This window comes from Meleagris gallopavo, chromosome Z (assembly GCF_905368555.1).
Source record: "Meleagris gallopavo chromosome Z, MGAL_WU_HG_1.1, whole genome shotgun sequence".
Lineage (NCBI taxonomy): Eukaryota > Metazoa > Chordata > Aves > Galliformes > Phasianidae > Meleagris > Meleagris gallopavo.
Genome location: NC_139435.1, coordinates 3470030 through 3542118, shown reverse-complemented (window position 1 = coordinate 3542118; position 72089 = coordinate 3470030). Strand labels below are relative to the sequence as shown.

Sequence of the window (72089 nt, the reverse complement as noted above, 5' to 3'; positions counted from 1 at the left end):
TGGGCTTTACTCTGTACCACAGGGAATCTTGCTTTATGCTTTCAACGTGCTCAGTAATACTGGCTCACAAAATGTCACCAATATTAAAGGATAATAAGTGAAAACAGAATCTAGAACTACTCATCCTGCAGAGATGTTTATTCACTCTTTTTTGTTCTCTAGTTATTTCCTGGTAATCATGCATATAAAGTGAGATACAATAACTTGCACAAAGGTAGGAAATGAGTTGAGTGGCATTCAAGAAAGGATATTTAAAAGTAGTTGGAAAATGGACTTCACTGTTGCAGCAAGTCAGTTGTCAGCCTGTTTCAGAGTTGGCCACAAACTCCCTTAGGGACAACATCTATCCTGGCCTTGAATGCCTCCAGGGATGGGGCATCCACAACATCCTTAGGCAACTTGTTCCAGTGTGTCATCATTCTCTGAGTGAAAAACTTCATCCTAATATCTAACCTAAACCTCCCCTGTCTCAGTTTAAAACCATTCCCCCTTTTCCTATCACTATTCACCCTCATAAACAGTCATCCCCCCTCCTGTTTATATGCTCCTTTCAAATATTGGAAGGCCACATTGAGGTCTCCCCAGAGATTTTTCTTCTGCAAGCTCTTCTCCAAGCGCAGTTCCCTCTACCTTTCTTCATAGAAGTGCTCCAGCCCTTTGATCATCATAGTGGCCCTCCTCTGGACCCACTCCAATAACTCTGCATCTTTCTTGTGCTGAAATACAAGTACCAGTAGAAACTGACACATCAGTTACAAACTTCTTTATGCACCTGTGCAGATGTCTATCCTTTAATCACAGATATTTAATCTGAATATTCAATGAGGTACTTACTTTTTCCACATTAAATACCATGCACATATACCAATGAAAGGCAGGTTGAGATCCCTTAGAATGCATTTCTATATACTAGACCTGTAATTGTTTGATATCTCAATTGCTACCCTTCTCCCTCACAATCTCAATGTAAATTATACAAAATAGTATGATTTACTGAAAGCTAAACTAAGGAATCATAAGTGAGCTATGCTTTTTACACCTACTTGCACATCATTTTACTGTCACAACCCTTCTCATAAAGTAAAAGCTTAAATCTATTTTGTGCAATAGCATAGATAACACAGTACAAATAGTCTGAAAGTTGCAGGTACATTTACAGCCTTTTTTTTTTTCTTCCTGAAAATAGCTAGGGAACTAGCACCAAACCTGGCATTTTAAAATAATTAAATCAAATGTTTAAGATTATTTAAGGTAATGGTGCAGCATGAATCAGACTGTAAGTATATAAGTAGGAGTGTAAAAGCCTTCTTATCTTTCGTTACCATGCCAATGACATCTAGCTATCAGATGACGTCATTTGCTTTGTTTTATAAGCAGGAATGAATTTCCCATCTGCAACCAGTGCTGTGCGAATTCAATCAGCAGATAGCACTGCGTTTTGTAAGAAAGCACTTCTGGCTGAAATAATGGTGCCTGGTGGTGCATCCCAGCTCTCCATAAAAAGTGCTATAGGAAGCTTGCTAACTTGGACAAGCTTCAAAGTCAGCAAGCCAACTTCTGCAGATAAAACAGCTCAGAAAAACACAGACATTTTCAACATTGTCATGACTCCTGATCGCATCCCTAAATTTTTCATTCCTTCTCTGGACATAGACCATCTTGCCTTTCAACGGGAACCAGAGGAAGATACCACTGAGAATCCTCCAGAGAGACAAACATCTGATGAAGTTGTTCAAAAGCGCAGGACAACTAGAAGCAAATCTGAATCCTACATCAGGAAAGATGCACTATGCAAAGGAGGAAATCTGCACAGAAGAGGAACCCTGTGCTTAACAGAGCAAGAAATTTTCCCTGGAGACTTGGAGAGAGCAGCACATCATTCTGATCCAGCAACAAGAGCTGCACTCTCTTTGCCCCACCTCTCCAAAATCACCACCCCTTATGGATTTCTCACCCTGGGTGAGAGCCCCAATACCAGAAGGAAAGAGTCTCTCTTCTTCCAGCATGACTCTGAAGAGCTTAAATTCCTCACATCTCAAAGAAAGAAGACCACATCACTCATAAGGAGCTCATCCAGCCCTTTTAGAGAACTTCAACAGACCGCAGAGTGCAGAAAGTTTTCAGCCACTCCTCTGAAGACAAGACGGGCTGTTTCCTGGGAGACTGTCTGCAGCAGCCAGCTTCCTTCCCTGCGCTGCAAGCCAGACTCCAAAATGTTCCCTCTGAAATGTGACAAGAAGAAGTTTCAGGTGACGATGAAGAGGCACCTGGCCAGCTTTAAGCGGATGTGTTCTGGCACTGGGATGAACTGGTTATGCTAACAGCACAAGAAGCATTGCCAGCTCTTAGATCCTGTGAAATCAGGACAGAAACAGTCTTCCACTGTAGTGTGCAAATATGAGCGGGTAGCACACAGTATTGTGAGCTCCGGATAAGGGCCAGATTAGCAACCAGAAAGAACTTGCGTGTGCCGGCAGGTTGAATGCATCTCTCATTTTTTGAAGTCATACTCAGCAGTTTGCAGTCCTTTAAAATGCAAGCGAAGACAGAACTAATTGAAAGAGGGCATTTTCCAAAATTAATGCTGACTTTCCTGCTCATGCCTGTATAATCTGTGAGAAGGAAGGAAATGACAGCATCAAAGCAAACTGCGAGGGAAGAAAATGTACGCTGTTAGAGTAGCAACATTGGTTTCAGACTCATAGCAAACTTGAAAGGAGGAAACATTCTAGATTGTCAGGTAAAAAGTGTTTTCTTTTGCCTTTTTTTTTTCTTTTTTCCTGTAATATTAGAGTGTAGGTGAAAAAGAATTAAATGTTGATTTATTCCACGCTGTTTACAGTAGGTAGTTGCAAACATTCATAATTTCTGTCAGGAAATGTTGGCTGAGAGGAGAAGCCAGTTTACCTCGCAGACAACAGTGACCAGCTAGCTAGCTGCTCTCCTGCTACCTTTAGCAGATAAGTTTGTTTTACGTACTCTTCTAGATAGGCATTCAAGCTAAATGGAGTTAGGGGGAAAGCAGTGTGATTTGTTTACCTTCTTACTAGTGTCAAAGTATAAACAATGCTATTTATAACCTGTTATTGTAGTAGTTATAACTGAACTCAATAAAATCTTTTTTTTTCCTTTAATTGCCTCCTTAGTCTTTTACGTCACCTTTTGTGTGTGTGTGTGTGTGTGTGTGTGTGTGTGTGGAATGGTCTTTACCTTAAAACTGGAAAAGAGGATAAAGCAGACAACCATGACTATGTGTTTTCTGAGGAACATGCACTTCTCATTCTGTTTGTTAACCTTAATTATTTTCCTAGGTACTGATATTCTAGTATATTAAGCATATCAGTGAAAAAGCTATCTGTGACAGCTAGAAATGCCCAGTGACATCTGAACACAGAGCTGGAAAGTTTTCTTTTGTGATATTATAAATATTTTCAAGCTTTTACATTCCAGATAAGAGAAATTTCAGTTGATACTGAATTTCAAAGCTACATGTGAAATTTTTTAGGGTAAAAATTTTTTATGCTGTGTAAGAATCAGGGCTAGCAGGAGAAAAAAATGTATTAAAGCCCTTTGTTCTTTTTGCTGGGAGAAAGTTATTTTCATTGAAAAAACCTAGAATATAGACAAACTCAGCAGTACCTGAGATAAAAATAATATCAACTTCAGATGAAGGAGAGAACTGTATCACTGGAATTAAAACTGTCTGCTACAATGTTTTGTATTTTATTTATTTGTGGTGCATAATCAGCACTGATAGTATTTAAAATAGTTTCAAGTGTCTTCAGTACCCAGGAAAATAATTGTTGTCTGGAGATGAGATGCTCTGGTTTTACCGACTAGGAACCAATTATGTGAAGCAAATACAGCTCAAGCAGCCCATGAAGCTCATGTTCCAAATAATCCAAAATGAGCTAGCTGTGCATCTCTGGCTGTGCAGCAGCACAGAAATCACTGTGTGTGAAATGAAATATGTATGTGGAATCGAGTAAATTCACAGGTGGCTAACTCCTGTGACCACAACACACATCGAACCCTGACAGTCATTCAGACTTCTTTATAATCTAAAGTATGATTCATTTCATTTTCTACAGAAGACATCTAAAACTTGTCAGCTGTTTACATGATAGGCTTTGTCCAAAAGAATCCCAGTGGAACATCTTCGCATCTTGTCAGAATTATAAGGGCAGTGCTTGGAATCCCACTCTTATCTCTCCACGTACAGTTTGTAAAAAAGGACCGATATTCTGCACTTGTAAGAGAAATAAATATAATTTTCTTCTTTTTTTAATTTGATGAATCTATTTTAAAAACTGAGAAACATAATTTGTGGAAATATGCTTGGCTGAGGAGAACATAAAATGCCTTTTTATGTCACGTTTGAAACTCTATTTAGTCATTCAAGTAATTTGCATTTATGATGACCATGACTGAAGATCTTATCAGTTGAATGGCTTTGAAAAAGAACTGAAACACAGCTCAAATTTCAGGCTGCACACCATAATCCACACTATGTAACCCACCCTATGCTACACAGGTTCCTGCTTGCATTCATACTCATCTACACGTGTCAAATTTCATAGAATCACAGAATGGCTCAGATTGGAGTGGACCTCAAAAAATCACCTACTTCCAATCAGCTGCCATGGACAGGATTGTCAACCACTAAAACAAGTACCAGACCAGGCTGCCCAAGACCCCAGTCAATTTGACCTTGAACACCACCAAGGGTGGGGCATCCACAGCTTCTATGGACATCCTGCACCAGTGCCTCAGAACCCTCTCAGTGAAAAATTGTTCTCAGACATCTAATCTAAATCTCCCCTCCTTTAGGATAAGATTAGATTAGAACTAATTTAGATTAGATCCCCCTTCTTCAGGGAAAATTTACATTAACCATGCTGATTTTTTTTTACTCTTGAATGTTCAATATTAGAATTCATTTATTTTCTAATTCAACAAGTTATGTGATATTTAAGCCCTCTGGATACAATCAAAATGTTAAAACCCTGTCTGGAGTTAATGTACAATCACAGAAAGGTTGAGGTTGGGAAGCACATCTAGGTCCAACTTGTTCAACCTCAGCTCATGCGCAGCCATCTAGAGCAGAATGAGAATGTCTTTGCTCATTTTTTTTTAAGATCTCCATGGAGGGTACTACATCACCTCTCTGGGCAGCCTGTGCTAATGCTCTACCATTCGTAAGGTACTAAAGAACTTCCTGATGTGTTTTTTTGGAACATCCCATGCTCCAGTTTGTGTTCATTTCCTGCCACTGGACACCAATGAAAGTAATTGTCTTGAAGCATATATTTTTAGTTGACCAGCTAGTTTAAAACACAGTTTGTTTGATGTATTGTGCCTCTGTCTTAGATTCTTCCATTTCTCCTATGTATCCTACAAATTGATGGAGAAAAAGTGAGGTGGGTTGTTAAAATTCACTACGTCTGAGCTCTCAGTGATGAAGAGTGAAATGGTTGTTTGGGGTTCCTCTATGTTTACTACCGAGCTCTACCTGTACATCTCTGGAGAAAAAACAAAACAAAACAAAACAAAACAAAACAAAACAACAACAAAAAAAAAGTCAATTTTTAAGCCAATTTTCATTGCACTTTTAATAGTCATCTCCTTTTCTGTGGATTTCTTCTGAGATACACATTATAGGGACTTCTTGATCTATCATGATAAATGTACGAGGATATTTTTGCTTCCCATTTCTACACCTTTCTTTTAGGAGCTCTTCCCTAATAGGGAGATGAAGGATAGGTAGAAATAGGTAAGGGCTGTGTAGAACTGTATGCACAGACAACAGGCGAAGTGTTTATTACTCTCTATTGCAAAGGAGTGGAAAAAGCTTAGGGGAGAAATTTCCAGAAGTACAGTGTTGTTCACATCAAATCTTGGAAAAGAAATCTGATGTGTGTTCCTTTCTCTCTATGATGATAACAAGGGAGTTATTACTCTGTAAATTACCCACTTTTCTCCCTTAACAGAAGGCCAGCAGTCTTGTAATCAGACTAAAAAGCTGTTGTTTGGATTCGTTGTCACTGAAAGTATTCTCTGTAAGAGAGAGATAATAACCAGTATTTCATATTTGAGTATCATTCAAAATTTTTATAGTCATTGATATAACCGAGATTGAGATATTTTTTTTTTTCCTATTTCTCCATGGTAGTAGTTTCCCTGGATGACACTGAGATATCATTCAGCACTAAAAAATTGGATTCAATACCCTACGTGATACATTTCCGTTTAAATTCTTGAAATATATTGGCAAGTTCTATAGTGTTCTCAGGCAAAACAAAACATTCTAGGAAATCAGCATACATAGCACAATATCTTAAACTAATTCATTAAATATATATATCTGTTAGTGTCTATAACACTTATCTAACTCTCCACTGCATGCAGAAAATTCACTACTGAAGCAGTGCTACTGACCATTACCACTTAAGCAAACAAAGATCATTACAACCTGACTTTGACTGTGGAGGAGTAGGGAAGCATGCTCATCATTCATACTTGTGTGTGGGAGGGATTTTAATGTGCCCTATTTCTTAAGAAGAGTGTAAAAAAACATTTTAAATTTTGTTGTTGATGATGGTGGATTTTAGTGGTGGTGATTGTGGTAGTGGTGATGGCTGGCAGTTCCTTAAAATTTGTGACGTGCATCTACAAAAAGGTCCAGAAAGATGATCCTGGTAGCTACAGATCTATCAGTCTCACCTCGGTGCCCGGGAAAGTTATGGAACGGATAATCTCAAGAGCCATCTTGGACCAATTAAAGGTCAACCAGGGGATTAGGCCCAGTCAGCATGGGTTTACAAATGGTAGATCCTGTTTGACAAACCTGATTTCATTCTATGACAAGGTGACCCGCTTAGTGGATGAAGGTAAGGCTGTTGATGTGTCTACCTGGACTTCAGTAAAGCCTTTGACTCTGTTCCCCACAATACCCTCAAAGAGAAGCTGGCTGCCCACGGTTTGGATAGGCGTATGCTCCACTGGGTAAAACAGTGGCTGGCTGGCTGGGCTCAAAGAGTTGTGGTCAGTGGAGTTAAATCCAGTTGGCAGCCAGTCATGAGCGGTGTCCTTCAGGGCTCAGTACTGGGGCCGCTTCTAGTTAACATCTTTATTAATGAGCTTGATGAGGAGATTGAGTGCATCCTCAGTGAGTTTGCAGATGACATGAAGTTGGGAGGGAGTGTTGATCTGCCAGAGGAAAGAAGGGCACCAGAGAGGGATCTGGATAGACTGGGCCAAGGCAAACTGTATGAGTCTCAATAAGCTCAGGTGTTGGGTCCTGCATTTTGGTCCCAGCAATCCCAGGCAACCCTACAGGCTTGGGGAAGAGTGGCTGGAAAGCACCCTGATGGAAAGGGACCTTGGTATTCTGCTGGACAGTCAGCTGAATATGTGCCAGCAGTGTGCCCTGGTGGCCAAGAAGGCCAATGGCAGCCTGGCTTGGATCAGAAATGCTGTGGTGAGCAGGACTAGGGAAGTCATCCTGCCAATGTACTCAGCATTGGCGAGGCCTCAGCTTGAGTACTGTGTTCAGTTTTGGGCATCTCAGAACAGAAAGGACATTGAGGTGCTGGAGCAGGTCCAAAGAAGGGCAACAAGGTTTGTGAAGGGCTTGGAGAATACACGCTACGAGGAGAGACTGAAGAACTGGGGCTGTTTAGTCTGGGGAAAAGGAGGCTGAGGGGAGACCTTATTGCTCTCTTCCAATTCCTGAAAGGTGCTTACAGCAAGAGTGGGTTGGTCTCTTTTCACTGGTGACAGGTGACAGGACGAGGGAAAATGGCCTCAAGTTGTGCCAGGGTAAGTTTAGGTTGGATATCAGGAAAAACTTCTTTACAGAAAGGGTTGTTAAGCACTGGAATAGGCTCCCCAGGAAGGTGGTTGATTCACCATCTCTGAATGTGTTTAAAAATCATTTGGATGTGGTGCTCAGAGACAAGATTTAGCGGAGGGTTGTTAGGATAGTACAGTTAGGCCATGGTTGGACTCGATGAACTTTATAGTCTTTTCCAATCTGAGTGATTCTGAGATTCTATGATTTGCCACTTGGATAAGTTCAAAGAAAGCCTACTTTTGGAAAATGAAGATCTTTACAGTTAGATGTGTGTCTCAAATATTTTTGTATGGAAACAGAAATGTTATAAAACCAAGCAATTTTTTACTTGGATTTCTTTATTTCAATCTTAAATATGATCTGAATTTTAACATTTCAAACTGTGTATGGTTGTGATATTCAGTTATTCAGTAATGTATTTTCCTAAACTTTAGCGTGATACTGGGCTGTTTTGTTAAACTGCAATTACCATTTATTATGATTATCTATATTTTACTTGTGATTGTACAGTCTCTTTATTCTACATACACAATGAAAATATGTTTGTTGATTGTAGAACTTTCATTTAGATGTTCTATAAATGAAACTCAGTATAATTAGGGTTTATTTTAGCTTTTTTTTTTTTTTTTCTACATGTCTGAAATATAGCACATTGATTCTTCTACGTAATTATAACTATCCAGTCTTTTTTCCATCTTCTATTTTCCATCACAAATTTTCTCCTGCTTTCCATCAGTGTGGACTGTTGCTGATACAACGGGTAATGTAATGACCTCTATTCATTTATAGTAAGTTATACAATGTTGTGAAATCTATGAAATATTTAACAGTAATAAACAGGCTGATCACTATGTTAATGCATAATGAGAAAGTAAATTAAGTAATTGATATTTAAATAAAATATAAATACTTTATGTAGTTTCTATTTGCTAATCATGACAGTAATCCATTTAAAGTCAATGAACAACATAATTGAATGTCTCATGTAATGCAAAGATCTTTCTCCTCTTTTTTCCCAGACTATTAGCATGAAACCTCACTTGAAATTTGTTGATATTTTTAGACTGTCTGCTAGCACTGAAGTTGTTGTATCCCTTATAAAATATTTTCAAATCACAAAATACATGAAGAAATGAAACTTGGAACATACAACTAAATTGTAGCATAAGTTGAGACTGTCTTTTCACTAATGTTCTGTGACAAGGAATTCCAATGTTATGCACTAACTTACATTACAAGAGATGAAGGAATGTCTAACCAAACATTAATCATTGTCTTAAAAAATGCAGTTTTCTCTGTAAACAAGCGATTTCCATTAACTTCAGCATCTAGAATGAGAGATACAGGATGCACTGAGGAATAGTAAAGTAAAAAAAAAGAAATAAATTGAATTTAAGTATTCATAGTAACATGTCCTTTGTTTTCCAAAAAGTCAATTGATGAGGAATTTTAACTAGAATGAATATTCATCACATTCTGTGAAAAGATTTTACAGATGACTTTGTGCAGACAAAATGTTTGTTTTTCCATACACATTTGTTAATATCTGGAGAAGATGAGTTGCATTTAATTCTAAATACTCTTTTCATTGTTTATGATAAAATAGTTTTCTGAAGGAATTGAAATATTGTATGTATTCGGAAATATTCATAGTTTATATTCCAAAAATAAAGTAGGTAAAAATGCAGGGAGGAAATTAACAAATTCAATGACTTTATGTATGTGTGTATGTGTAGATATAGGTGTTAGGCATAATTCTGTAATCACATATTTTAGGGCAAGGAAAAATAACTTTGTATTTACGTAACAAATAAACATAATTTAAAGCATACAGCACAAACAGGATTTTCCAGGTATGTTTGGAACTTAACATAGGTCAGGGACCAGAGTATATGCAGAAAAATTTGCATGCAGACAACTTCTTATTAAGGGTGAGATTATTTATAAATGTAATTTCAGTCCTGTCTATGATTACTTTTTTCATATTTGGGAATATCTCTGAACAGACTGAGTTTACTGGCAAAGATGTTATTTCTTATGGAGATTTGCAAGATGTTGGGTGAATGCCTAAAAATTCATTTACTCTCAACCACAGTCAGCTGGCAGAAGAGTCATAGCCAAAGGGCTCTGTGAGAGATGCAACTTGTTCCACCACCTCAGCATTTCTGAGCAGCTTGAATTCCACTGCCATTTCTCTTATTTCTGTGTTCGATGTTGTGTCATTTACATCACACACACAATAAGCCCTAATTTTTCTTTGGGTGTATTTCAAAACTGACAGTAATCCAGCTTGGGTTGTCTAAACAATATCGGCTCAAATGATAAACTGCATTACTTTAATAAGGGTATATGACTTATAGAGACATCGTAGAAATCAACATATAACTTTGGAATTGTTGCTCAGTCTATATAACATTTAAACTAATGTTTAAATCAGGGAAAACAGATTGAATTTTCTGGTTGAGCACAGATATTACCTGCCCTCTAACAGTGGGGAAATTATGGATGCAATTCAGCCCATTCTCCCATTCACTATACATACACTCCAAATTAAGCACAGTACACCCAAACAGGCAGTGGCTATCTACTGTTATGTTGATAACAGTGAGAAAGAGAAAAACTACATGTAGGATAACCAAGGACCCTTAAAAATAGTTTGCACCTTCAGTGCTTAATATCTGCTGGAGAGGACAGAAAACATCAGTGAAAAATCAGGAGGCATTCCTGTTTTTGTCAGACCAAAACAGAATGTTTCATACATGAGTCTGAACTTCTTTGTTACTGATACCCACCAAAACTGAGAATAAATAAACTGGAACACAGTGCTTGAGCCACTACCAGTACGATTTTACAATGGTTTATGATGGTTTGGTGTTTGACAGTTTTTTGTTTGTTTGTTTTGTTTTGCTTTATTGCTTTATTTGGTGTTTTCTCATTGTTGTTGTTTTGTGGGTTTTGATGTTGTTTATTTATATTTATATTTATATTTATATTTATATTTATATTTATATTTATATTTATATTTCATTTTTATTTTTATTTCTGGTACTGGAGTTCTTAGAGCTAAGAATCTACAAGTCAGACAGAGAATTCCTGGTTTGTCTTTCATCAGGCCATTCAAGCACCTTTTGATGTTAAATGCTTCTGTTGTAAGAAACTAATAAATATGTATTTGCTAAGATGTCATTTTTCTTTCATTACCTTTTAATTTTAACTAAGAATTTTGTTTCATAGACTCATTCCTGCTAAGCAGCAGTATAAATAATGTCTAAAAGTTTAAACTTTTAATACCTAAACAATAAAATTGCTACATTTATGAGCTTTAGCAGCAAGAAGAATCTAGAACATTTCATTTTGATTTCCACTGATTCTGTGATTTCAGGAATAGAAGTTCACTGTGCAGGCTGATGTCACTGATGTCACAATCACAGTCCTGGCTAACATGGTCTCTGCTTGACGATGTTGGAAGGCACCTCTGGAGATCTCCTAGTCCAACCTCGACTATTCCATGACTCTGTGACTTGCTTGTCGATGCATCTACTTATTAAAAGAATCAAAGTAATCTATAGTAGACAACCACATACACCCTCACACTGAACATTATAATATTAAGAACAACATATTTTGTGGTCCTGAATTTTGGATGTTTTTCAATATGTAACACTGTAACAAAGGCCTTCTGACATTTCTTTCACACAGTGGACTTTTCTGCTTCAAAAATATAATGTGCAGAATTAAACTAATACATTATTCAAAAACTTTTGTAACAATAGAGGACTTGCAAGAATGAAATGTAGTTTTGTGACTGTGAGTTTAATCACTGGAATTTCTACAGGTGAAGTTAAAAATAGGATAGGTATTATCATCTCTAGAGCTTCATACAGATTAGGATGTAGAAGAAATTGTATAGAACAAAAGCCTATGTGATAAGAGGATAACAAGTCAAATGTCCTTAGTTATCACACATATTTAAGTGAAACAAACCAAATTCACAGGACTCCCTGAAAATGGCTTGACCTAACTGCTAAAAAAAATCTTTTTCTAGCATAACAAGACAAATTTTAGAGCACAGAATAAGCTTTTCCTCCAAGAGGATTGTGTCATGCAAGATGCTCTTTGACATTTTGTCCTAAATAACTGTAGGCACCATATATAAGTCTGTCTCATGGTACATATTAAGAAAATTCGAAGAAGTATGGAGATCTGAGGAGACAGCCAGCACCAATGTCTTTTATTGAAGCTACTTTAGAAGTCTTCATTTCTCAACAGTCTAATGAAAAGACAGAAGAGATTCATTCATTGCCAAAGTAACATTTACCTGGAAAAAAAAAGGAAATTGGATTGACATCACAAGGTCTGTTTGCTTATGCATCTCTTGTCTGTCATTATACTCTCATTTTGATGGATTATTCCATTAAAAGGGGCCAGAAATAGCACTGACGTCACAAATCACATCTGCTAATATAATCATTTGTGTGCCTACTATTTTCAGCTGAGAAGGAAACCCCAAAAGTGATCATATTGCACAGAACATCACCAGTCACTTTAAGTGAACTTTAAGTTCACTTAAAACTTTTCTTCAAAAAGTGAGACAGCATGCACACAAGGAATCCAAATTGTCTGTCAATTCAATGAAGAAATAAAATACTTCAGTTGAACTGTGGGAGGAGGTTCACACACTGCTAAGCTGAAAGGAAAAACATGAGAAGCTTTCAGCACAGACCTCCTACAGTCTCAGAGCTGCACAAGGTACAGTGGCATTGCTACATCTTCACTAGTGTAGAATGAGAAGAAGTAGTCACAGAAGCTAAATGCAGATGGATGACAAGTTCTAAAATTTGAAACAAAATTTTTGTCGAGATGGAAACCAAATAACAAAAGAAACAATACCTATTATACACAGTTCAAAAGCCTGTATTCATTGTGATTCTTCTGAAAGCTTATAATTGAGTGAAAAGAGAAAATAAAGCTCTCTGCTTTATGTCCTGTAAGGGGAGAGAGAGTTCTTAAATATACAAGTTATAAAACCATTATAGACTGATCAGTTGGAAAAGCTTCTTACTGTTTTTATCTCCCACTTCTGTTTTGTCTGTACTTGCAGGCTGGAAGGACAATGGTATCCTGGGTTCCACCAGAACAAGAGTGGCCAACAGGTGAAGGAAGTCATTTCCCCTCTGTATTCTGCCCTTGTGAGCTCTCAGCTGGAGTACTGTGTCCAAAGGGCCCCCAGCACAGGAAAGACATGGAGCTTTTGGAGAGGGTCCAGAGGAGGGCGACAAAGATTATCAGAGGCTGGAGCACCACTCCTACAAGGATAGACTGAAAGAACTGGACTTGTTCAGTCTGGAAAAGAAGATTGAGGGGAGACCTCATTGCAGCCTTCCAATATTTAAAATGAGTATATAAACATGGGGGAATGTTTTTTTTACAAAGGTGGACAGTGATAGAAAAAGGGAGAATGGTTTTAAACTAAAGGAAGGGAGATTTAGATTAGATGTTGGGGAAATTTTTTACTGCGAGAGTGATGAGGTGCTGGAATAGGTTGCCCAGAGAGGCTGTGGATGCTCCATCCCTGGAAGTGTCTAAAGTCAGGTTGGATAGAGTCCCGGGCTATCTGATCTAGTACTTGATCTAGCGGCTAGCAACCCTGCACGTGGCAGGGGGGTTGGAGCTTGATGATCCTTGAGATCTTTTCCAACACAAGGCACTCTATGATTCCATGATTTCTGTGGGAAACACAGACTTAAGATCTAAGATGTTCTGTACAAATTGGAATCGGATTACCGATCAAGTTGTAGTACTGGTACTGCCTGTGCAAACTGTTTTGCACACATTTTGTCCTAATTTACAGATATATATATATATATATCGGTTTTGAATCAGAAATAGCTCAATAGATTTAATTATTATCCTACTCAAGCTCTTTTGTATGGGGAAGGGCTGTATTCCTCTTCTAAGTTGCAAAACAGAAGCTGAGGAGTGGACGGCACAACTCAATCATTCTGTGATGGAGAAAGGTAGAAGCTGCCCTATGAAATATATGCTCGCTTTTTTATTCATCTTCTTCTCTCTTGAGTTCTCATCAACATATCATGCACATAGCATATTCTATTAACTTAGGGAAAAATCTCAAAACTGCATTCTACCTGCAACTGGATAGTGTTGGATGTGTCAGATATGCATTCACCTTAAACCAATTCTAACATACCCTCGCTTGTGTTCTAGATATGAGAGTAGCTAGATCTAAAGAATGGGAATACCTGAAGTTTTTAAAACTTTTTTTTTTTTTTTTAATTGAGTATATTTGATTCCATCTATGTTTTCACATTAATGTAAAATTTTTTAACACAGAAAAAGCACATAGTAAGATAGGATAGAGATATGAGCTTGAAAATTAAGAAGTTTCCAAAATACACAGAAAAATCTTTTAATAATTCTTCAGATCTTACTGCTTGGTTTAATTCCGGGCAATCTTACCCACTGTGAGAACACCCTTAAGAAACATTCGTTTCATGAAATACAGGAATTTCAACACAAAAATCTCTGTAGCCATGTATGTGATGACTGGGTCATTATCAATTTTTTTTGCTTTCTCTCACTGACATTATTCCTTGCAGTTCTACCTCTCTATACTGAGTGAAGAAAATTTTCTGGAATCTGAAAAATTACTGGAATGCAGACAAAAACTAACATTTTAATTTGTCTGAAAGGTCATAATTATTCAATTACAGGGATGGCAAAATAGAGGATGTTTAAGTAGTACCTCCTTTCTTTTATAGAACGTATGTCAAAATTATTCAGTCAGGTAGAATTTTCAAAGGAAATGTGGCTTATGCAAAAGATATTAGTTAAAGAAAAACATGTCTTTTATAAAGACTTTTGTCAAAGAAGAAATAGATACCTGTTGTTCCCTGTTCTACTGCATGGTGATCTGTACAGGAGCTTCCATTTCCCATTTTTCATAACTCATAACCACCACTACATTTCAAAGTTTTTCAAAAGCAAGGTAATAAAATCAATCTTACAAAACTATCTTTAAACATGTACTAACAGTAGCAAAGAACTTGGAAGTTCTGGGAAATATAGTCTGAAGTCAGGAAACATTACCAAAGAGAAATAAATATGAGACTATGAAGAAGCAGCATAAGAAAGACTCATTAAAAAATTGAAAGGAAATAAATTTTTCTTATACCTATTAAGAGCAGGACAAGGAATGAGGGGATTAATCTAGCCTGTGGGGTACATATTTGAACCATTTTTCTCTACTTGATTAACTGAAGTAAAGGACATTGGAAATATTTTTTGTTCAAATATCACTGGCTACTAAATATTTAACCCAATAATCCCTGTATAGAGGCCAATCTTGTATTTACATTGATACTTACTTGAGTTCAATCTTATGTTTAATAACTCTAGTATGCAGAAATGGCTTAGAAAGATAGATAGTCTAAAAACATTACATCTCAGAGAAATTACAACTATGCTGCTGTTTACTAATGCATATCAGGCCATCTATGAATATAACTCAAAACACACTACTTATTGTCTGATCCTGGCCAGCTTTCCTGACTATTCTTATTTCCATCAAATACTTGTTTTTTCAAACGATTAAATGGTCAGCCAAGATAAGGATAATAATACATATATCTGGAAGAAATAAATGGAATTAATACTCTACTCCTGATTCTATATCTCACATGCTGAAGCATAAAAATAAGTACCACGAATGTCCAGTTGATTACGTTTTGATACAGAGGACTTCATTATTGGATTTAAATATTGGATTTAAAATAAATTAGGAATTATGTTGAAAATCACAAACCTAATACTTTATCCAGCTGCAAAACAAGGACTTACAAGGGACACCTTTGCAGATAAGTTGCTTATTTGAATAATTTTCTGACTGGATAGATTTCTTATAAATTTCTCAGATATGACGTAGTTCCACCAGAACTCTATCCAGTTAAAACAGAGTGAAGCAAGAAAGCAAACAAACAAATATTAAAACAATAGCAAAAAATTGTTCATTACAAGATATGGAATTCTCAACTCTTTCTAATTTTCTTCTCTTATTGGTAGAACTCACAACATTGAAAATGAACTGCTCATGTATATTCTACATGTACATTCACAATGGTTACTTCACATTGTAAAAACATTATCCCTCAAAAAGAACAAATACTTGGGTGAAAAGGAAAAAAAATGATGGAATAAATATTTTGAGAATTTCAGTATGAAGATTTATGGATCATTCATGTTTATTTCAGATATTTCTTTTTATTAATTTATTCAGATTCAGCTGAACTTTATATTAGAATTGTGTGAATGTGCTGGGGATCTATTCCACAGTTTGGGGAATGTTAGTCTCTTACTGAGCTTCTCAACAGAACACTTGAATCCTGGAAGCTTAATTGCTCTGTATTCAAATCCTGTATTGAAGCTGAATTAAAAATAATAAAAATAAAAATAAAATAAAAAATAAAATAATAATAATAATAATAATAATAATAATAAAAGCCATTTAAAAATCACATACTATAAAATTTTAACTAATTTATCATGTACTTGTGCGTTAATTAAATACACTATGAGAAAACAAAGTCATCTCTGGAGCTCAGGTAGAAGACTGAATCTTGTAACTACCAGAGTAGGACATATTTTCTTCACAGGTAAACGATGAACGCAATACAATTTCATTTTTAAATGAATGGTGAACTCATATATTATTACACTCTCTGAAGCACTTTACATGAAGCTAAAAGAGCAATTAATGTTTTCCACATTGGCAACTTCAGGCATGTAATGATAATGTGTTTCCAGCTACTTAAAGATATGGTCTTTAAATATAGCATACATTTAACAGAGGTAAAGTAGATAGAAACAACACGTCTTTTACTTTCTAGCATTAAAGGCATAGATAGCATTTCAGTGTTAAGACGAGATTAATCTGATAAATAACTGAAATTTATCAAAATATTACCTTTCTCCTTTATACAGGAAATTGTGTTCATAAAGCATTTTTTTCCCAACTGCAACTAGGGAAAACTAATGCAATGAACACAAGAAAGTGCTTGCAGTTAAGTAATATGCAATTTTTTGCAGAGACGGAAACCTATTGCTAGATAAATATTTGAGTTAAATATTTATTATCTCTCCATATGTTACCTTCTTTTTAAAAAAAAAAAAATTATAATCTTTTTTTCTTTTTGGTGGAAAAAGATGTAAAAAGTTTCTATAAATAGATATTTAAAAATAAAATAATCTATAGCGTTTAAAGGAGATTTCACAATATCAACATATATTGACAACTCAAAAATGTTTTATTCAACAAGAATACTTCCTTTTTTGTTGTTCCATGTGAAAAATTTGAAATCTTGATATTTCTTCATGTTCTATCATGTTCTCCTTTGTTGTATGAGAACCTCCAGAGAAAGCAAATAAAAACAACCATTAAATTAAAAAAAAAAAAAGTCCTCATAAAATTCTAATTTTGAATTATGAAAATGCTCTGAAAGCAAGTGGAAAACCTTCATTCTGATTCCATCAATATTTTATTTACTGACTACTGAAAATTTACATTTCACTTTCTACCGAGTAGAAAGTTAAGTACTACCCAGTTTTATATCCCACAACCACCTCATTATTTATTTTTCATCATAAAGCAGATTTTTAGTTATAATGAACAATATATATAATGAGAAATTAATATAAATGGTAACAAATAAACTTTATTTCTTTAAAGCCTCATAGAATACCAAGTTTGAAACTATTCTGAGATTATGAATTAAATCCAAAACTGAGATGTCTGCTAGCTAACTTGCTAAATATATTGAGCCACATCAATTTCTCAGAAATCTCTGCTGCTTAGACCATTTGATTGAAAAGCATTTTTTCCATTGATCCAGATTTAAATGTGGAGCAAAGAATCACATCGGTATGAATAATTGACCAGATTTCACTGGTAAAATCTCCATAATATCAATGATGTATCCCTGCGTTGGAATTTATTTCCAACTTGTCCTAACGAAATCAAGTTTATATATCAATGTCTTAAAAAATGCAATTTATTGAATTCATTTATCTAATGATTTATCAGATAATGAAGATGGGAAAATATAAATTTGGAATCACAGAATCATAGAATCACAGAATTGCTCAGGTTGGAAAAGACCTTAAATATCATCAGTCCAACCACAACCTAACCATACTACCCTAACTCTAACAATCCTCTGCTAAATCATGTCTCTGAGCACCACATCCAAATGGTTTTTAAACACATTCAGAGATGGTGAATCAACCACCTTCCTGGGGAGCCTATTCCAGTGCTTAACAACTCTTTCTGTAAAGAAGTTTTTCCTGATATCGAACCTAAACTTACCCTGGCGCAACTTGAGGCCATTTCCCCTCGTCCTGTCACCTGTCACCAGTGAACTAATGAGTCTCAAATCTGTCTGTGGTAAGAGGTTAGAGCTAGGTGATCCTAAAGGTTCCCTCCAACTCAATCCACTCCATGATGCTACGATTCCGTGATTTCTATTTGCCTTCAAGGATACTAATAGGGCATGTTAATGATCTGTCTACAGTTCTTCTACCCTTCAGTACTTACCAACATACCAACATGGTATCTAGTGGGCTAAAAACATTAGAGACTAAAATGCATCCGTTCAAATAAATGAAAAATAAAATAAAATAAAATAGAATAAATAAAACTAATAAAACAATATAAAATCTTCAATCACAATTTAAGGAAAAAAAAAGAAAAAAAAAGAAAAATATATTTATTTTTCTAATATGTGACAAAAGTAATTTAGATATGGATGTGCACACATGTAAATGTGTATTTACATTAATCATTTTTTGGTGAAAAGGTAATATTCACTATTTTTCTTGTGAAGAAGTGGGAATCACGGGAGGAAATGAATGAATTCAGCGTTCTTTCTATTCCCAGGTTTTCTGTAGAAAAGGATACAAATCTTTCAAAATAAAATAGGTAAAAAATTGTTCCTCCTACAAAGACTTTTATTTTTTTTGTTTGTTAACTGCAATGGGGAGATGTGTGCATGTGAGAGCGAAAGAGATCCTAAGGGAAGGAGAGAAACACAAGTAAGAGTTGCATGTTTTATCATTCACCCTTTGGATCTTATTTTGCAATTCATTGATTATTAAATCCAGTCAAGGAATGCATTATTTATGATTTCTTTTCACACACAATTTTATGATGGTACTGCTGTTGCACTCAATTTCTATGAGCTCTCCTTTGTTTCCTAAACAATGATGATCATATTAATGAGTTAAACATCAGTTATGATGTAATCCTTTTCCTTTCTACTCCCATTTGCACCTTTTCGTAATGGAAGAAATAGAAGAAAATGGCACAAAATGGTAATTTCTAGACCCTGTGTGGGTGGAACTTTTTGAGCTGGCAAGGGAAAAATAATCAGTGTTGTTCTCAGCAAGGGAATAATGATGTTAAAATGTTGGGGAGAAAAGGAAATCTTTCTCCATTTTCTATTTGTTTGTATTTAAGGGAGTATTTTAAAGGAGTAGTAGAAATCAAAATAAAAAGAAGAAAAGATCTGAGAATGACGCAGAAAAGCCAAATAAATAAATCAATTATTTTTCTGCTCCTAAAGAATAATCTTACAGTCTGTATGATCCTCTAACATTGTTGGTGAGCCCTTTTTTCTTTTTTTTTTTTTTTTTTTTTTTTTTTTCATATAATCAGATAGTTCACAAGTATAATATTACTTGTCAGGACTGCTACTGGGAACCCTCTGCTCATCGATCCTTCTCCTTGATGAGAAAATGTTCGTACCATTATTATAAAAGGCACTTCATTCTGCCACTGACATATCATACAAAAACAGGAAAATAATGACTGCTGAACATCAGCCTTCTCTTAGATTGTTAGGGGAAAAAAAAAAGAAAAAAATCATTATCAATGACAATTGCACGATTACTTGTATTCATTGGACATTTATACCTTGTGAGACTTGTAGTCGTGCATCCCAGAATATATGGGGATAATACTTTTATGAGAAAAACAAACCAAACAAACCAACCAACCAAAACAAAACAAAACAAAAACAACACAGGTAGAGATATTCAATTTCCTAGCTATTTAGAGTGAGGTTGAAATAATTTCCAGGAAAAAAATATACAGAGAAATGAAGGAAAAATCTTGAAATTTCCTAATGAATTGTGAATTGACAGACACAAGTTACACGTGCCAGCTTTCACAGATTCCCTGTGTCACTTCTCTATTTTTAAAAAGCAGACATCATTTGCTACTTCTGTTCTTTATCTTGTCCAGCTTTGTTGGAACAGAGGATCAACTTAGAGCTTCAAAAATGCTTCACATGTTACAGACTTTATGTCAATACAACCACTACAACTACAGTGAAACAATGTGATACCTTTCATGATTCTGAAGTTTGACTTGTTACTAATGTTCAGAGGGGGCTTGCTCCTTCTCCCTCTTCCACCCATTCTTCAGTTCCATTTCGGAAATATTGTATAAAATCTGCTTCACGTTTGCCTCTAATTTTCTATTTCACCCCATGGGACAGATTCTGCTCTTCCACAAGGGCCGTAAACATTACATAGCACTCTGGAGAACCTTTCGTGTGTATTTTTTTTATGTTTTACTCTCCATGGTTATAAAACAATTTACTGGTGTTAACATGCTATCTTTTGATTGAATCCAAGACTAATTAAGTTAGTTATATAATTATTATTCTAAAGACTCTCCTTGTATGCCTCATCTGTCTTTATGTTACTGAAAAATACATTTTCCTGTCTACATTTTGCTGCCTGAGTGAATATAAATGTGCTCCTTGGGTCAACTAACACTGAATAAAATTTTTCTAAGTTAATGAGAACCGAAAAATAAAAGGAAGAAATTGAGAGTTCTGACAGGATCTACTTACATATTCCTTAGTCTTCCCAATCAACCATGTGTATTTCTCAGAGTCTTCTTTCATCAATGCAGGTAGCCTAAATAAAAGCATCACCATGTGTTGAGATATAGTTTGAGAAACTTGGTCTAGAGGGAGGTATTCCTGTCTACAGCAGGGGGTGGAACTTCATGATATTAAAGGTCCCTTCCAAACCAAACCATTCTATGATTCTGTGATTTTGTAACATTTGTATTCTGTCTTGGCGCAGTCTGTCCTAGGACATTAGCACATTAATGACTACTGATATTTCATATTAGATAAATTCATCTGCAATGACTTTCAATATCCCTAAGGATATCATTCAAAGATCACTCTTTACACATTAAACTAAGGAAGGGAACATGAATAAGGATGTTTTTGTCTCTGAAGACAGAACTAAGGACTTCACTCCATGACTTAGATACCACCATTTTTGGAACAAAGTACTGACTCCTTCCTAGTTGCATTGCTGTCACATAGACTCTGACACAGAACAAAAGAATCAGTATTGAAAGTTTGCCTTTATGTTACTTTATGTTACTAAAATGAATTTAAAAGATGTTTCAGAGCATAGGAACATTTGGATTACTTCTTTGGACATCATTTTCTGTGAATTTACAGTTGTTTGCTGCTACTATTTAGGATTAAATTCTGAAAGCTTCTGTAGACTTTTTTTTCCTCCACTTTAACAGTCAACTTTTATTGGCCGTTTCCTAATGAGGAAGTGCCTACTTCTTTATATTCAACTGACCAAAGCTTTGGAAATGTCAAACCATTGTTCAGTGTGTTTAGGGAGCAGATACCTAACTGCAGAAGAAGAGGGAGCATGCACAAATAGAGCACTGGTTGCAAGAAGAGGACAAAGTAGGGGACTTCTTCTGCTTGAATTTTAGAAAAGAGATTGATGTTACACCACTGGGCAGACTTCAACAATGTCTGAATCAAGTACCTTTGCACACTAGAGGCCTCTACTGAGATAGAATTTTTGAGGGAAAATGCTGGTATACAGCCTGTAGGATGTGCCTGGGACTTCTAGTTGGAGATAGAGGTGGTGTCACGCTGCAAGAAGTTATTTGGTTGAGGTAAAAAAAAAAACCAAAAAACTGTCATAGGTAGTGAATGGTCTTTGCACAATCAAAAAGAATGAAAAGGTGATTAAGATGGACTCTGTAAAGACTGAAAATGGTGAGGAGACTAAGCCAATATTTAATGAAAGAGAAGTTAAATATAGAAATAGGGTCCCAGAGGTGCAGAAGAGTTGAGCGATGAGGAAACTACTGATGTCCAACATGGGCAAATGCAGAGATCTACATCTGGGGAAAAATAGCAGCATGCAACTGTACAGATTAGTGCATGGTTGTCCAATATCGTGGCTTGCCTGGGCATCATTGAGAGTACAGGAATTGCCTTGGGATATATAAATATATTAACTATATAACATATTTTGTAAATAAAAAACCCTATTTTTTAAATGTCTTCTTTATTTAAATGTTAAAAAAACAACAGCAGCAACAACAAACAGAAAGCAAAAAGACCCATAAAACTAGTGGGGCATCACCCCGCTTTTGTGATACTAATGCATCAGTGTCTGGTTCAATGGAAATAACTGCAGTTCCTAGGTTAGGGTATTCATCAGAGATTTTTGATGTGCTTCATCCTTGACAACAATTGTCACAAATGTAAGTACTTCCAACAAGTGATGACATGAATAAGACATGACTGTGAAATTAGGGATAGGGATTATAGAAATCTGGCAAAGAAACATGATTAAACATTTTTCTTTTTCTTTTTTTTCTTTTTAGTTAAAAGCCTGATTGCAAATCTGTAATGTATTTATATTGCAAATAATATATTTAGACTGACTGAAAATAGTCACAAATATACAAAAATAAAAAGAATTAAAAATGAAACTTTTTGGAAATCTTGAAAGCTATTCTTAAATTTCTTTATCAAAATGGAAAGCACAGCTTTACTGTTCTCAGAACTAAATTTAGCCAATGTATCAAAATGCATATTATTTGCCATAAGTTGAGCTCGCCAATGTTTCTCATTTCAAGAGCTATTATTGTCTGAAACACTGCAAAGATAAGGTGATTTTCACTTTGAAGATACATGTTTAACTTGTTTAAATCAGAGGTCAAATCCAAAAAAAAAAAAAAAGCTAAACCTGTGAAAAAATTTTAATGTTCAGGTTCTTGCACAAATTTTACTTTTGTTTCAATGAAGGACTTGATTTCACTTTACAAATCATACAGTCTTTTTAGCACTTTATTCTGACTTAGCCACTTTCCCTTGAAAAGTTAATGATGACAGTATAATCGTCATCCATTCTTTTAAGGAACTCCTAGAACTGGTAATGATTCAGTCCCTTGGACTTTATGAAATTCATAGCTTTGATGATGATTTGCATGACGTTATCCATTTTTAAAGCTTTTACACATAAAGTTTCTTGATGTGTGATATAGTGATATTTAATCAAACATAAGTTACTGGTGGTAATTGCATAATCAGAGATTTAATGTGTCTTTCAGTGGCACCAAAGAAACCAGTGACAATGTATTTATCATCAGTGCCTCCAATGAAAATGGCAAGTTGAGTCATATCTGTAATATCAGTACTTTCATCTATTGCTGAAACATACAATATAAAATTAGCAGATTTACTCTCCAAACATTTTTTGATAGATTTTCTTATTTCTTCAGTTTACTTGGCTATAGGCTGGTGACTCAAACTTATTTTAGAAAAAAAATAGTAATTTTTTAATCAAGACACATTATATTTGCTTAACAAATTCATTATCAGGAAATGGTTTTGCTGTTTTTGCAGTCAGATTTTCTATTATGTAACCAGATTATTTAACAGAGTATTTTTGAGTTATAAATTTTTTAAATTTTTTTTGAGGTGACAGAATTTTTTTCAGTTCTGCTGTTTTGTCTTTACAAAACATTCCTTGATATACATAGAATTTATTAGCATGTTTCTGGATATGTTTTTAAACCTGTAATCATTGAATACTGATATGACTTCCTTGCAATTTAAGCACAGTGTCATAATATTTATCAATTCTGTTCCCTCCCTGTGTCCATGGCTGCTTGGCTGCTGTCTTGATGAAGTGGCAGCAGGGAGTGCAAGCCACAGTGGGAGTGGTGCCTGGGCCACTTGCAACCTGTGGGCTGTGGGTGGGACATGCCTGATTCAGAGGCTGGCCTGCTGGGAAGGAGCTCTGCAGAAAAGGACCTGTGTATCCTAATGGACAACAGTCTGACCCTGAGCCATCAGTGTGCAATTGTAGCCAAGAAGGCCAATATTATCCTGGGGCACATCAAAAAGAGGGTTGACAGCAGGTCGAAGGAGGCGATCCTCCAAATCTGCTCTGCCCTCATGAAGCCACGTCTAGATTACTGTGTCCAGTTCCAGGCTCATCAGTTCAAGACAGACAGGGAACTTCCAGAGATTCTACTGGAAGGCTACAAAGACAATTAGGGGCCTAGAGCTCTACCCAAAAGAGAAAAGGCTAAGACATCGGAGTCTTTTCAGCCTGAAGAAGAGAAGACTTTGTGGAGGGATCTTACTAATGCTAAAAAAAACCTGAAGAGCAGGTTTCAAGTAGTTGGGACCAGGTTTTTTTGATGGTGATAACAGAGGAGACACTGGGCACAAACTGAACAGAAAATTCCATAGAAACTTGATGAAAAAATTATTTACTGTGATGATGGAAGAATGCTAGAGCAAGCTGCCCAGAGAAGATGTGGAGTCTTCTTCTGTTTAGATATTCAAAGTCCATCTGGACACTTTCCTGTGCAATCTAATCTATCTAATCTTGGTAAAGGAACCTCCTTTACCAGGAGGGTTGGATTACTTGACCTCCACACGTCTATTCTAATCCCTATCAATCTGTGATTCTGTCATTCTGTAATCTCCCATCTTGAAGACATTAAAATTTTCTTTTGACAAGACCATGCACACCGATTTTATTCAGACATGCTTTTCATATGTTTGTCTAGATGACTTGTATAGATGAACTCTGTTCCATTTGGTGTGCTTTCATTGTGGAATCAAAGGGTAAACATTGATAGACAAAACTAATAGCTTTGAAACTTGTATTAGTCAACCTGATGGATGCTTGTTTTTTCTTTTCTCTTTCCTTTTCTCTTTTCTTGCAAAGTATTAACAACTTAATTCAAATTGCCTACGTTTTCTCAGCTTGAAAATATTTGGGTGAAAAGTATTCTCTGCATGCATGCTTGCATATAGCAAACAAAACTTGTTTTTGAGAACACTTGGAAAAGTAGATTTGAAGTTTCACAGATGCATACTTATGCTTGAGGGCTTTTCAAGAGATGACATAGAATGACATATCAGAGGAATACACTATTCTCCTGTCAGACTACTGATAAGAAATTAAATCCCTAATGGTTTCTCCTTCCTCAATAGCCCATCACCTACATTCATTTAGAGTTGGCATGAATTATACTACAAGTGTATGTAATAAAGCTTGAAAAGAAATAAAGTATTGATGATACCATCCTTAGGGAAAGAATGGAAAGAACTTCATATGCATTAAAAATGTATAATTAGGGATGGGCACTATTTAATATATGAAGGAGGGAAGAATTCCTGCAATCATAACTTAATGAGTTCTATGATGACTCTCTTGTATCCTTCAAGAGATATCAGAAACACAATTACAGAAGTTTGCAAATGGGAAAATGGAACATACCTTGGCAATATCTCTTCACACATTTGTTTCTTTTGTCATACTTCATTAAAGAATATAAATATCACAGAGACAAACATTATTTTTTCTTACCTACCTTTGTCACCATTAGTCTTTTTGATCATTCTGAGTTATTCAGTATAATACTCAAAGTTCTGCAGCTGTTTGTTCTTGTTGTTTTTCATAACCTTTCCCAGCCTTCTCTTAATTCCATGTAAACTGTAACAAGAGTTTACAAGCATTGACTTTCACAACACAGACTAATTTAAGGTGGTAGGTGACAAAACTACTTTCTATTTTAAAACTTTTTCTATTTTAAAAGAAATAGAGATGTTAACATCAAGGTTTTTGACAAATTATTAATAGACTGTCCAAGTGCTGTGAGAATTCATTCTGAAGCTCTCATATTAGAAGACTAAACTGTTGTTTAGAAGCTATTCACCTAATTCAAAGGAAAAAAATTTCTCTGAGTCATGAAGTCAGTTGTATTAAAGTATGTGGCAAGATCTCTAGACAGTAAAATACTACATTTAAAATTCAAAACGTTTGAGGAAGTAACAGTCACCCAATATACCCTCAGAAAAGCCCAATTTCAAATACAGTAAGAAAAAAAAGATAAACTACCTTGAAAGCTATGAAAAAGGACTTAATATAGATTAATTAGGAAATACTGCATAGAATTGCTACCTTAACAAATGTATTCAATATTTTTTTTATTTTTATTTTTTAATAACTACGTACATATGGAATTCTTTAAAACTGATTTTAAATCAGAACACTAAATGCCTCTATAGATTCTGATATTTTTTACAGGTCATAAATTGAATACTTTTTGAAGTGCTAATGATTGCATTTTAAAAGTAATTTTTATAGCTTCAGTTTAAATTACATGATCTACTTAAATTTGGAGTTTTTAATATAGATCACATCCTTTCTATTAAAAAGAGTGTGCCATCAAAGTAAAAATGATAAAGTTTGAAATATTACCATGCTTCATTTTAGGTAATATTTCCAAAGTAATAATAAAACACTTTACCAATCAACCAGTTAATGACCAATGTAAGTTGTAATAAGACAACTGACAGAGCTTAATTTATCTAGTTGGCCATTTAATCATCAATAAAAAGGTTATTAGTCAATAGCATAAAAATTATTCATATAAATCCCAGTTATATTATTAATAAAATATCCAATTACTTTTCTGAAATAATTTACTTTATCCTTACCAAAGCATAATGCAATTAATTTATTACTAACACTTTGTTTCAGTTGATATTGGCCCAACAAACAAAGATTTGCCCTGATCACAACCTTGAAATAGGAAAATAGGATTATAATAAAGAATTTGACTTAACCGTACTCTATGTAGCTGTTAACACCAGAAAGTTCAGGATGCAAATATTGATCTATTAGGATGCAGAAAAAGAATATCTATAACTTCTATCCTATATGGTTTATTGTCTTCTAAGTAGAAATATTATTGTTACATTAGTATCTCAAAAGTCAGCTTTATAAGCTCATCTAAGTAAATTAAAGAGTATCAAAGAGATGCTACTGCTGCTTTTTAGGAGATACATTACTAATATTTGCAGCAATTTTGATTTTATTAATTGTAGACTTGGAGGTGATCACCACAACTTTGGGCGTTGTTGCAGGATCTATTTTTTCAATAGAATCTTGATATTAATGACATGCAGAAGTTGCTATCTGTGACTGTATTCATTATGCCTTTTCAGTAGTTATGATCTTGATTTGAAAATCAAACTTGCATACATGGCTAAAAATTACTCTTTCAATAAGAACATTCTCAATATAACTGATACTAAGTGGAAATCAATGGAAGTCATACAAACTCTATATTTTTAGCTATGAAACTATTGAACAATGGAAATACCTTTCTTCTTAAAATGGGTTCAGGCTATATATCTGCAAAATAATTATAAACAAGTATATTATAAAACAATTGTTGTCAAGGACCATTTTAAATTCTTTCTCTGTGTTCTCACTGTAGAACACACACAACTCTGAATTTTCCTGCCTTTAAATGACACTAGAGTGAGATTTTCTATTTACGTAATGAACACAAATGGAAACACAGGGGAAAAGTCTTTAGGCACTTTTAAATGTAACCCAAAATATGGCTAGTATATCCGTTCCAAATGGACTTAATAAGCAAACATCATGAAGACTTTAATTAAGAAATGAGTATAACAACAACAACAACAAAAAAGCTAATTTCCTAATTAAATCAAATGCACTTGTAAATGGGTTACAAGTGATTTTGTTAGTGGTGTCATTGTGTCTTTTAGGTGTAATGTACAGTTTTTAACAGGCAATTACTTGGTTCTTGAATAGTTAATTCAGTAATGCTGTCAAATGATACACATTGCCCTTTGATGAAAAATGATGACAAAAGTAGTACAATAGATCCAAATATGTCAGAAAAAGATACAAACAATAGCAAGTTAGGATAAATTCACAATGATGTCAGCACTTTTAGGGACATCTATTTCACACTTGCACTGCTTGAGCAGAGTTGAAAATCTTTCAGATCCTGTTTAATTGTTTATAATGTATTACTTGAACACTTATGTAAGTATTCTAAAAATAATATATCTACAAGATAATTGAGGCAATTAATTTGGAGAAAAAGTAAAGGAAATTTAAAAAAAAAAAAAAAAAGGGTAACCAATCATTTCGCCTAAAGCAGAACAACAGGAAAAGAAACAGAACTTAAGTCTCCTAGATGACTATTTCATATAAATGAAAATATTTTTTACAGAAGAATCGCTCTTAGATCACTCTTATCTCATAAACATCCAAAAGGAATATTGTCTCCGTAATATCTTACCGAGTCCCTTGTCAATGTTTAACATGTCCAATAGTCAAGCTCGTCACAAAAAAAGATATTGATTGAAAGAGTTTTGTTCCTTAAAGATAAAATGCAAGGCTTGGAACTACATGTTTGTTCACATTAGCATGAGAGGCTCAGATGAGGAATGGTAATTCCTGAGCTTTTGAACTGTTGTACAATTTCTCCCATGAGATTTCTTCCCTCTATTAGAATCACAGTACTATAATGTTGAAAACTCAAAATTGTTTACATTTATTCTCCTCAAATATACCGAAATTGCAGATATGAATTATGAATTGGTAGAATAAAATAGAGAAGACATAAATATATTGAAAAATCTAGATTTCAACTAGTTGGTCAGTTAGCACTAAAAAGCAGTGACATTACTCAGTATTTCAGTATTAGGCTTAGTAAATAGACCAAAACATGAATAACATAAAAATCTTTGTTTCCAGAAAGCTTTAAGAGTTTAGGAACTCTGACTTCCTTTTTTTCCCTTTTAATTTTTCCTTCATTATTTAACAGAGATTCCTTCTTCATCTTTCTACAGACTGCTGATGTACAAGTTGTCTCAGTTCTCATCACCTAAAAAAGGCTTCATTGAGCATCCTGCCTCATTGACTTCCTTTTTTTATCCTCATTTCATTCTGAAAGTTATTGACTGTTCTTTAATTTCTCTCCCCAAAAGTTATTGCCTTTACAACTGAATGCTTTAATTTATAACCCATATCATGTCTATACAGTATGCATTCTGTGATTTATGACATATGTGTTCTTCTATTGTTTAACTCCATAAAGATAGTTTGGATTAAAATTCTGTGGAAGAAAATACACTGCCACACAGCTAATAAAATCAGCATGCACTACTGACTCCACAGCAACATTAAAATTCAGACACTTGTTTACAGAAAGAAATGGATTTTTAAAACCATTTTGATTGAATGATATGGCTCTGTTATAATATTACTGAAATTTCTGCATAGTATGAAACCCAGTAAAATAACAAACAAACAAACAACAATAACAACAAAAAAAAACAAGCAAACTTCTTGAAACTACTCTAAAACAAATAAGAATAATGAAATGTAATTTCTATTCCTTGGGAATTTGGGTGTTCCAGAACATTTGTGGGCCTGTTAAACAGCTAAAAGATTTAGAAACAGAACTTGATTAAGGAATAGAATTAACAAATTTAAAGAAATCTCCTTTGTTTACATCTCTAGATCCTACATACAATATTCTTTTTTCTTCATATTGACACTGATTAAAAATAAGATTGTTCAGTACTTTACAGAATTGGGAGTCAGAGAGACTCTTCATTTATCATTCATTCATTATTCACTTCTCACAATTTGTGCAACTAAAAGCAAAAACAGGAAAGTGGAGATTCATTTCCAATGTACACCTACTCATAACTCATCAGAAAAAAAATGTAGTTTTGGTGTTCTCATTTATATGTTAAAAATATTTGTATGTCAACTCTGTTTAAAAGGATGGGAGTTGGGAAAGAAAAATTGATGTTTATATACTAGATGTGCATAATTTTCTGGTGAGCTGAAAGCACAGGAAGACAGCTGCCTCCCAGGGGCACGGGTCAGGGACATCGCTAGGAGACTTCCCAGACTGATCTGCCCTTCTAACTACTATCCACTACTGATAGTACAGGCTGGCAGTGAAGAAGTTGGTGAGAAAAGCCTGAAGGCTATCAAAGATGACTTCAGGGGACTGTGGTGGGTAGTTGAAGGAACAGGTGTGCAAGTAATTATTACTTCTGTACCTACAGTGGCAGGAAACGATAGTGGGATGAGCCTAAAAACCCATCTCTTGAACAAATGGCTTAGGAGTTGGTGCAAACGCAGGAGTTTTGTTTTTTTTGATCATGGGGCAATTTATTCAGCACCTGGCATGATGGCTGCAAATGGAAGCAGCCTGTCTCCATGGGGAAAGAGGGTTCTAGCCGAGGAACTGGCGGGACTTATTGACAGGTGTTTAAACTAGGTATGAAGGGGGAAGGGGACAAAATGAGGACCGCTGGGACTGAGGGGGCAGTTCAAGGCTCCAAACAGAACTTGATGGGTGGAGACAGTGGAGCTCAAAGACTTGGAGAGGGGTGGGGGGATGCTGCTTCTCTTAAGTGCCTGTATACTAATGCGCATAGCATGGGAAATAAACAGGAAGAGCTGGAGTTCTGTGTGCGGTCGCAAGGTCATGATCTCATTGCGATCATAGAGACGTGGTGGGACAGCTTGCATGACTGGAATGTTGTCATGGAGGACTATGTGCTCTTTAGGAAAGATTGGCTGGCTAGGTGGGGTGGTGGAGTTGCTCTTTATGTGAGAGAGCAGCTAGAATGTATTGAATTGGGGGAGAGTGATGTAGCAGTGGAGAGCTTGTGGGTGAGAATCAAGGGGCAGGGTGATGAGGCCTTCCATAAGCAACTGGATGTAGCGTCATCTTCCTGGGCACCGGTGCTTATGGGGGACTTCAATTATCCAGATATTTGCTGGACGACCAACATGGCCAGGCACACACGGTCCAGATGGTTCTTGCAGTGCGTTGAAGACAACTTTCTGATGCAGGTGGTGGAGGAACCGACGCGGAGAGGGGTGTTACTGGACCTTATTCTCATCAACAGGGATGGACTTGTTAAGGAAATAAAGGTTGGAGGCAGCTTGGGTTGTAGTGATCACGAGATGGTGGAGTTCAAGATCCTGAGTGGAAGAAGCAAAGCAATAAGTAGGATTGCTACCCTGGACTTTAGGAGAGCCAACTTTGATCTCTTCCGGGACCTACTTGGAGCTATCCCGTGGGCTCGGGTGTTAGAAGGTAAGGGGGCCTCTGAGAGCTGGTCAGCATTTAAACAGCTCTTCTTCCAAGCTCAGGATCGGTGCGTCCCTGTGAGCAAGAAATCGGGAAAAGGTGGCAGGAGACCTGTGTGGATGAGCAAGGAGCATGAGCAAGCTCAAAGGGAAGAAGAAGGTCCATGAAATGTGGAAAAAGGGTCTGACCACTTGGGAAGAATATAGGAATGTAGTCAGGGCCTGTAGGGATGCAATGAGGAAGGCTAAAGCCCGTCTGGAATTGAATCTAGCTAAAGTGGTAAAGGATAATAAAAAAGGCTTCTTCAAGTATGTTAACAGCAAAAGGAAAACTAGGGAGAATGTGGGCCCCTTACTAAGTGAGGGGGGTGTTCTGGTAATGGGGATGCTGAGAAGGCGGAGATACCGAATGCCTCCTTTGCTTCTGTCTTCAGTGAAAAAGCTATCCCTTGGGAATCCCAGACCCTGGAGGTTAGTGAGAGAGTCTGGGGAATGGGAGACTTCCCTTTAGTCAGGGAAGAGGCAGTCTGAAAGTGCCTAGGCAACACAGTGTTCATAAATCCATGGGACCTGATGGGATGCATCCACGTGTACTGAGCGAGCTGGCAGAGGTGGTTGCTGAACCGCTCTCCAACATTTTTGAGAGGTCTTGGAGAATGGGGGAGGTGCCTGAAGACTGGAGGATAGCCAATGTCACTCCAGTCTTCAAAAAGGGCAAGAAGGAAGACCCGGGTAATTATAGGCCTGTCAGCCTTACCTCTGTCCCTGGAAAGGTGATGGAACAGCTTGTGCTGGATACCATCTCCAGACAACTGGGAGAAAAGGAGGTTATCAGGAGTAGTCAGCATGGGTTCACAAGGGGGAGGTCGTGCTCGACCAACCTGGTGGCCTTCTATGATGCTGTCACATGCTGGGTGGATGGGGGAAGAGCGGTAGATGTAGTCTACCTTGATTTTAGAAAGGCCTTTGATACTGTCTCCCACGACATCCTTATAACAAAGCTGAGAAGTGTGGGATAGACGAGTGGACAGTGAGGTGGGTTGAGAACTGGCTGACTGGCAGAGCGCAGAGGGTCGTCGTTGGTGGTACAGAGTCTGGCTGGAGACCTGTAACCAGTGGTGTCCCCCAGGGGTCTGTGCTGGGTGCGGTCTTGTTCAACATCTTCATCAATGACCTTGATGAGGGGATAGTGGCCACCCTCAGCAAGTTTGCTGATGATCCGAAGCTGGGAGGATTGGCTGACACACCTGAAGGCTGTGCTGCCATTCAGCGAGACCTGGACAAGCTGGAGAGCTGGGCAGTAAGAAACCGGATGAGGTTCAACAAAAGCAAGTGTAGGGTCTTACACCTAGGGAGGAATAATTGCATGCACCAATTCAGGCTGGGGGATGAGCTGCTGGAGAGGAGCTCTGCAGAGAGGGACCTAGGTGTCCTGGTAGACGACAGGTTGGCCATGAGCCAGCAGTGTGCCCTCGTGGCCAAAAAGGCCAATGGCATTCTGGGGTGCATTAAAAATAAGCGTGTCCAGCAGGTCGAGGGAGGTGATCCTCCCCCTCTATTCTGCCCTGGTAAGGCCTCATCTGGAGTACTGTGTCCAGTTCTGGGCTCCCCAGTACAAAAAAGACAGGGATCTCCTGGAAAGAGTCCAGCAGAGGGCCACAAAGATGGGGAAGGGCCTGGAGCATCTCCCCTATGGAGAAAGGCTGAGTGAACTGGGTCTGTTCAGCCTTGGGAAAAGACGACTAAGAGGGGACCTGATCTAGGTCTATAAATATCTAAGGTGTAGGGAGCAGAGTGGCAAGGCCAGACTGTTTTCAGCAGTGTGTGGAGACAGGACAAGGGGAAACAGCCAGAAACTGCAGCATAGGAAGTTTCGCACAAAAGTGCACAAGAACTTCTTTATGGTGAGGGTGACGGAGCACTGGAACAGGCTGCCCAGGGGGGTTGTGGAGTCTCCTTCTCTGGAGATATTCAAGTCTCGCCTGGACGCCTACCTGTTCGACCTGGTGTAGGGAAGCTGCTTTGGCAGGGGGGTTGGTCTCACTGATCTCTAGAGGTCCCTTCCAACCCCTACAATTCTGTGATTCTGTGAAAAATTAAGACAATACTATATAATAGTTATATCTCTGTACTGGCCTAGGCAAAAACAGCGTCTAGGAGTCCAGAAAGTTCAGCTATTTAGTGCTTTCACATATGGAAGTGTAGACTCTTCACTCATAAAGTGATAATTTCTCTGGCATGTCGTCATAGCATCTGATAGTCATTGGTGCAGAAATTCAACATTTCATACACCCTGGGGCCTCCATAATTCATTATATCCAGTTTGCTACTCAAGGCTGTTATGATTATAATGGAGTTCTTAGGGATTCATCTGGATAAGTTTGGAACATTTTCAAGAATGAACATCTTCTACAGCTTATCTGTGTCCATGATAGAATGCATAATAACATTCATGTTGTTTTTCTTTATTTATTTACTGCTAATTGAAATTGCCATTTTCGTAAGATTCCATTGTGCTTCTGAGAAGAGTCTGGCTTTTATTATTATTATTATTATTATTATTATTATTTCTTTTTTCACCTCCCATTGGGCATCTAGTTTCCTATGCTTCATTGCTTAGAAGTCTGGATGGCAAAATGTAATTAAGTAGGTGGGGGCAAAATCTAGCTGTTCAGGAGAGTAGTGCCCAGATTTTGAGTGAATTCTGATTTATGTGGTAAACTAGGAAGTCTTAATCTCGTTATGTAGTAAGTATATGTTATATTTAAAGTAAATATATTTAAATTAAAATTTGAGGTTATATTTTCAGCATGTTGAATACAAGCAGTTTCTACCTATTCTTAGAGAACAGATACACTGGTCAAATAATGAGCTTAAATAATGGGGGAAAAAAAAAAAAAAAAAAAGACTATAATTAATGAAATCTTTTTTCCCTAACATATCTAAATCATGCCATAACTGATTGCAAGTTATTAACTGCTTCACAAACACTGGAATTGCAGAATGCACAACACAGATCAAAAGATCCAATACTATAGACATTTTGAGTTATGGGCTGATAAATAGAGTAATGGTGATGGTTATCCAGCAGACCTTCCACAAATGAGTGATCTGTATTTACATTAGAATTAAAATGATTTTCAAATGACAAAGTGCCACATTTTATTTAATGATATATATATATGTCAGGTACTTTTTTATTTAATATATCACATCTACAAGACTTATAACAGTATTTCATATAAAAAAAAGAAATGGGTGGCAAACTAAATCAGAATCACAAAAGAAGCAGAGGCCAATACCATGAAAATAAAGCCGTGTTTTTGTCATTATGGTTGTCAAAACCCTTCTTTATGTTCAGGAAGGAGACTGGTTTCTAGAAAGGTTAGGAAAGTTTGGAAGCATTCATCACAATGCTCAATTATTTTAGTTCCCACTATCAAAGCTCATAATGTTAAAAAGTAGTGAAAACATTTTGGTTGATCCTCTAGATCCTAAAATGCATTGAAAGCTTTGCCATTATCAGGGACCCTTCAGAAATTTTCCCAATATATCTTGAGTAAGTTTTCCTATTCCACAGTTTCAGATGCAACCCATGGAAACTGGCTTGACGGTTTAAAGGCACACACACGGAAAGGAGAAAGGAGAAAGAGGAGAAAGGAGAAAGAGGAGAAAGAGGATGTTGGATCAAAAGAATAATAACTTCTATTTTTTCTTCCCAGCAATAAGATATTAAATTTTCAATAACATATGAAGTATTAACAAGGCCAAGTGTCGAGTCCTGCACTTTGGCCGCAATAACCCCATGCAGCACTATAGGCTTGGGGATGAGTCGCTGGAGGACTGTGAACAGAAAGGGGACTTGGGGGTGTTGGTTGATGCTTGGCTGAACATGAGCTAACAGTGTGCTCAGGTGGCCAAGAGGGCCAAGGACATCGTGGCCTGCGTTAGAAATAGTGTTGTCAGTAGGAGCAGAGGGAGGTAATCATCCCTCTGTACTCAGCACTGATGAGGCCACACCTCGAGTATTGTGTTCAGTTTTTGGCCCCTCAGTACAAAAAAAGACATTGAGGCCCTGGAATGTGTCCAGAGAAGGGCAACAAAACTGGTGAGAGGTCTGGAGTACAAGTCTTATGAGGAGCAGCTAAGGGAGTTGGGATTGTTTGGTCCGGAGAAGAGGGAACTCAGGGGAGACCTTATTGCACTCTACAACTTCCTGAAGGAAGGTATATGGATGTTACAAGTAAGAAACATACAAGAAAATTAAGCTAAACAGGTTATCATGCTAAAGAAGATTGAATGTAAAGCTTATCCCTATCTTTGGCTTTTGAGAAGACTCCAAGAGAAGCAATCACCAAAAGAGAACCTTCCTCAGCAGCAGTAAGCTCTTAAATGGGGTCTAGAAAAGGTGGAGAAAGGCTTCACCCCTTCTGGTAGCACAGGAGAAGAGCAATGAGTCAGCCACGGGAGCACAGGTGAAGGCAATTCACCTATGCTGCTAGAAGGGATGGAGCCTGGCTCCACCTCTCCTAGACCCATTTAAGAACTGACTACCAGTGGGGAAGGATCTCTTCTGGAAATCCACTCCACTGGAGTTTCCAAGTGAGCCTGGGATACAGGTGAGTGTACCTACCTTTTCTGTTTCTTGCTTTGGTGTAACAGCTACGTAGCCAAGCTCTCTGCTATACTATAACATCTGTATATTCACTGATTGTACACAGAGTAAAAGTATTAGTTAAAAGTCTTGACTGAAATTCTTTAACTAATGATGATATCATTTAATTAAATAGCTACTTTGTTCAATAAGATGAGTATTTATAGGATCTAATACATCTGAGTAAAGCTTTAAGCCTTTCAGAGATTGTTTGCTGTGCTTTAGCATATGAATATGAAAACATCTGGAGTTATGTATGAATAAAATAAAGACATATCTTGTAGATTTTCTGACAGAATACATTGGCAAAATTAACATATTTGAAAGGAAATTAGTTTCTATGTTCAGTTCTTCTTCCTCTTAATAGGGCTTTGATGTGTATTTGAAAACATATTTCTGTGTTATGAGACACTGACTGCATAGTGAAGACTCTGAAGGTAGTTTAGTAGGTGTATTTTGAGAAAAGCATTTACTTCCTTATATGAATAGTATGTATCTATCAGAGTATTAAATTCCTGTTTCTTCTTTCCAGTTTCCATATATTTATTTCATATAAGCTTCACAATATTATTCCATCCTTCTAATTCATATTATCCAGGATACATTATTTTTACTTGTTACTGATAATGTCAACAATCCTGAACTTAATATAATTCAAGAACTTATTAAAATATTTACACTTCTTTAAATGTTTTAACAAAGTTAATTAATGTTACAGGAATAGAAATGGATCTCTGTTTAAAAAAAAAAAGTGCATCCTAGACAACTTCTCTCAATTTGATATTGCTTTTTTAGCAAACTTTTCTGTAACTCTTGCCAGCATGATAAGACTCTTTGGCACAACTTTAGGCCATTTTCTCTCATCCTATCGCTGTTACCCTGGAGAAGACACCAATCCCCACTTCACCACAACCTCCTTCAGAAAATTATAGAGAGTGATTAAGGTCTCCCTGAGTCTTTTCTTCTCTAGGCTTTACAATCCCAGTTCCCTCAACCACTCTCTACAAAACTTGTGCTCTAGCTCTTCAGTAGCTTCATGGCCTTTCTCTGGATAAGCTCCAGCTCCAATGTACTTCATGTGGTGAAAACCTTTTTTCAAGGAGAACAGCACTTCTTCCCAACTTTGTGCCACCTGCATACTTACTGAGGGTGCTCTCACTTCCCTTGTCCAGACCATCAAATAAAGATATTAAATAGGATGGGCCCCAATACCAACCGCTAGGGAACATCACTCAGGACGGGGGTTGCTAGCTGGATTTAACTCCATTCACCACTGCACTCCGAGCCAACCACCCACTTTCTCATCCAACTAAGAGTTCATCTATCCAAGCCAGAGGCTTACAGTTACTTCAGGAGAATATTGTGCTAAAGAGAATCAGAGTTTTTTTTAAAGTCTAGGTAAACTACCTGAACAGCCTTTCCTTCACCTATCTAGGTCACCTGGTCATCAAAGGAAATCAATCATATTGATCAAGCAGACTTATCTTCTATGAACCCATGTGTCTCGCTCCGATTTATAGGAGAGAGATGAGGTTCTTTTAATATTATATACCCGGCATGAGATTAAGAAACAACGGTTCAAATGTTGGTCCAACCAGTTTATTATAAATCTTAGTTAGGGAGATGGGGAAAGGGAGGATGGACATTATTATGAATTAGGGTAATGGGGAAGGGAAGGAGGGCGATAGAAAAGATAGAAAAGAAGAAGCAAGGAGTCTCTATAGGAAGCAAGAGGGAGATAGTCACCACCATGAATCCAGCGTGGTTCGTAGTTCAGTCATTGATGTAGTGGTGGATCATTGGGCATTGTTGTTCTGTTGACGACGATGACGGCAACAGCGACCATGGCGATGATGGCCCCTTTTCAATGCTTTCAAAGTGGTCGAATCAGCTCTCTTTGGAGTGTCAGCTTCTGGCTCTGGGATCTCAGCAGGAAACTCCTTTGTTCCTATCTTCCTGGCCTTGCCAGCAGATAAGAGGGAGCAGGGAGACAACCACTTGTATCTTGCCTTCACAGGATACAATGGTATTATCCCCCAGTCTCCCATAGCAAACAGGAGTTATTTGGTCACAGGCTAGATCTTCTGCCAGTAAACTGTCCTTGAGCACTATCTTCCCAAGGCAAACAGCCACACAGTGATGTTGATTGCCACATGGCAACACCCATCTTCTAGACAAGTCAGTCTTATCACAAGAAATACTCAGGCAGCAAACTTTGAGCCAAAAAACAAAGAAGGATTCTCACACCATGTTGGCTAGGCCCTGCACAAGATGGTCTGCTCTGTGACCTTCCCTGGCACCAAGGTCAAGCTGACAGACCTGTAGCTCACCAGGTCCTCCAACAATTCTTGTAATCATGAATCACGCTGATGAGTCTTCAGTTGTCTGGAACCTCTACAGTTGACCATGACTGCTGATAATTGATTCATAGCAGCTTGGCAAGAATTTCTGCCAGCTGCCTCAGATCCCTTAGGTAGATTCCATATATCTCATACTCTTGTGATAGTCTAGGTGGAGTAGCAGGTTGCAAACTGTTTCCTTCTCAATTATGAGTGCTTTGTGCTGCTCCCCATCTCTTTCAGGTAGGGAACTAATACAGAAGATGAGTACAGGTAGCGAGGATAAGGTTCAGCTTTATTAGTGAAAATCAATGTTAATGCAGAAGCAAACATTCAGTTGTCAGTGAACATAAGTTGGCAGCTTGAAGGTGTTATTAAGTATATGTATCTTCAAAATCTGGAAAATGAAATGAATTTAGATCTATCAATTTTTAGATTTTATCTTTTGTTTATATCATGAGCAGAGAACTCTTCCAGTCTATACCAATTCTTTCTCTATATTAGATTTAGTCCTACTAACAATCACAAATTATCTTCTAAAGGGAATTTGAATTGTAGTAAATGCATTGTTCAATAATTTTGAAGGGTATGTTGATTGTAATACTGTTACAAAATAAGCCTGTTTTTTTTTCCTTTTTCCTTCCTCTGATGAGCTGCTGTTGGATACTGCCAGAATTTGGTAAGGTATGATTTAGTCTGACATATAGAGAAATATTTATTCTTGTACCATCTGCTAACAACAAGAAAGATACAGATTTGCGCCACTTTCAACGTATTATCAACACTAGTTGCTAAGACAAATATCACAAATATCTACAAAATAGTACTTTCTTGAATTAAAAAAAAGTCTTTGCTATTGTCTCTTTTCAGTGCATAGACTAAAAAAACTTGATTAGTTATTTATGTTTTGTTCTGCTAGACTTTGCAATTCTTATGTGAAAAATGGTAAAAATGGCATTTGTGTAGAGAAATCTAATTATTAAATATACTTGTTTGGAAAATACTCAGATCAAAAGCTGTGAGAAGGAGAAGATAAATACTAACATGATTGTAACTGCAATGCAATTTTGTTGTTTGTTTGTTTGTGTTTGTTTTGATTCAGTGAGTAAAAATATAACTATAATCTTCCTGACCCCTCCACTCACAGCTCACCCATTTTTGTAATCTAAGATTGAAAGAGTACGTTACCAAGGAACGCAATGAGAAGAACAGAAAAAGTAAAAACTATTCAGACATTTATTTTGATATATAAATTTACAGTAGAACTAGTTGTTTGCATAATCAGAAAATACTTGGTGCTTACGAAAAATACAGACACTTAGTAAAATGTTCTATATTAAGTACAATAATGCATAAATTAGAGTTATCAAAAAATAGGATATTTGAATGCATCTTTAATGCATCTTCAATCTTCTGAACTAGCAACACATAATGCAAATACAATATAAATAACATGATTTATGTTCATTGATTTAATCATAATTAAAAACAAAGGGATATAAAAATTGATGAATATCTTTTTGTTCAGGTTAATAAAAAGCTGATAATTATTTGAATGTAATAATAAAATGAAAATGCTTGACAATGGATTGTTACATTTTATGATCATATATTTATTTCATGTAAGGTGCATATTTTAAGACAAAGTCAGATAATTGATAAAATAACAAATATGCAATATTGTTTTTGTTTAGTATATCCATGGTTAAAACTTTTGTTGAAAGTAAGAGTTTTTACACAGCCACACATTCTAGCTGATCAAAAATTTCCATCTCTTCGTAGTTTGGGTAGCTGTTATAACTGTAAGTTATTGATCAGTATTAGTGCTATATCTGTATAATTGATCATAAGGAGATTGCTTCTGTATCCAAGAGCAAGGTCTCCAGCATTGTCCCAAGGTTAGTTGAATGGCAGTAGAACAAGCTGGCTGTTTGATTTATTTTTAAGTGGATTAGCTTACATACAGTTTTCCTGAGATTCTGCTTAGGAACAACACTGTTGAATCACAAAATCACAGAATGGCTTGGGATGAAAAGGACCACAATGTTCGCCTGGTTTCAACCTCTCTGCTATGTGCAGAGTTGCCAGTCACCAAATCAGGCTGCCCAGAGCCACATCCAGCCTGTGCCATCCCCAGAGGCATTCAAGACCACCCACAACCTCCTTGGGAAACCTGTTCCAGTGTGTCACCACTTTCTGTTTGAAAAACCCGCTCCTAATATCCAGCCTAAACCTCCCCTGTTTCAGTTTAAAACCATTCCCCCTTGTCCTATCACTATCCACACTCATAAACAGCCGTTCCCCCTCCTGGTTATATGCTTCTTTCAGATATTGGAAGGCCTCAAAGAGGTCTCCCCGGAGCCTTCTCTTCTCCAAGCTCAACAAACCCAGTTTCCTCAACCTTTCTTCATAGGAGAGATGCTCCAGACCACTGATCATCTTAGTGACCCTCCTCTGGATCTGCTCTAAGAGCTCCATGTCCTTCCTGTGCTGGGCACGCCTGGCCTGCACGAATCCATTCCCATTTTGCACACACGGAGATAGGAATGTCTCCCTTCATTATGTGTAAAGATGGTGAGCTACTATAGCAACTGGGTGCTTCTGGCAGAGCTGGGGTGAATGCAGCATGCTGCTGTAAGGAATCACAAGATCAATAGTCTCTACATTTAAGAATGAGGAAGAGGATGGAAAAAGAAAAAGCCAATCAACATTCTGTAACTCTAGAAGTCATTAATACCACCTCTCACTGTGAGCTGTCAGGAAAAATCCTGAAACTCCATGCTAGGCTGGGGGCTGATGTGACTTAAACGACAGCAAAGAATTTCAATGGTTTTAGTATTCAACTCAAGTTTAGCAAGTATCCTTGATCTACATGGCTCCTTGTTAGGCATTTATTGCTTGCTATGAAAAAAGTTGGTTTGGTTTGGAGCGACTAGCAGGAGGACTGCCAGTCTTAATCTAAATGATGAAACCAAGTTGACAGGAAGTGTCTTCCTGGGGGACGAAAAGTCCCAATCTGGACAGGCTGGATCACTCGTCTGAGGCTAATGGAAAGAAGTTCACAGAATCACAGAATGACCAGGTTTGGAAGGGACCTCAAGGATCATGAATCTCCAGCCCCCCTGGCACATGCAGGGCCACCAACCTCCACATTTAATACTAGACCAGGTTGCCCAGGGCCCCATCCAGTCTGGCCTTGAACACCTCCAGGGATGGATGGGGTATCCACAGCCTCTCTGGGCAGCTGTTCCAGCACCTCACCACTCTCTGTAAAGAACTTTCCCCTGACATCTAACCTAAATCTTCCCTCCCTCAACTTAAAATCATTTCCCCTTGTCCTGCTGTTGTCTATCCTTTCAAAGAGTTGATTCCCCTCTGGCTTGTAGGCTCCCTTTAGGTATTGAGTGACTGCAATGAGGTCACCCCGCAGCCTTCTTTTCTCCAGGCTGAACAAGCTCAGCTCCCTCAGCCTGTCTTTGTAGGGGAGGTGCTCCATTCCACTGATCATCTTCATGGCCCTCCTCTGGACCTTCTCCAACAGCTGATTTTCTTGTACTGGGTTCAACAAGACCAAGTGCTGGGTCCTTCACTTTTGCCGCAACAACCTCAGGCGACGCTACAGGCTTGGGACAGAGTGGCTGGAAGTCCATGTAAAGGCAATGGACTGGGTGATAATGCCCAGGTGGCCTACGCGGCCAATGGTATTCTGGCTTCCATCAGAAATAGTGTCACCAATAGGAGCAGGGAACTGATCAACCCTCTGTATTCAGCATTGGTGAGGTTCCATCTCGAATACTGTGTTCAGTTTTGAGCCCCTCAATACAAGAAAGACATTGAGGCTCTGGAGAGTATTTGAAAAAGGGCAATGAAGCTTGTGAGGGGTTTTGATCACAATTCTTACGAGGTGCAGCTGAGGGAGCTGAGATTGTTCAGTCTGGGGAAGAGGAGGCTCTCTATGACATGAAATGAAGTTCAGTTTGGATGTTAGAAAATACTTCTAGTCTGAGAGAGCAGTCAGGCAATGGAACAAGCTGCCCAGAGAGGTGGTGGAGTCACCGTCAGTGCACGTGTTCAAGAAACATTTAGATGTTGTACTGAGGGACATGGTTTAGTGGGAAATATTGATGATAGGTAGACTGTTGGACTGGATGATAATAGAGGTTTTTCCAACCTTGGTGATTCTATGATTCTATAAAAGCATTTGTCACATGCACATTTTTCCTGTGATAGGTAAAAAAATCTGGCGTTGCACTGAGAAGAATAGAGTTGCAGTATTCAATTTCCTTCTAGTTTAGGTACAAGCAGCTCTTTTCTCACTTTTTTTAGTGGAAAAAGTCTACTTGAACCAGGTAGTGTGACCCTTTTTTTTTTTTTTCCTTCCTAGCACAGTGTTTTCTTTATATCAGTAAATGTTTATCCTGTTCCTGTAGGTATTTCACAGTTGCCACTCATGTAGAGCATAGTAGAAGAAATGGAGATATTCTTTGACTCTGTCCAATCCTGATGTTCATAAGAAACAGTTTTGTTACAAGAGAAATACCGTAAGACACTCATGAAAACAAGGAATTTATCTTAAGTGTTCGGGCCCTTGATGAGTAGCACTATCACAGATGAGAATCTAGAAGGCTTGCTTTTTGATAATTAAATCCAAGGGAGTAATATTTTTGATGGTCCCACAAGATTTACTCTCCAAGAATAAAAATATGTATAACAGGAATTAATTCAATTATTTATTTCCATTAAAAACTATCCCTTACAGTGAATTTAGTGATTTCTAAGCTGTCTATTGGAGGAATAGGTTGCTTGACTAATATTACATTTTCTTTTCTTTTCCACAAGTGTGAAAGAACAGCTGCTGCCTGATATAATTATTTTAATTGTTTAAATGCTATAAAACTGTTAAAAGCAATTTTAATTTTAACAGTAAATAGGTTTTATTGTCGAGTTATTCCTCTGTTTATAGCTATAAGATGGAAATGGGTGGTTAAGAGTATATTTGATTCTGTACTATTATGTCTGCTGTATCCACTATATAATCAATGAAGTGATATTATTTCACCCTTAGGATATTAAAAAAAAAAAAAAAAGCTAATGGAAGCAATTAAAAGTTATGAATAATACTGACACCTCCTTATTATCTTTCAGGTACATTCAGAGTTACCCAACACATTAAGTGGTAATGATGCAGTTCCAGTTATTTTCCAGTTGACATGATTAGTTCTGTGGCCTAGACACATTTATCTTGTGCTTTGAAGCCTTTCACATCAGGTTATTGGATTTGGAAAATAAAAGAAGTAGATATATGAAATGACCTCTTCCTTGATTTTGAAAGACATGGATAAGAATGACATTTCTATGGTTTACAGTACTAATTTAAGTAATGAGAGTTATTCTTGATTCTTGTTGGATTTTTTAGAATGGCGAGTTTCAAACTGGGTTGGTATAAAGAACAGATTTATAGGACTAAGGACACAGAAGTGTTGCACCTTGTTAAGAAATCTAACTTTTGTTCTAAACACTTAATTCTAGTTTATAGTCACAAAACATATTTTCGTTTGCGACTGTTTGTACATCAATCAAAGTGTATTTGAATTTTGTAATTCTGACATGTTTATCTGGGTTTCTGTTTTCCATCTTCTAGGATATCTTTTAGATATTTAAATGCCATAATCTTCAGTATCTAGTAATATCTAGATTAAGCTTTGAACAAACAGCATATAAAAGTTACTTTACTTGACTGCAATTTTGAGGTTAGTATTCAATGAAATAAAGCTATGAAATTATCACAGTATTAATAATGAACTAGAGTCTGAACAGGATTTAAAGACATTCATAGAACAGTGAACTAATCTTGACTGAAGAGGACCTTGATATTCCTGCCCATCTTGTAACTCTTGTGATCTTTCCAGACTTAATACTTATGTGGAGCCTAGACTATTGATTTACTAGAAATAGAAGCTTTGATAGGGACAAAAATGCAGCCATTTTTGTTTAAGCTTTTGGGCTTAAAAACAAATGTGTGCATCTAATGGAATAACTAAAACTTAAAATACAACTTTATATTGCGTATCTTAATACACATTGCTATCTATATCAATAGTGAAATTATAGAGTAAGAACACATACACAAAAAAAGCTTTTTACTCAAGAGAAAAAAAAAAAAAAACAAACCTAACATTTCCTTTTATGATGCTATATAATGTCTTCAGTGTTTTCTGTGTGCATTAAACATTTGTCCTAAAAAGAAATGATATCTCTTCTCCAAAAAGTAACAAGAGCCCATTTATAGCTACTGTGATTCTGTACGCTGGAAGTTCCTAAGCTTCCTCAGCTGCTGAAGTTAGGCTCTGGGTAACAGCACTATTTTCCTAGTTTAAGTTGGGGGGCCATGTATTGTATTGCTATTCATAGTAACTAGGTTCTTTGTACACTAGATAGCTGCATGTAGTTCTAAGCATTCAGCAGCTATTATCATGTAATTTATTCTGTTCACCTCATTATTACTGTTTATTACACCTTCATAAATGGTGCTTTTATTGTGCTCAAATATTTATTCTGTTAGCCTGATTGGCGTATATGACCAGCTGCTTACTGATCATGCTGAAACCATAAGCTTTCTGCTATGTCTTCCACATGATCAATCAGTCAATAAGGAGATCAGCATATTTTTTATTGTTTTTATACGTGAAAATACTATAATATACTTCATGTTAACTATTGGTGTTGTTGTACCATATATATGCAAGACCTTCACCTGAGCCAACTATATTAATTTCTTAAGCTTGAATTCTCAGTGGAAGTGAAGCAAAGCGATGAAAATTTTTCAAAACTGAGTTTTGTATGCCACCCCTAACCACAGGATGATTTTTTTTTTCTTTTTAATTTAATTTCATATGTTTTTGCTTTCTTTTACAATATGATACTCTATTGCCTAGATTCTCTGCTTAGTTTTATGTGAGGTTCTAACTAAAAATGAAATGCTAAGCTGTGTTGGGAAGAAAAAAAAATACACAATACTCAGATTGTAACAATAGATAAACTAAATATTCATGAACATTACAAAATTTGAATTTACTAGAAATATAGCACACAGCTTTGGAGAAAATGTTCAAATGTAAAGGAAATAATTAATGTTCTGGTTATTTTTTTCATATTTTTGTTATTCTTTAAGGAGTTGAAGTAGGTTTGTGCATATCCCACATGTTAAAAGAGACAAATTTTACTTTTTGTGATGAAGAAAAAAATTGCTCATTTTAGAAATGATGCACAAAGCTAGCTGTAGTCCAGAAATAATGCAGATGTAGTCTTAAGAAATGAAAGTAAGAAGCATTGTTGTTGGTTATTTCTAATGAACCTGTTTCCCATAATTGTATAGCAATATACGCATTGTACTTCTGATAGAATGTCATTTAATCTACACCAAATGGCAAGTCACTGCCTAAGCGTATCCTGCAGCACATTCTGCTACGGATATACATGTAGTTACAGAATCACTGAACCAAAGGAATTGGAAGAAACCACTGGAGAATTTCTAATCCAACCCTTCTGCTAAAGAAAGTTCCCTACAGTAGGTTGCCCAGAAAAACATCCAGAGAGTATTGAATACCTCCATAGAAGGAGGTTCCAGAGCCAGTCTGGACAGCTTGTTTCAGCATTCTGTCAACCTCAAAGCAAAGATGTTCCTCATGTTCATGTGAATCTTTCTGTGCTTCAGTTTGTGTACCTTTCCGGACACCACCAATAAAAGTTTGGTCCTATTCACTTGAATCCTCTCTTTTACATGTTAATAAACATTGATAAGATACCCTCTCAGTCTTTTCTACTCCAGGTTGAACTGTCCCAGATCTCTTATCCTTTCCTCATATAAGAGATATTCCAGGTCCATAATCATCTTTGCAGACCTCCATGGACTCTCTTTAGAAGTTCCCTGTCTTTCTTGAACTGGGAAGCCCAAAATTTGGATGCTGTATTCTAGATATGTCTTCACTGGACAGAAAAGAGGCAGAGGATCACCTGCCTTGACCTGGCAGCCACAATCTTTTTAACGCATCCCAGGGCACCATAGACCGTCTTAACAACAAAGGCACACTGCTGACTCATGATCAACCTTCTTGTTCATCTAAGCAAGTCAGCCCCTAACCTGCACTGCTGCACTTGGTTATTTCACCCTAGATGTAGAGCTCTACACTTTTCCTAGTTGAACCTCACCAAGTTCCTCTCTGCCTAACTCTCCAGCCTGTTCATATGTTGTTGAATGGCGGCACAGCTTTCTAGTATGTCAAACATTCCTCTTAGTTTTGTATCATCAGCAAACTTGCTCAGAGTGTGCTCTATCCCTTCTTCCATATCACTGATGAAGATGTTTAACAAAACTGCACACAGTACAGTTCCCTGGGGATCACCACTAGTTTAATGCCTCGCACTAGATTCTGCACTGGGGATCATGATCCTCCGAGCTCTGCCAGTCAGCCAAATGAGTCAACCCACCTCACTGTCTGCTCATCTGTCCCACAGTTCCTAAGCTTACCTATGAGGATGTTATGTGAAATAGCATCAAAAACCTTTCTGAAGTCAAGGTACACAACATCACTGGCTGCTTTCCCCTCATCTACCTAGCCAGTGATGGCATCATAGAAGGCTACCAGGGTGGTCAAGCATGAATCACTGTTCTGAATCCATGCTGACTACTCCTGAAAATCTTTCTTTCTTCTACTATATTGGGGATGATATCCAGAGCAAGTTGTTCTTATAAGTTGTTCTCTAACATTTTCAGAAATGGAGGTGAGGCTGACAGGTTCCTGACTCCTCTGTCTTGTCCTTTCTGAAGTCTGATGTGACACTGGTATACTTCCAGTTTTCAGCTACTTTTCCCATTCTCCATGATCTTCCATAGATGATAGAGAATGGTTCAGCAATCAGTTCTGCCAGCTCTCCGAGAATTTCTGAGTATATCAGGACACATGGAGTTGTGTGTGTTGAGTTTGCCTTGATAATCTCTTGTAATAAAGGGAAAAATAATGTTGGCACTATCAACAGGTAAAAAGAGAAACACCTCACAAACTTGGAGAAGATGAAACGAGGCTGACAGTATTCCAGCACAGGGAAAACTAGCCAATGGCAGGACAAAACATCACCAAGGAAAGTTGTGCTGCAGGAGGGATGGTGGACTTTTCTAGCATTAGCAGTTTCCTAGGAAGAAGTGGAGTGAGGGCTTGACTCTGAGTTCAGAGATGTTTTGCTCCTGATAACTAGACAGGTGATTTCAGTTATAAAATGTGGGCAAATATACTGAGGGTTTCTTTGTCGTTTTCTTGTAAATCTACTTCTATGTTTTTTGGTGAGTTATTGCTGAGTTTATACAGACAAAACAGATCAGAAAGTTATTTAGTTTAAAGAAGATGTGGCCTTTGAATTCAAGGATGTGTTTTGTTCTCAGAGAAAAATATCTCTTCCCATAATGTTTGCAAAGTTCATAGAGCAAGAAATGAGATGAGAAAAAAATAGATGAACTTTCTCATAAATATGGAACATTTAGCTCTGAATAATTATCTTGAACAGAACGGATTGTAAGAAAGTTGTGTTTATAACAATGATTGTACATATACATGGACTTTTAAAAAATAGTGCCGATTTATTCTCTATTTGTCTGTCACATCAGATAAATATTCCTTGATATGTCAGTGAATATGTACAATCAACGACAAAGTTGTTAGTACATAAATTTCCAAATAAATCTCTGCGACTTGTATTATAACTAGTGATCAGTTTGTTGGCAATCAGATGGCCTCAGTGCTTAAGCTGATTTTCATCTGGTCAAGTATGGAAGTCTTGGAGCCTTCCATAGACATGTCCTAAAAGGTAAATGTCTGAATGCATTCGAAAGAAGTTTTGAACATGTGTATATTTAAAGGTAACTATGTTGTTATTAATATTTTAAGATATGATTTATACTCTTACAGTAATTTTCCTTCCTTAAAACCTTAGTTGTTTTGAAGATTTTTCCATAAAGTCTTTAACAGCCTGCAAAATGTAGTGCTACACAATAAGTGCAATTTGACATCTAGCAAAGAATTTTCTATTTAGAACAAAGCTAGGAAAATTCTTGCTTATTTTGAGAAGTTAGTTAGCTTTAAGAACAAATAATGTGAGAGTTAACATTGCATTTATTATTATTAAATCATTAAGTGATTGCTATTAAAAATGTAGTCCTCATAATTTTTTTTTTCTGAGTGTAATCTATCAGAATACAAGATACAGTGGAAATATATTCTTTAATATTCTTTATATTCTAATATTCTTTAATAGTAGAAAAAAAAATAGTGAATAAACCCAGCTTTCATTGTTAGAAGTGTAAAATAAGAAGCTGTTTGTTAAAATGCACATCAACTAACCCAGCAAGCATATATACATTTTTAAAACTCTCACTGTTTTGTCATAATACATCATAAAATTCAAATAAATATTAAAACAAGACACTATGCTCATCTCTGTGATTTAAAGTTAGAAAGCAGAAGAAACATCAGTAAATAGAAAGTCTGGTGTGAAGTCAGGTTGTCATGGTTTTATGATTTTTGGTTATTGGCATTCCACATCATAACCTCATGTAGTGCACTGGGAGTTAAAATGTCAATGCTCAAGTTCCAGGTACCTGTCCAGAAGAGAAGAACAGCTACAGACCCTAGGGGGCTTTGCGGTCAGAGAGGAGATATAACCCCTGGCAAGGTCACCTGATGAGCTCTGTCAACGGTTTACGGGCTGGTTCAGCCCGGTTCCGTGACTAGAAGGGCGGAGGGATCCGCGGATCCGCGCCCCCGGAAAAAAAAAAGAAAATAAGGGACCCCGAAATAATTGAAAACAGTGGCAACAATCTGAGGTAAAACAAAGTAATTTACTAAATATGGTATCAACAGAATTTTATAAGGAGAGAGAATGTGAAATTGATGGTGGATCGGCCTTACCACAACGCTGAGATGAGAAGCACAGGCAGAGAAGCGCAGGCGAGAAGCGCAGGCAGAGAAGCGCAGGCAGAGAAGCGCAAGCGAAGCAGCGCAGGCAAAGAAGAGAGCATCAGGTGACCTTGCCGGGAGTTATATCTCCTCGCTGACCGCAAAGCCCCCTGGGGAAACGTAGCTGCTCTTCTCCGCTGGACAGGCACCCGGAACTTGAGCATCAGCAGTCAAACCCCCAGTGCATTGCATGATGTTATGATGTGGAATACCGATAATGAAAAATCATGAAACCATGACATTCCACCCCTTATTCCACATCACTACATCATGCTTAATATATACAAACAAAATATAAACACACACACTAGGAATTACTGACTGCACTCCCTCAACATCAAGTTCCCTTGCGGTACACATTGAACATCCCCGTTTTCCTGCATCACCCACCAAGTGGACCCAGGTCCCTGGGCAAAAACAGTTCCACGAAGAGGTTTGTCCTTCTCAGAGGCTGGAATAACCCAAACTGCCTTTCCCAACATATTCTTTACATGTACAACAGGGACTTTATCTCCCTCTACGGTATGTAGGGAGCTGGACTGGGTTGGACCACCACGATTGATAGATCCTCTGGTATTGACTAACCAGGTGGCTTCTGCCAAATGCTTCTCCCAGTGCTTAAATGTACCGCCTCCCATTGCTTTCAGCATAGTTTTTAACAACCCATTGTATCGTTCAATCTTACCTGAGGCCGGTGCATGGTAGGGAATATGGTAAATCCACTCAATACCATGACCTTTAGCCCAGGTACCTACAAGAGAATTTTTAAAATGAGTCCCATTATCTGACTCAATTCTTTCTGGGGTACCATGTCGCCACAGGACTTGTGTCTCAAGACCTAGTATGGTATTTCGGGTGGTAGCGTGGGGTACTGCATAGGTTTCAAGCCACCCAGTTGTTGCCTCCACCATGGTGAGCACATAACGCTTACCATTACGAGATCGTGGCAAGGTGATATAATCAACCTGCCATGCCTCCCCATATTTGTACTTTTGCCATCGCCCTTCCTCCCAGAGAGGTTTCATTCTCTTGGCTTGTTTAATTGTGGCACACGTGTCACAGTCGTGAATGATTTGCGCAATAGCATCCATAGTTAAATCCACCCCTCGGTCTCTAGCCCACTTATATGTCGCATCTCTCCCTTGATGGCCTGAGGTCTCATGGGCCCATCGGGCTAGAAATAATTCACCCTTGTTCTGCCAGTCCAGATCTATTTGGGCCACCTCAATTCTGGCAGCTCTGTCTACCTGATGGTTATTTTGCTGCTCTTCAGTAGCCCTATTCTTGGGCACATGGGCATCTACGTGACGCACCTTTATAACCATATTCTTTATTCGGGCAGCAATATCTTTCCACAGGTCAGCAGCCCAAATAGGTTTACCCTTTCTTTGCCAGTTATTTTGCTCCCACTGCTGTAACCACCCCCATAGAGCATTTGCCACCATCCACGAGTCAGTGTAAACATAAAGCATTGGCCACCTCCCCGTTCAGCAACATCCAAGGCCAGTTGGACAGCCTTTACCTCTGCAAATTGGCTCGATTCTCCTTTTCCTTCAGTGGCCTCTGCAACTTGTCGTGTGGGGCTCCACACAGCGGCTTTCCATCTGCGGTGTTTCCCCACAATACAACACGATCCATCTGTGAATAGGGCATATGTCTTCTCATTTTCGGGTAGTTCATTATATGGTGGGGCCTCTTTAGCACGTGATATCTCTTCTGCTGGCGGTGTTCCAAACTTTTTGCCTTCAGGCCAGTCCATGATCACCTCTAGGATTCCTGGACGGTTGAGATTCCCCATCCGCGCTCGCTGCGTAATCAGCGCAATCCACTTACTCCAAGTGGCATCAGTAGCATGATGGGTGGAGGGACCCTTTCCCTTGAACATCCAGTTCAGCACTGGCAGTCGAGGTGCCAGAAGGAGCTGTGTTTCTGTACCGATTACTTCGGAAGCAGCCCGAACCCCTTCATACGCGGCTAAGATCTCCTTCTCAGTTGGAGTGTAGCACTCTTCAGACCCTCTGTATGCCGACTCCAGAATCCCAGGGGTCGGCCTCGGGTCTCTCCTGAGGCTCTTTGCCACAAACTCCAAGTGGGACCTTTCTCTCCAGCAGCAGTGTAGAGGATGTTCTTCGCATCCTGTTCCATCCGTACTGGCCCCAGGGCCACGGCACGGGCTATCTCTTGTTTAATCTGCTCAAAAGCCTGCTGCTGCTCAGGACCCCACATAAAATCATTCTTCTTCCGTGTCACCTGATAAAGGGGGCTTACAATGAGGCTGTAGTTTGGAACATGCATTCTCCAAAAACCCACTACACCCAGGAACGATTGTGTCTCTTTCTTATTAGTGGGTGGAGACATGGCACTGATTTTGTTGATCACATCTGTTGGGATGTGACGACGGCCATCTTGCCACTTTATACCTAGGAACTGAATTTCCTGGGCAGGCCCTTTCACTTTGCTTCGCTTAATAGCGAAACCAGCACGCAGAAGGATCTGGATTATTTGCTCTCCTTTCTCAAAAACTTCCTTTGCTGTGTTGCCCCACACGATGATGTCATCAATATACTGTAAGTGCTCAGGAGCACCTCCCTGTTCCAGTGCAGCTTGGATCAACCCATGGCAAATGGTTGGGCTATGTTTCCACCCCTGGGGCAAACGATTCCAGGTATACTGAATGCCCCTCCAGGTGAAAGCAAACTGTGGCCTAGATTCTTTGGTCAAAGGAATGGAGAAAAAGGCGTTAGCAATATCAATGGTGGCGTACCATTTGGCTGCCTTTGACTCCAATTCATATTGGAGTTCTAACATATCTGGCACAGCAGCACTCAATGGGGGTGTGACTTCATTCAGGCCACGGTAGTCCACCGTCAGCCTCCATTCTCCACTGGCTTTACGCACTGGCCATATGGGGCTGTTAAAAGGTGAGTGAGTCTTGCTAATCACTCCCTGATTCTCTAGTTGGTGAATCAGCTTCTGAATGGGGAGCAAGGAATCCCTGTTGGTGCGGTACTGCCGTCTGTGCACCGTTTTTGTAGCAATCGGTACTTGTTGCTCTTTCACTCGTAGCAACCCCACGGCAGATGGATCTTCTGACAGGCCAGGCAAAATAGACAACTGCTTAACACCTTCCATGTCTACAGCAGCTATTCCAAAGGCCCATCGATACCCTTTGGGATCCTTAAAATATCCCCTTCTGAGGTAATCAATACCAAGTATGCATGGAGCCCCTGGGCCAGTCACAATAGGGTGCTTTTGCCAGTCTTTACCAGTGAGGCTGATTTCGGCCTCCAACATAGTCAGCTCTTGGGAACCTCCAGTCACCCCATGAATATAAATTGATTTTGTCCCTTGGTGACTCGAGGGCATTAGAGTGCACTGTGCACCAGTATCCACCAGGGCCTTATATTTTCGTGATTCTGATGTGCCAGGCCATCTAATCCACACAGTCCAATAAACTCTATTATCCCTTTCCCCCCCTGGCTGGGGGCAGGGCCCCTCTATTTGTTACCTTCATTGTCTGCAGCAACTGGAGCAATCACCTTTTTGGAGAAGTTCACCTTGGTGGTTGATTTGTCTTGTAACTCTCTTACCCGTGCTTGAAGTACAGGAGTAGGTTGTTTATGCCACTCCTTCATATCTTCTCCATGGTCACGTAGGTAATGCCACAAGGCAAAACGTGATGTGGTCTTACTGTTGTCATTTGCTCGAGCAGGAGAACGTCTTCTTTTGATGGCTGAGACATTAGATGCCACCGGCTGGGAGGAAATCAAGTTGATGAGCCCCTCCAATAGGCTGTTTTGGGAATTCTGGTCCCCATTTGATGTATCCGTTACCTCCACGGATTTATCAGCTTCAGGCACGGTTGATAGTTTGTCTATTATATCTTCTTGTTTGTTCTCCATTCTGTCCAGCTTTTCAGCTACTTTTGTAATGGCTGAAACACAAGCTCGCAGAGGGCTTAAATGTAACTCAAAGTCTTGAAGTTTATTAACCAATTCACTTATAAGGGGTCTTCTTTCCCCTCTGCCATACATTGCTGCAAATGTGCTGGCGTACCTTTCTGGTGCGGTCTTTGTGAATGTACGCCACATGTTTGGTGTACACCTGACTCTCTCGGGATCATGCTCTTGGTCTGGCTCGTCAGGAATGAAATCGGGGCTATGTAGCATTTCCACCACAGCATATTCTCTTAAATAACAGATGCCTTCTTCCATATCAGCCCATTTCTTTTTCTCAGGCATCAGATCATCTTTGAAGGGGTATCTTTCTTTTACAGCTAACAACATCCGCTTCCAGAGGGTAAAGGCCTGGTTCTGGCATGTACTAATACCTCTGTCAATGGCTGAGTCCCTAGCAATGCCACCCAGTTGGCGAGCTTCTCTACTATCCAGCCACACACTGTTGGCCCCATTGTCCCAACATCGAAGTAACCAAGTGGCAATAGGCTCATTTGGGTGACGTGAAAAGTCTTTTCTCAGACTTCGAATTTCATTCATTTTCAGAGATCGATCAACAATGGTAACAATATCTTGCTCACCTCTTACTCTTTCGGGACTTCTTGTTGCCCTCATTGGCGCCGGTGACCGTGGTCTTACTGAGGGCCCCTCCCCTGGACTTAGGGGTGCTTCTTGTGGATCTTGGAGCCACTCCTCTGGACCTCTCTCCTCTTCTTTCTTCTCTTCTAACTGAGTCGAGATTCGTTTCCTTTTCCGTCCTCTTACAGGGGCAAGTGACATCAATTGTGGTGCTTCTTGTAGTTGATCAGGTTGGTCAGTTCCAATGCTCTCATCCTCCAGTTCAGCTCGGAGCCTGTCTCGTTCGATTATGAGAGTATCTAGCTCAGATTGGAGGGTGTCTTGTTGAGATTGAAGACTGTTGAGTTTGGATTGCAGGGAGTCTCTCTCAATTCGGAGGGCATCTCTCTCAGATTGGAGGCTGTTTCTCTCTGACCAGGATACTCTCTCGCTCATTTTGCACTGTTTCCCTGAGACTCTCCTTTTCAATTTCACAAACTCTCTCCCTCTCCAGGATAGTATTGAATAAGGCCCGGTAAGCATTAGCCAGGCCCCAAATCATTTGGGCCTCCTCAGATCTTCCTGAGCCGCGACATTCCTGTCTCAAATATCTGTTTAAATTTTCAGGGTCTTTCAGGTGTTCTGGAGTAAAGTTCCATGACACCGAAGATTTCCATCTCTCTAAAGTCTCACCCAGGCCTCTCCACATTCCCTGCCACTCAGTATTTACTGGTTTTGGGGCAGACTTCCTCAAAATATAATAAATACTAATAATAAGTGAAATGGTGAGCAGTACATTCACGGAGATTAATAACGTGATCAGGTGAGCATTGAAAATCCGCATAAAGAATTCAAAGGAGAGGCTGGAAACCTGCTTAAAAATCCCCAACCCTGTAAAATTAGCAGCTCCCTCTGGAATGGTATGCCACATAATATGCAGATGCCACATAGTTATTTCCATCCATGTTTTCAATTGGCTATATATACCTATTGCTCCATAGAGCAAAGTGGTGAACTTAATTAAGGCCCAGTATGTTTTTAGCATTAAGAAAGAAGAGACAGTGGCATGCAGCCCCTTAAAAGGCAGTTTCAGTAGAGAAAGCATTTTTTTCTCTCTTTTTTTTTTTTTTTACAGAAACAAGATAGCAAGGCTCAAAGTTTACAAATATCCTAGAGTATTGGCCGTCCGCCTGGACTTTTCAAGGTCACGCTTTCAGACAGTACTGGTGAAACAGATAAACTTTCCCAATGAAGCTGTCTGAGAGCGGAGAGAGAGATTTGTTCAAAAAGCTAAAAAGCAACTGTTGCCCGCATTCTCCACCAAGAATGTCAACGGTTTACGGGCTGGTTCAGCCCGGTTCCGTGACTAGAAGGGCGGAGGGATCCGCGGATCCGCGCCCCCGGAAAAAAAAAAGAAAATAAGGGACCCCGAAATAATTGAAAACAGTGGCAACAATCTGAGGTAAAACAAAGTAATTTACTAAATATGGTATCAACAGAATTTTATAAGGAGAGAGAATGTGAAATTGATGGTGGATCGGCCTTACCACAACGCTGAGATGAGAAGCGCAGGCAGAGAAGCGCAGGCGAGAAGCGCAGGCAGAGAAGCGCAGGCAGAGAAGCGCAAGCGAAGCAGCGCAGGCAAAGAAGAGAGCATCAGGTGACCTTGCCGGGAGTTATATCTCCTCGCTGACCGCAAAGCCCCCTGGGGAAACGTAGCTGCTCTTCTCCGCTGGACAGGCACCCGGAACTTGAGCATCAGCAGTCAAACCCCCAGTGCATTGCATGATGTTATGATGTGGAATACCGATAATGAAAAATCATGAAACCATGACAAGCTCTTTATCAGGCTCTCCTCCCTGCTGCTCAACCAGACTGTGCATCTCATCTCAGCATTATGGTGAGGCCTTTCCACATTTCGGATGCTTTCACAGAATCACAGAATCATAGGAGTTGGAATGGACCTCCAGAGATCATTGAGTCCAACTCCCCTGCCAAAGCAAGTTCCCTACACCAGGTCGCACAAGTAGGTCTCCTTCCAAGGCGAATCTTGAATATCTCCAAAGAAGGAGACTCCACAACATCCCTGGGCAGCCTGTTCCAGTGCTCCGTCACCCTCACCATAAAGAAGTTCTTGTGCACTTTTGTGCGGAACTTCCTATGCTGCAGTTTCTGGCCGTTTCCCCTTGTCCTGTCTCCACACACTGCTGAAAACAGTCTGGCCTTGCCACTCTGCTCCCCACACCTTAGATATTTATAGACCTAGATCAGGTCCCCTCTTAGTCGTTTTTTCCCAAGGCTGAACAGACCCAGTTCACTTAGCCTTTCTCCATAGGGGAGATGCTCCAGGCCCTTCACCATCTTTATGGCCCTCTGCTGGACTCTTTCCAGGAGATCCCTGTCTTTTTTATACTGGGCAGCTCAGAACTGGACACAGTACTCCAGATGAGGCCTTACCAGGGCAGAGTAGAGGGGGAGGATCACCTCCCTTGATCTGCTGGCTCATGGCCCTTTTTAATGCACCCCAGAATGCCATTGGCCTTTTTGGTCACAAGGGCACACTGCTGGCTCATGGCCAACCTGTCATCCACCAGGACACCCAGGTCCCTCTCTGCAGAGCTCCTCACCAGCAGCTCATCCCCAATCTGTACTGGTGCATGCAATTATTCCTCCCTAGGTGTAAGACTCTACACTTGCTTTTGTTAAACCTCATCCGGTTTCTTACTGCCCAGCTCTCCAGCTTGTCCAGGTCTCGCTGAATGCCAGCACAGCCTTCAGGCGTGTCAGCCAATCCTCCCAACTTCGTATCATCAGCAAACTTGCTGAGGTTGGCCACTATCCCCTCATCAAGGTCATTGATGAAGATGTTGAACAAGACTGCACCCAGCACAGATCCCTGAGGAACACCACTGGTTACAGGTCTCCAACCGGGCTTTGCACTGCCAACAACGACCCTCTGCACTCTGCCAGTCAGCCAGTTCTCAACCCACCTCACTGTCCACTCGTCTATCCCACACTTCCTCAGCTTTGTTATAAGGCTGTCATGGGAGACAGTATCAAAGGCCTTTCTAAAATCAAGGTAGGCTACATCTACCGCTCTTCCCCCATCCACCCAGCACGTGACAGCATCATAGAAGACCACCTGGTTGGTCGAGCACGACCTCCCTTGGTGAACCCATATTGACTTCTCCTGATAACCTCCTTTTCTCCCAGTTGTCTGGAGATGGTATCCAGCACAAGCTGTTCCATCACCTTTCCAGGGACAGAGGTGAGGCTGACTGGCCTATAATTCCTGGATCTTCCTTCTTGCCCTTTTTGAAGACCGGAGTGACATTGGCTATCCTCCAGTCTTCAGGCACCTCCCCCATTCTCCAAGTCCTCTCAAAGATGACAGAGAGAGGTTCAGCAACCACCTCCGCCAGCTCCCTCAGCACACGTGGATGCATCCCATCGGGTCCCATGGATTTATGAACACTGGTGTTGCCTAGGCGCTTTCAGACTGCCTCTTCCCTGGCTAAAGGGAAGTCTTCCATTTCCCAGACCCTCTCACTAACTTCCAGGGTCTGGGATTCCCAAGGGATAGCTTTTTCACTGAAGACAGAAGCAAAGAAGGCATTCAGTATCTCCACCTTCTCAGCATCCCCCATTACCAGAACACCCCCCTCACTTAGTAGGGTCACATTCTCATTAACATTCTCCCTAGTTTTCCTTTTGCTGTTAACATACTTGAAGAAGCTTTTTTTATTATCCTTTATCACTTTAGCCAGATTCAATTCCAGGTGGGCTTTAGCCTTTCTCGTTGCAAGAACCGTCTGGACCATGCGTGCCTGGCCATGTTGCTTATCCAGCAAATATCTGGATAATTGAAGTCTCCCATAAGCACCAGCAGCTAGGATTGTGACACTACTTCCCATTGCTTATGGAAGGCTTCACCAACCTCCTAATCCTGATCAAGGGGCCTGTAGTACACACCCACAACAGTGTCACCCTTACCAGCCTGCCCCTTGATTCTCACCCATAAGCTCTCCACTGCTACATCACTCTCCCCCAAGTAAAGTTCAATACATTCTAGCTGCTCTCTCACATAAAGAGCACTCCACCACCCCACCTCGCCAGCCGATCTTTCCTAAAAAGCACATAGCCCTCCATGACGACATTCCAGTCATGCGAGCTGTCCCACCATGTCTCCATGATTGCAATGAGATCGTAGCCATGCAACTGGACACAGATCTTCAACTCTTCCTGTTTATTTCCCATACTGCGTGCGTTAGTGTACAGACACTTTAGGGAAGCAGTACTCTCCATCCCTTCGAACTTCATCCTCATCACCCATCAAGTTCAGTTTTGAGGCTCGAACTACCCGCTCAACCCCAGTGGCGGCCCTCATTTTGTTTCCTTCACTCTTCTTACCTAATTTTTTTTTTTTTCTTTCAATGAGTCCCACCAATTTCTGGGCTAGGATCATTTTACCCCTTGCAGACAGGTGAGTTCCATCTGCAGCCATCATGCCAGGAGCCGAATAAATTGCCAATAAATTGGTCAACAAAACAAAACTCTTGTGCCTGCACCAACCTCTAAGCCATCTATTTATGAGGAGGGTTTTTTTGATCCTCTCAGTGTCATTCTCTGCCACTGAAGGGATAGAAGAGAAAACTACCTGCATGCCCGCTCCATCAAGTACCCTCCCCAGTCCCTTGAAGTCATTTTTGATAGCCGTCAGGCTTCTCTCAGCAGCATCATCACTGCCGACCTGAACTACCAATAAGGGATAGTAGTCAGATGGGCGAATAAGCCCAGGAAGCTTTCTAGAGATATCCCTCACCCATGCCTTAGGGAGACAGCACACTTCCCTCTGGGTAGGGTCAAGCTGACATATCGGGCCCTCAGTTCCTTTTAGAAGGGAGTCACCTATGACTATCACCCTCCTTTCTTTACTGGAGGAGGCAGTCTTCAAGCGTGGAGCTGATCACCTCTCCTTAGAAAACTTGGAGGCTGTCCCTCCATCTCACTGTCAGCCACCTCACCCTCCAGTTTTACGGCTTCAAACCTAATACTTAGACGCACCTGAGGAACCAAGGTAGATCGGGATGGGCGCCGCCTGTGTCGCTGAGGTGGGACCTGCTGCTATTCCTCCTCCTCTTAAGTCAGCTCTCTCAGGTTGACCACAGCAAGGGATAGGGTCCACTACAGTTTGGGGGTTGCAATCTCTGCTCCTTTCTCACAGAGAGTCACACCATCAGTCTATCTCTCTCTCACACTCTCTAATGGTTCTTAATCTCTCTACTTCCTCCCTAAGCTCAAACACCAGGCTGAGCAGCTCTCATCCACCTGCTTGCACCTCATACAGGTGGCATTCTTCCCGCATCCCCCGGCAGCAGTAGGCTCAGGCACTCCCTGCAGCCAGAGACTTGAACAGCCACATTTCTGGGCAGGCCTTCTGTCTAGGTCACCACAGACTTCTTGGAGCAAGCCCGCTGTCTGATAAAGATCATGTTTGAACCTGCGGTCTCTGGGTCAGTCAGTAGGAGAGCGTCTCCTGAGCAAAGAAAAGAACACCGACCTATTCTGCCACAAGATCCACCTCCCACACCTACTGCTGCAGTAATGGGTAGTGTGGGCCACAACCCCACTGAGTCTGCTGTGCTGGACATGTTAGAACTCCAATATGAACTGGAGTCAAAATCAGCCAGATGGTATGCCATCACTGACATTGCTAATGCCTTTTTCTCCATTCCTTTGGCCATAGAATGTAGGCCACAGTTTGCTTTCACCTGGTGGGGCATTCAGTGTATCTGGAATTGTTTGCCCCAGGGGTGGAAACATAGCCCAACCATTTGCCATGGGTTGATCCAAACTGTATTAGAACAGGGCGGTGCTCCTGAGCACTTACAGTACACTGATGACATTACTGTGTGGGGCAAAGGACGTTTTTGAGAAAGGAGAGCAAATAATCCAGATCCTTCTGCGTGCTGTTTTTGCTATTATGCAAAGCAAAGTGAAAGGACTTGCCCAGGAAATTCAATTCCTAGGTATAAAGTGGCAAGATGGCCATCATCACATCCCAACAGATGTGATCAACAAAATCACTGCCATGTCTCTGCCCACTAGTAAGAAAGACACATATCTTTTCTGGGCGTAGTGGATTTTTGGAGAATGCACATTCCAAACTATAGCCTCATTGTATAACTTTACATGGGTTCCTGAGCAGCAGCAGGCTTTTGAGCAGTTTAAGCAGGAGATAGCCCATGCCATGGTTCTAGGGCCAGTACGGATGGGACATCTAAAGAACATCCTCTGCACTACTGCTGGAGAGAAAGGTCCTACTTGGAGTTTGTGGCAAAAAGCCTCAGGAGAGACCCTAGGTCAACTCTTGGTATTCTGGAGTTGAGCATACAGAGGACCTGAAGCTGGAGCTTTAGTCACAGGCCAGATCTTCTACCAGTAAACACTCCTGACCACTCTCTTCTGGAAGCAAGCAGCTCTGGAGGAAAGGGCTTTCACGTCAAAGTGATGTTGATTGTCACCTGGTAGCACTCATCACTTGCCTCCTCAACAAATCAATCACAGTCTTATCACAAGAAATACCTCAGTAAGCAAGCTTTGAGCCAAAAAACAAAGAAGGATTCTCACACTGTCACTGAAATCTTAACATGGACATTTCAAGAATAGGAACAAAAAGAGAACATCTACTGATTAATCTTCTTCCCGAAGATTATTAGAAAGAAGAAAAAAAATAAAAAATAAAGATAGAAGTAATGGGGAAAGTGTAGTTTATTTTCCTTCACCACAAAAGATCAAGCCTGCTCAACTGTATAGTAGCAATAATGTGTGACTGTTTTAAGTTTGGAAGCTACCTTATTTATGAAATGTGCTGCTTTTCTCTACCATTGTCTAAGAAAAGTCGTGTTATATTCAGCATAGGCATCAATGAGACATCAGGCATGCTCTAGAGATTGCCTAGGGATTTTTTGCAGAAGACTTGAGTTTTCCTTCTGGGAATGAGGGAGCTCTAAGTAAAGGTGTCTGCCTTAAATGAAGTGTACAAAATCTATCATATTCTTTAACAAGGTCCTAGTGTACACGTAAGACAGTCATTTTAGCATAGCCTGAGAAGCTATCTTGGACATCCCTTATAATACTAGCGGAATGTATGGCAACTAATTAAAGAATTCCCTCCTGCTTATCTCTTTATGCTCAGCATCCCCTTGCTCCACTCACTCTCTGCTATTTTGCTTTCCAATATTCGCAACAAAAAGAAAAAAAGAAACTCATCAACAATTTGTTAGCTATAAAGTTTGAGAAAGAACTGATTAATCACCTTCTGTCTTTTTGTTTCTGAAGCAGTGTGTGAAATCATTCACCGTATCTAAAAAAAAACCCTCAACTCCTGTTTCAACAAAGGAAAATGTGATCTATGTAACTGCAACTCAGCACGAAGGTTTCACATATGCTGTGAAGTGCACCATTATCCAAAAATAAACAGCTGGCTCCATTAGAAATTAAGGAAGGGAACTGATAACAAGGCTGTTCTCAGTAGGATAATAAACACCTATTGACTTTGCAGGCAATAATTCAGAAAACTTAAACAGGTTCTTGCCATTCTGTCAAGACAGGTTTAATGGTAACAACCGAAGATTAGTTTCTACTCCAAATTACTGCTAATTGAATCTTGTTCTCTGTGTTTGTTTCTGGCTTTATCTGGCTCTTCAGGCTTATCTGCAGCTCTGTAAATGTTTTGTGCTCATTCCAGTAGAGTCTCAAGAAAATTCATTGTTTCCCAAATCCTTTTCCATTACCTATATGTACTCAATTTCTTGTTCACAGGTAGTTTAAACAAACTAAATCAAAGTGAAAGCATCAGCAGTCTTGACACTCAAACTTTTGAGTGATAAAGTGGCTCTAATTTCAAATCAAATTTCTGATGAACATACTTGAAATTCCTGCAGTTTTTCCTGACTCAAATGCAGACTGATATCTATTCTTCAGTTCTCAGACACGAATGAGTGATGCAGAAGTTGCAATCTCTTTTTTTAAGTAAGTAAGTAGCTTAGGTTCTGTTGTGTTCCACTGATTTTATATGACATCAGAAACAACAAACAAGAAAACAAACAAACAACACCAACAAAATACTTTGGCCTTCTCTCCTTTAAATCTATAGCTCTTGTAATTAAATGTGAAGTTAAAGGGCAGTTAAAGTCAGTTAGCATCTTATGTTAACCCTTGCACTTCTCACAAACAAAATCAAAGAAATCCAAAAGTAATGATACTCTCTTACAGAAAATTAGTATTACAGTGATCCCAAATTGCACTTTATGTTGTTTATTGCAGAACTTCCCTGTGTTCAGCTCAGCAATTTGGTTGTCTGGCAGGATGCTCTGTCACATCATTAATTGGTGGAATGCTCCTTGATATATTAATTTTGTTCCATTAAATGGAAACTTATCAAGTTTTACTAAAAAAAAAAAAAAAAAAAGAGAGAGAGATGATGTAACTCAATGCTGGAATTACTGTCATGACTAGAATTAATGTCATATTCACTGAAAATCTTTTACCATTCTAGACACGCAGGCTTTTGGTATAGATTTAGGTCACATTACTCTCACCTTTTGCTCATCTCCTCAGCTCAACTTTGTGCAGAATATGCTTAAGAGCATTACAATATTTCCCTGTCTACATTTGATTTCTATGATGCTGGAGTTTGCTTCTTGGCCTGCAGTTGAATCATTGCTTGCTAACAGAATAGTGAAAAGAAACTGACAGAAGATACTACTTAAAACTGCAAATGTTAACCCATTCATTGAGTCTAGACTGTTTTGCTTGTCTTATTATCTTAGGGTGTCTTTCATATCAGGAATGACATTTTACGAGTGAGACATAAGGAGGGAGGAGGAATAGTATAGGTTCTGCAAAATAGGCCAAAGGCAAGTCTATGTGAAATTGAAGTGCAAAATTGCTATTTCAAATTAATTATTCTACAGACTGAGCAGTACAGCAGAATGTCTTTTGCTTACTTTGCTGGCTTTTTCTGCTTCTCCACTGACAATCCAGGGTTAATGGAAATATATTTATTCAGTATGGTTGAATACCTCATTTAATAAAAATGTAGTAAAGGAGATGGCATTTTCAATAGGAAAAAAAAAAAAAAAAAAACAACTCAGCCTGTTAAGAGATGGTAACTGGCAATATTTCTAAATGGATTAAAGTGATCATTCAATAAATTGAATAGGGCAAAGAACACTTATCAGCTTTTAATTGGTAGACTACTGATGGTTTATTAATTTTCACCATTGTGTACTGTATATTGGTAGAATAAAAGCATTCCACTTACTGTGTAACTCACTGTTCTACAGATACAGACATCTCACAGATTCTCTGCCACTGGCTTTGTCTGGGAAGCCTAAACTCAATTAAACAGCTCTCAGAAGGAAAAATTTTGGAGAGAGCAAAAAATCCTACACTATGAAATTCTAAAGGTATGAAAAGTTTATTCTATATTCTATCAGAAAATACCAAGATCTGAATTAATATCAGAGCCAGTTAAAGCTGCAACAGTCATCTAAAATTAACTATTTTTCCTAAGATGCTTGTCTGGACTTTGACCATTAGAGGCAAGAAAGAAATAAGAGAAAAGTACAGTAGGAGACAAGATTATGTCTTTAAAGTAAATGGTCGGCTTTTCAGTCACTTAGGAAGGATGATTCCTATTAATGAAAATTCCTTTGCATGAAGAAAATATGGGCTCCAAAATTCTGAAGTGGAGTTTTCCCTAGGAGAGAAAATGACAAAAAATCATAACTGAAAGTAGATACGTTTGAGTATATCTCAGTTATTCAAAGCAGGGTGAGAGCTGTCAGTGCTGTCACATTCTATAGGAATGGATACATATCAGAGCTTTTTCCTAAGCAGAAATGTATTAAAGTACTACGTTCTTATTTAAATCCCAAGGGATGTTTTTAGATACATTAAAAAAAAAAAAAAAAAAAAAAAAAGGTGGAAAGAGGACTTCAGGACATGTTCCATCAAAGATTATGACCTATTTTTCTGTTGATAGGACTGTTCAGCTTAAACAAACTGTCTTACTGAGAAGACTGAAAAGGCAGTCTGAACTCAGAGAAATGAAAATCTTGACCAACACCAGGTACAAGAGTATGCACTACTGACCTTCAGAAGTACTGAAGGATTTTCCTTGCTCTGACATAAATTCAAGCTTCAGAAAGTTTATATCTTCTGAATTTGAAACAAAATAGGAGTGCCTGTGAAGTTTGAATGACTAATGATCTTCAAGCTCCTTGAGATTCTTGGAACACCTTTGCTAAGAAAGCTAAACAAAGTAGAAGTAGTGGCACTACTGATGGTATATCAGTATAGCATGTTAATGTCACATCAGCTTGAATTTAGAAGATGTTTATTATGATTACCTTTGCTTGGAATGTGTTCATTTTTTACAAACTACAGCTTTGACTGCAGCAGGTGCTTTTGAATGACTATGTTGTAACCTCAGGTATGTAATAAATATAAATTTTAATCAATACATGTTATCTTGACCTTTTTGTCTAAGCAAACTGTGTATTAACAGGCAAAGCTACCTGATTTCAGATGATGAGTCTACAGCTGACGCATGGATGTCTGTTCCTCAAGGATGTACATAAATCTAGCAAAGCAAGATCTCTGCTTCCTTATTTATTTATTTGTTTGTTACCATAGTCAGCACTGAAACAAATTTCTCTTCAAAGCTGTAACACTACATGCTAACTTTAATCATAGAAGATGCTAGGTAGGACTAGATTCATCATTAGAATTATTATGGTTAGCATCCCATAGTTACAGACTCAAGCTAAAGATAAGAGGTCAAAGACAGACGTTGCTACAAAAGAAAGTTCCTTTTATGTATTAAGGGAAAAAATGTTCACTGTGAAGGTGGTCAAGCACTGAAAAGGCTAGACAGAAGTTCAAACTTTAACTAGCTATGATACTGATCAGCTTCATTTAACAGTGAATATGTATCTAATGTTGAAGTTTTCTCTGATCTGAGTTAAAGCATGGACAAGATGAATTCACATAATAGGTAAGCTGGAAATTTTAAAGGTTTTATAAATCAAAGCACTAAGGTTTTCAAGCAGCTTACAGGATAGAAGATACAAACTACAAATAAAAGAGAAAATGTAAATAGATTTTTGGAGAAGACTATAATATAAAGTTCTTTTCATGTCAGGGTGCTCGAAAGCAATACTTATGCTTTCTGTTTCAGTGAAATTTGTTCCAGCCTTTTTGCTAAACACATGAAATATAAATACAAGTGCTCTGTAAGATAAACATTATGAAATCTTTCAGACATCCGTCTTTGACTCTGACTTTCTATTGTCATCTTCTATATTACAAATAAGAACAAGAAGTTTAAGACTCCTACCCTCTCTCCTACGGAGATGTATTGTAAAGATGATTCCGAAGAAGAAATATAGTTTAAAATCAATATAATTTCAAATTCTGGTTATATGATTTTTTTTGTTTGTTTGTTTGCTTGTTTGTTTAAAAGATATAATCCTGATATTTGTTTCATGCAGCTAAGCTGAAGGCAAAAAGAAAATACAGTCATACAATATATGATTTTTTTTGCTATTCTTAAATTACTATCGTTTCTGCTTTGGTGTCGATGGAAATATGATTATCATTATTTGAACAAACACATATCAAATTGTACATCTTTCTTAATGATCTCAGTGTTGCTTTCTTAAAATGTCTTTGATTATCAGAATATTATATTGAAATTATTTAATTACAGAAAGCCTATTGCAAACACTAAGATTTTTTAGGTTTTTGACAGGAAGAAAAAAGCTGATCGCAAAACCAACTGTGGGACTGCTTATTTCTCATTTGAAATGTAAATTACTTATTTTTCTCATCACATCTTTAATGTGTAGGTACAGTTCTCAAAGCACTGATACTTTTAGAGCAACTTGAGGTGAGAGCAACAATTAAATACTGTGAACCTTGGGTTAAGTAGTTCACATCAGGATTTGAGGAAGAAAGCTGCAAAACATTGCAAGATATTTAAAGGAAATGAATTCATGAGATATCTTCTGCTGTATAATTTTTTTAAAAAAATTTCTTATTGTGATTTATCTCTGTGAAGAGATGGCTCTTTCAATCATGTATGTTTTTCCTTACCATATTCATGTGAAGAACCTTTTTTTTGTTAATTCAGTTGTATTCATATGCCTAAAGGATGATCAGTTTTTAATTTATCTCTCAACTCTCTTTCCTTTTCCTTATATTTCTAACCTCCTCGCTTCCATATAAACTTTTTTCTCTTCCAAAAGCCAACTTTGAGTACGAAAATCTTGCATAAACGTTGAAGTGACTACTATAAACAAGAGACTCTTCTTTAAACCTTGTAAGAATAGAAATGTAAAATCAAGTATGATAAAAAGCTGATTAAAAAATCATAATTATCTGCTTATACTGGCAGATATTGCTTATACATGGCAGAACATATGTAGTCTTATGAGAGTAAGTATAACTACTCAAAGAAAGTTTTCGGGCAGTCATGCCTTCTAGGAAGGCCGCATAATATCAGAGGCAGAAAGACAGATAGAGAAGACATACATATCTATAAAAGTATGCATGACTATATGTAGCAGATCAACAAAAATCACTTCATCTATGATAACCATGGGATTGTGTCAAGCACTTCCAGGATAAGGTCATCACTATGACAATAGGCTGAAGATATGGTTGGAGGAGGGAGCATTGGCCTTCCTCTGAAGTAAACTGCCTTATTCAAGCGGAATTGTTGTCTGAGAAGTTTTGACGGCTAATGTTTTGACAGTGAACTTACTGATAGTAAATCCCTTAAGTCTAACAGGCATTAAAAAAAATGCCTGAAAGGAGCACCTGGGGAACCCTGGAGACTTCAGAACTTCAGAAATACTGGATGCACTCCAAGATCGAGCACTGCCTGCTTATCTGGACAAACTTCAGAACCTGGACCAAAGACCTTTCTCTATCTCTCTTCCCTCTTCCCTTTTTCTTCCTTTTTTTTCCTTCTTAAAGCTGTTAAGTAATGCAAGGGTTATTTCAATTTCTTAGAAAGCTGTGTGGCTTAGTTCAGATAGATTTAATTGAAAGAATGCTAATATTTTTAAAATAATTGTAGTACAAAGATACTCATTAAAGTTGATGATTGTGTTTCACCTTGAGTGTCATTTCACTTTTATCTAACTAAGGGAATTTGTGAATCTGACCACTTCTCCCTCCCTTCATGGGCAGGATGTAACAGTATAATTGTAGCAGACCCAGGAACTTCAGAATTTAAAACATTAAAAACAATTTCTCCCTTCCCTTGCACCTCCTCCCGCACCCCCCCTCCCCCCCCCCCAAAAAAAAAAATATTAAGTTATCCAATTTTATTTGTTCCCTCTGCAATTATGAGCACCATGGGATAGTGATTCTTTTAAATGTTATTTAAATATTAGCAAAACTGTCTTCAATAAACATGAGTTAGGTGCCCGAATTACTGGACTCACTGCCATTGCTGGAGCTGGATTGACGTCACATTCCTTCTCCAAATATCTTTTGTTTTACCATGTCCAGTCTCTTCAGTTTCTTCTACTAATGAATCAGTGTATATAAGGTGTGTCCTACCCATTTTCTAGACTCTGCTATGGCCTCTAATTTCTGTCTTTTTGCAAGCAGTATGCACACAGCTGCTAAATATAAAGCACTCACTGAGTAGCTAACATAAACAAAAGATTTTAACAAGCTATGAAAATAGCCATTAGTTCTGATGAGGCATCCAAAGAGATTTTACTGGTCAGGCAGGCACCAGGCTAGAGGGAAAATACCACCTCCAAGTCTGCTTGGAATTGGTTCTCAGACTGTACTCAAAGTTTTCAAGTCTCTCTTGGACTGGAATGCTCTAAACAGGCATAAGACTTCTGCTTTAATGTCACCAGTACTGAGCAGGAAGTCAGAGTAACTATACTTGATCTGATGGTTGTGCTTTTGTAATGTAGTCTAACATCTAAACTGTCTCATTCACAGTCATCCCGTGTCATTTCAGCCAAACTGCAAGTTAATTCCTGGCCTATATCAATGTTGTCAGGTCTGCTGTGTCCTGGAGCAGATATTTGCATTTTTTCTTGTTGAACATCAAAGTTTTCTTCATGATTGAATTCTCAGTTTTAGTAAGGTCTCATTGAAGTGAAGGTTTACTGTTCGTTTACCATTCTTTTTATTCCCTACTATTGAAACATCCAGAAATCTGCTGAAGAATCACACTTTCTCAACATCTAGGTAGTTGATGACGATACGTATTGAATAGTATTGGCCCAAGTATTGATGTCTGTCATGCTCCATATATTACCAGCTGCCAGACAAACATCAAGTCATTGATCACAGCTCTGAGTCCAGCTACTGGGACAACTGTCAGTTATTCTAACTTTCTGTCAATGGAATAGTGATGGGAGAGTTTTACATAAAGTTTACCAAAATCAAGATACAAGTCATTCCTTCTTTTTGCCTCATCCATGGAGGTAGTCTGTCATAGAAAGCATAAGTCAAGCTTAATTTACCCACATTAAAATTGTACTGGCCATTCCCAGTCTCCTTCTCCTCAGAGGACTTGCTCCATGACTTTATCATCAAATTGAAGTTGTGAGACCTGTGGTTCCCCAAATCATCTCTCTCACCTCCTTCAAAAGTGGTTTCAATGCTTGCTTTTGTAAAGTCTTTCAAGACTCCCTATCTCTGCAATCCATCTTGATTTCATCCTTTTATATCCTAAATAGTGCTTTATGGTTGATTTGAGTCTCTACCACAGTTTTTAATGAACAAAATCAATAAAATCCTCTCTTAGCCAAGCAGGTATCTGTGAATAGTCTCAATCTTCAACAAGAGCAAGATGTTTTTCTCCTTGCCTACATGATCTCTTAACAAGCTAAAGCTTGTTCTCTTGAATTTCAGAATCCCACTTCCCTTTAGTTTCTCTCCAATTGCTGAAATCAGTGATAAGGATCACATCCTTCTAGATTTAAAGCTTTAAAGACATGGAACATTCACCACATGTCTACATCTGTTTTTAGAATGATTAATATCTCAGGGGTTTAAGATGTGCAGAACTCTAAAAGGATTAATCACTGCACCTTTCTTCCTCTTTTGCTTGAGAAATAGATGAAGGCAGAGAATTACATATAAAGACAATTAAAATTGAAATGTCTCACAGTTTTTGCTAAGAAATATTGCAAAGAATTGAAAAGAATGTTGGAAGGGAAAAGATCTGATGATACTCAGAAAATTGAATGAAGGTGAAAAGGGCTTAAGGAAGCTGTGGCATATCTTAATTCAATCATAAGCTTATAGCAATTATAAGAAAGGAGTTTTGCCACCATCTATTGGTGAATAGGAGAGGGACAAAAGAGACAAGCCTTTACATATTTCTTCCCTCTCTTCTCAATTTATTTATGTTTTCCATGATTATCTTACATTCACACATATTTTGAATTTAAGACAGTAATGTGCCTGCTACATGATAAGAAATCACTTGTTGCCTGTAGTATGCTCACAGAGAAGTTTCACCCTAATCAATGCATCTTTAATTTTAGCATAAATAACTGGAAAGAAAAGAGCAAAAGACTTTGATCCCAGTGGGATTTGTTTTATAGGCAATACTTAAGTTGTAAATATTTCTGGTTTTCTAGAATGAGCGAGGAGATGGAGCTTAGTTGTCACTTTCCAAATCTGCTGTTTGCCTCAATCTACTCAGGCTGAACTGTACCAGTTCTTTTCTTGGACTGTTTAAAACTATGTGAGGTGTTTTGGGACAAGAAAATAAATGGCATTGTGACATTGATGTTAGGTCTGCTCTGAAAGTAATGCCTCCTATTTTGTTATGTTGGCCCACAACATCATAAGTAGATGTTGAAATGGCAGTAGATTTTGAACCTTCCACCAATATTCCATTGCATTTTGTTATTGTGTGACACATGGCAGTAGAGGGGTAGGCTTACACAATGGAATCTGACATAGAAGTACATATAAACAAAGGTAAGTCATTGAATTACTCCTTGTAGAGACAGTTTCACCTGTTGACATTCATTGACACTTGCTGAACACTGTTGGAAACAAAACAGTGGGTATGAGCATGCAGATTTTTATGAGCATGACATGCAGGCTTTTGTTTACTGCTGGTGAAATATAGTTCATGGTGGTGACTGTTGAAAAAACAGTGTTTTTTTTTTTTTTAGCAGAGAGCATTAACTTATCAACTACTGTTACTGTGTTCTTTGTATCTGATCCAGTTTCCATGAAAATAAATAGGAGATGTTATTTTCAGAGCAACTTATATATATCCAAATGTTTTATCTGCTTGTCCCTATAAGAGGAGGTACTTAAGAGGATCACACCAATAGAGTCTTATCTGAAAATAATAGGTCCTGTACTAAATCAGGTTAAAAAAGAAATCAATATTAATAAAATCTTTGCATGCTCTGTAAATTCTCTGTAAACCCTAGGAGAATCTAGAGGACTAAGTATGCTTTTTTTCAAACAGTCACTATGTCTGTTCAAATGGACACTAATGCAGTGTCTATTCTCTGTTATATGAAAAAGTGTTTTCAGGGAATAAAAAAATGCCAAGTAACTTGGATTTTATAAGAAAAGTTAATATGCATTAGAAGTGTACTTCTCCTTTCTCCTCTAGACAGAAGTTGAGCAACCAAATTCTGTGCAACATGCACCTAAGTAGCTTCTTGGATCAGCAGGAGTTGTAGGGGAAGATTCTCATTTCTCAGCCCCATTGCTTTTACTCTTTGTTTCATTTCACAATATCAAATATCTAAGCTCTCTTCAACAACATCAAGCCTCTAAAAGTAGGACTCAGAAGACAGCTGCATAATTTTGCAAACTGCTGCTGACATCTGCTTCTGGTGGTAGAAAACATTTCTGCCTTTCTCTTAGGCTCCACTGGTATTCTTTTAAACTGATAGAGCTAAGAAAAAATCAATAAAATGTATTCTCTCCAGTGCTTAACTCAAACATCTGGTCCCCTGGGAGTGCATGTGCACTAGTTACTTAGTATGCAACACAAATATTTTTTTGACATAAATTGTGAGCATCTTGGGTTACAGTTTTTGCTATCCTGGCAAAAGTTTGTTTTGTTTTGTTTCTCTTTTTCCTCAAAGAAACTGGACAATTTTGTGGAAAAGGGGCCCTGTTATTGTGTGGTGGGGGGGGGGGGGGAGTGAAGGGAAGGGGGGTGGCAGAGTGGGAAGGGAGGAGAAGAGAAAAGGACATGGGGAATTGAAAGGACTCAAAATAGAGAAAGGTAATTATTCTGAAAATGAAATCTTGTATAACACACTAACCACAGGGCTCAGGAAATGTCTGGGCATCAGCCATGAGTTATCAGCTGTTGGTCATTTGTAAATTGCTTCAATTATTATTTCTTATTAGTCTAAGATTCCTCACTGCTTTACTTGAATGCTGCTCACTTCTTTATTTTATTTTATTTTATTTTATTATTTTATATTATTTTATTTTATTTTATTTTATTTTTCCACTTTAAAACAATGAAAGGAGGTATCTTTGAAGAGCCAAATAACTACGGGGGCAAAAATATTGGGATATAAAAGGGCAGAGACAATTACAAGACAATTACAGGCCAGTGGGTATTAGGTGGTAATTAAAACAACAAAGTCATTTCTCACTGTTAACAGTGCTATGGAGACATCTGGGTAAATGATGGGTGTGGAAATGCTGCATTATGTCATTGGGAGATGATGGGAAGAGAAGCTGTGGCACCTTTGTCCCCATCTGTTTATGAAGTAAAAGAAAAATTTTCTATTGTTTCCAGAAAGAGAAATAGAAGTTACATAAAAGATGTGTGTGAAGACAATATGTATGTTTTCAGCCTAGTAAGCTAACAATGTCTCTTCTACTCTATCACAATACTAAATTCATCCAGTTTTTAAGTATAAGTTGAACTAAGTTTTGCTCTTTTCTAGCCTACTCTCACTGTAGTTTAAGGCAAACAGCTGGAGAGCAGGAAACACACTCAAAAATCTCAACAGCGTGAAGCATATTTATCTGTTAGTCTTACAAATGCTTCAGACAGAGAGGATAATTCGAGGCAAAGAGGGAAATATTGACAATATCACCTTTTCTGTGTGTGATGTGGGTATGTTGATGGCACCAGGCTTGTGTGACTATGGGAAAAGCCAACAATTAACAGTTAGTTTCTCCAAATTCACTTGGGGTATCAGTCAGTTTTATTGGGTTAGCAATGAGACTGACAAATAAATGTCCTTGTTAATACCTGTCAGTATTGACCTGAACTGTTCACTACCATTCCTATGTGTACCTGTGGGACTTTAATATTAAAGCCTATGAAGGCATATG

General features: G+C 38.3%; 2 protein-coding genes across 2 annotated transcripts; one reads left to right on the top strand and one right to left on the bottom strand.

Annotated features, from left to right (window-relative positions):
* The first annotated feature begins 1466 nt into the window (after positions 1 to 1466).
* Positions 1467 to 2321, top strand: LOC146542109 (uncharacterized). Its single transcript, XM_085213476.1, has one exon. The coding sequence runs from the start codon at positions 1467 to 1469 to the stop codon at positions 2319 to 2321; it is 855 nt and encodes a 284-aa protein (XP_085069602.1).
* A 46638-nt stretch (positions 2322 to 48959) lies between these two features.
* Positions 48960 to 55533, bottom strand: LOC146542108 (uncharacterized). The gene is made up of 2 exons (XM_085213457.1): positions 50705 to 55533; positions 48960 to 49933 (listed from the first exon to the last, which is right to left on the bottom strand). The coding sequence occupies exon 1, from the start codon at positions 54237 to 54239 to the stop codon at positions 52680 to 52682; it is 1560 nt and encodes a 519-aa protein (XP_085069583.1). The 5' UTR covers positions 54240 to 55533; the 3' UTR covers positions 48960 to 49933; positions 50705 to 52679.
* Between the last annotated feature and the right edge of the window lie 16556 nt (positions 55534 to 72089).

What these genes read in the sequence shown, in the direction of transcription:
- LOC146542109 (XM_085213476.1), top strand. Translation starts at nt 1,467, where the DNA reads ATGGTGCCTGGTGGTGCATCCCAGCTCTCCATAAAAAGTGCTATAGGA.
- LOC146542108 (XM_085213457.1), bottom strand. Translation starts at nt 54,239, where the DNA reads ATGCTTACCGGGCCTTATTCAATACTATCCTGGAGAGGGAGAGAGTTT.